The sequence below is a fragment of the Denticeps clupeoides genome, chromosome 8, assembly GCF_900700375.1.
Source record: "Denticeps clupeoides chromosome 8, fDenClu1.1, whole genome shotgun sequence".
Classification (NCBI taxonomy): Eukaryota; Metazoa; Chordata; class Actinopteri; order Clupeiformes; family Denticipitidae; genus Denticeps; species Denticeps clupeoides.
The window spans coordinates 8,018,160-8,090,248 of NC_041714.1; the positions used below are offsets into that span (position 1 = coordinate 8,018,160).

The 72,089-nt window shown below is 43.0% G+C and overlaps 2 protein-coding genes across 2 annotated transcripts; both read left to right on the top strand.

Annotated features, from left to right (window-relative positions):
- The first annotated feature begins 5,381 nt into the window (after window positions 1–5,381).
- Window positions 5,382–32,638, top strand: klhdc3 (kelch domain containing 3). The gene is made up of 11 exons (XM_028989323.1): window positions 5,382–5,593; window positions 8,865–9,110; window positions 10,345–10,521; window positions 10,897–11,012; window positions 11,494–11,565; window positions 13,281–13,494; window positions 14,062–14,148; window positions 14,814–14,922; window positions 27,767–27,840; window positions 28,590–28,668; window positions 30,232–32,638. Exons 2-11 carry the CDS (start codon window positions 8,957–8,959, stop codon window positions 30,296–30,298), a joined length of 1,149 nt encoding a protein of 382 aa, XP_028845156.1. The 5' UTR covers window positions 5,382–5,593; window positions 8,865–8,956; the 3' UTR covers window positions 30,299–32,638.
- Window positions 32,639–36,104: 3,466 nt separating this feature from the next.
- On the top strand, window positions 36,105–39,185 carry npas4l (neuronal PAS domain protein 4 like). Its single transcript, XM_028989179.1, has 9 exons — window positions 36,105–36,212; window positions 36,332–36,447; window positions 36,538–36,701; window positions 36,805–36,950; window positions 37,034–37,133; window positions 37,240–37,471; window positions 37,563–37,672; window positions 37,755–37,887; window positions 37,988–39,185. Exons 2-9 carry the CDS (start codon window positions 36,335–36,337, stop codon window positions 39,183–39,185), a joined length of 2,196 nt encoding a protein of 731 aa, XP_028845012.1. The 5' UTR covers window positions 36,105–36,212; window positions 36,332–36,334.
- Window positions 39,186–72,089: the final 32,904 nt, after the last annotated feature.

The window sequence follows — 72,089 nt, forward strand, 5'->3', positions numbered from 1 at the left end:
TGGGTCTGTTTCCTTACCCGCTAGGCCAACACTGAGTCTCATCTAATAAAAACAAAATGGCAATTCATTCTTCATTATGTGATGTAAGTTATGTATTAGGGTGGTAGTAAACTAGTGGGTAACACACTCGCCTATGAACCAGAAGACCCAGGTTCAAATCCCACTTACTACCATCGTGTCCCTGAGCAAGACACTTAACACCAAGTTGCTCCAGGGGGGGACTGTCCCTATAACTGATTGTAAGTCGCTCTGGATAAGGGCATCTGATAAATGCTGTAAATGTAATTGTATTAAAAATCTCAGTGGACTATTGTTATTTTGTTCCCTAACTTCTATTGAACTTGAATATTTTTAAAATATGGAAATTCCCAAACACTATATTAAACTTCATTGAATGCAGTGTCTTCCTTTATTAAATGTATGAACATGTGTGTATAAGGTTAAGCGTGGTAGTATTGCTAGGCTTGGGGATTAGAAGTGTCTTCCATGAAGAGTTCCTTTGTTGCACAAAACAAAAGATCAATGTTCGTTCAATGGTTTTTTTTTGGTGTTTTTGTAACTCTATCTCAAAATGGCTGCTTCCTCTAAAGCTTTGTAAACCCCTGCTTAAAAGGGGCCACCTAGAGTCAATTTAAACCTTTACCATGATCTCTATCTATGGTGAAATATATTCTTTAGAGTGTTCATGTTGAACATACTAACATCAATGTCCACCTCAACTCTCACATTTATAACTTCAGTGTTACACACTTGTAACACTTCGGTCCTCTCAGAATTACACCATCTTGTGCGTGTGTGTGTGTGTGTGTTCGTGTGCCTCTTTAGGTTAAGTGTATGTGTGTAAGCGTAGGGGTCGGTTTTAGGATGCTGTGTGCATGCTTGGGCGGCAGGGTGCTGACACAGGACAGATGGTGGGACACACCACAGCGATCAGGTGTCTGACAGCTGTCTGCTCCACTTGCTGCTGCGTCTGTCGCTTTCCTAAAGAGATAATCATACTCAGGGCAGTCTATTTTCTCCTTCTTTGTCGCTAGAGTTGGAACCGAATCGTTTGATATCTGATGTGTGCAGAAACGCGGCGTGAAGCAGCCCATGTGTTTTTGTGTTACACCAGGTGTTGAGATACTTTTAACTCCTCATCACTAATAAAGATGAAGTCAGAGCCCTGAACTCATATGCAGAGTATGGATGAAGATTAAGGGGTGAAATTTGAAGTGAGAAAAAACACAGTGTTCGGTAATTTACACCCCCCCCCAATTAGAGAAAAATGGATGATTCAAACATCTAGCTCTGCAGTTAAAATCATGCTCTATGACATCATCACTCTCTCTGACTTTCTTTTTGTTTCTGACCTGAGCAGTTAAAGAAAATCGTGCACATACACCCTCGACGTGCACACAGTTGCGTTTGCCCATGATCTCATGAGGTCGGAGTCACAAACTCATCATGCCAGTAGCACAGACCACTGCTTGCGGCATGGCCCGGTGTGTGGGCGTTCACAAGGTGTGGTGAGGAGCGGCCGAACATAGCTGGGATTCTTGAACGATGCCCTGTTTATTGAACTAATTATAAATCTTCGAAAGACCTGTCAGCATGGTGCGTTGTGTGAACATAACCTGGACCCCCGTGGCTGCGGTGGTTAGTTTACTCTGCATTACCTGCACTGTTCGCAGCGGATGAAAGCTCCGCAGAAAGAAAGAACTCTACTCGCTTTCTCTCTGTGACTGTTTATTTGCCTCATCCCCTTAGATTTATTGTACGGCGTGTCCACAGTGGGCATGGGAAAAGCCAAGCAGGCAGACCGCTCTCTTAAGTAAGGGTTGTGCTTTTTCCTGCCACAAGGCATTTCAGAGCTCTTCCATCATAGGGCTCGCCCCAGCACCCAGCCCTGCCTTCACCCCGGGACGCTTGTTATTTGCTCACATTCTTACCAAGCCTGGGTAGTCTGAGGTGGGCAATGGCACAATCTTTCAAAAAAAAAAAAAAAAAAGAACAGGGGGAAGTGGAGGCCTGCGGTCAAATATAGAAGGCCATGCAAACAGAGTGCAATAGATGGCCACCCCATCAGTTGCCATGAGGAACCATGGAATGGCAAAAACCAAAAACGTTTTTTTTTTTTAATCTGTGGTAAAGTAATTAATTGTTGATTAACCATAATTTTTAAATGATATGATTTTTAAATGCCTCTGGGCTTCGTACTGCCAAACCTCCAGGGAATGTCTGTTTAATTTAATCAGATGGTGAGCTTCCATTAGACCATTTCAGTCTTTTTGCTGTTCCACTGCCTCAGACATCACTGATTTCATCTGAATGTAATCCAGGACTCACCACATGATAGGCCGTGGCTTTTTGATTGTCAGGGAGCCTGTGTCGGCTCTCAGGGGAGAGTGGCAGTCGGGGACAGCTGTTATAGAGACTAAGCTCGGCACAATCTCGCCATTGTACAGATGACCCACAGCTGGCACCATGGTCAAATGCCTCCGCTCACCATGGAGCCAATCAGCGCGTTGCAAAAGGCCTCGCTGGCATATCTCTGGGCAGCTGGAGCCCCTCCACACTGGCTTCACCTGCTGCTCACCTGTTCCAGCTGGCCCTTCACAGCATGGCGCTCCCATTTTTATCATGTTGAGCAGAAATTCTGAAGTTGATTTGGGATTGGCTGGTATGCCTGTGGACTGTGTCTCAGCAAAATAAAATTCCTTGTGCTCACCCTTAATGGACTCTTGACACTTGCTTTAGTTGTGTATTAATGTTTCCATGGTAATTTCCATGAAACTTTTCACCGAATATGCCATTATTGGCAGCATACATTAGTTGCGTGGTGTTTTCCTACAACCGCTTAAAGCCATTTAAATGTTAGATTCTTTTTGGCCTAAGCACCTACATATAGAATCAATATACAGCTGATTGTGTTTGAGGAAACCATCTGTCGGTCTATATTCAAACATTTAGAGATGCCAAAGTTAAGTTATTGCTAAACGAATCTCACATTCAATGTAATAATATTTCCAAAATAAATTTTAAAAGATATAATATGATTGGTGCTTCTATCATTCTAAAAACTATTTACCTGATCAGTAAAAAATAAATTTAAGTTGTGAGTGTTGATAGTGATATTTAACAGAAACACATGGTAACACAATTATTTACAAGCTTTAAAAAAAAAACATGCAAATGTAACATTAAAACTAAAATTTGTGTTTATTACTCTGCAAACATTTGTTACTCTAGATCCTTTAGGGAAGGTGAAAAAATAATCAAGATTGATCGACAAGAAGATTCTGATAAATAACATATTAAAACACAACCCCTAGATGCCCATTTTTATAATTATAATTTTTGAATACAAAAATATCTGGCAACACAGACCCTGAGCCTTAAGATTGTTAAAGGATATATTTGTCTGTGCTGACCTCTAGTGGTCAAACATGTCTATTGGAGGTTCTTTTTAAATGTTTAAAACAAAAACTGTTTAAAATGACAAATTAACATATGGGAAGAAACAGATAAAAAATAATTATCTTAGAATTCCCGTCTGCTCAGTAATGGACTTTAGTTCTTGTAACTGCAAATGTTGAATAATCTGTGGTGTTTGAGAATATTGTGTAAATGACACATAACTTTAAAGGCAAATTATATTTACATTTACATTTAAGGGATTTGGCAGATGCCCGTATCCAGTGCTTCCATATTACAATCAATGAAGTGATCAGTTCTGTGACCTCCAACTATGAATATAATCTTTTTATTCACTCTGTTGTAGTTTCTATACATAAGAAAGACAATAAAAAAGTTACAAGTTAATCTAAATATTCTCTAAAGAGGAAGGTCTTGAGCTGCCGTTTGAAAGTGCTCAGTGACTGAACTGTTCTGACTTCAGTGGGAATTTCATTCCACCACCGAGGGGCCAAGACAGAGAAGAGCTGGTGGCGCCTTTCACAACGAAGCCCAGGTCAACCCAGAGCGCAAGAACCTGAAGTGGAACGGCTTGGATCGGCTTGGATCTTATGAACGGGAAGCCCAGAGACAACAAGCAGGCTGGAGTGTACGAACCCACCATGGGTCAAGGACCCAGGATGTAGTGTAAGGTATAGGTATAATCACAACATGATTCTTCGCTTGCACTGCTAACAAGTCTTGCTGGCAGTGACAACTCCACTGAGGAAGATGTCTCTATATCCAACGCCACTGCCACCACCTGTTACTGACCCTACTGATGCAAATTTGCTTTTGAACTGGCCAAGTAGAAAAACAAAAATAGTAAAATAATTTTCATAATAATTGCCCACGCTGCCATGCACTTATAAGCTATGCAACAACATGTGTGCGTTATTTAGGCCAAAATCACACACTGCATGTTTCAATGGGCCTTGACAGGCCTTTTAGGTTGGAGCGTTTTAGAAATGGACCCCTTCGTAGTGCAAAGCTTTTTTCACAAAATCAACAGAGTAAAATTCAAATAAAAATTTTATTTGTCAAATGCACAGTCATACATGGTATGACATGCAGTGAAAAGCAGTGAAATGTCATTCCTACCAGTGATAGGGCCCTATGATTACTGCGATGAGGAAAATGCAGATGGAATCATGGAATAGCAAATAACATGGAAGTCACTATAAAATGCAGAATTGCATATATGCCGTGTTTCTGGCCACTGCAGCCCACTACACGTGTTTTCAGTTGAGATGGGACTTTGACGCGCATGCACGCATATACACAACGTGTACAAAAATTACGGAATTTTACTCTGAATGCTAAGTTTAGAGTGGAACAATACCAAAACAATTTTTAAGAATCGGAAGAAAACTTTTTTTTTAAAGGACACATATGACTTACACTTACAGTCAATAACTTATATCAGAAACAGAGGAAAGAAGCAAACTAGCCCCTCACGCCAGCCAATCATCTGATTCAACACATGATTTTATTGTCATGGTTCCAGTCCATTATGCAAGTGGCCACAACTTTTTTTGTCTTCCAAGTCTCCCAATGTTTATTTATTTATTACGTTTTTATGATGAGGTCAAACATGAAACATTTTTCTTTTTCAAAAGGAAAGAATGTGTAATAATGTGAAATAGTTCTTTGCATGAAATTCACAGTTTACAAAAACAAACAGTAAATGCCCAAGCACTATGTTAAACAATGATTAAATGTGATTTGTCACACACTCTATAATCGAAGTTTTGGGTGAATAAATATGTTTATGACATAATCATGGAAACAAGGAATTCAGAAAAATGTAAACGGAAAAGGCGGAATTTAGGAGAAAATCAAATGGATTTTACCAGGCCCCACAGTGATTCTCCGGCTTGCCGTATGAAACGACGCGTCGGCTTGCCATACGCGAACTACGCCCCGCCACGGCCATCGGGGGGCAGCGCACTTCCGCGAGGGGGCGTCTGTTGATCGGCGCGGCCGGCCAACTTCTCGCGGTGTCGCGCTCACTTCCAGACGCCGTCGGCGAGGGAGACCAACAGCGCTGACATGTCACCGCGGTAGCGGAGGCGGCGGCGGCGGAGAACACGCCGAAGCGCAGCGCAGCGCCGGACGCGTCCTTGGTTCCCTTGACGGAGGACTGGGTGAGAGGACGGTGAGTGTCCGTGCATTCGGTCTGGCCGACGGAATAAACAGCCGCCCCGCTGCTAGCGACACACACACACACACACACACACACAGGCAGTTTCGGCGTATTTGCATCAAAGTGAGTGGTGTGTCGATGCAAAAAAAGAAGCACCCCGCTAAAGCACGAAACTGAGAAGAAAGTGTCGTGTTGCACAAGACTAGGGAGCTGCGTGCTCATTCCTATTTTTTTCGTTATATTAATGTGTGTTAAATTGTCTGTATATATATATATACATTCTTAAAACTGTTGTTTAGATGTCACATTAGGGGGGCAACGTTAGCGTTGAGTGCTTTTCTCGAGCGTTTGTTGTGGTGAAGTTAGCAGGCTAACGTCAGACGTTAGCGTCGTTAGCCCTTACTCCACTTCAGCCTCTTTAAGCCCGGTTAACCCGGTCATGTGGAGGATAACAGGGGAAGATCTCCCCCTCCCTGGTCGTCTTTGTTGCGGCTGTTTAGGCCCAGAGAGGCGAGGGTGAGTTGGTTCTGCTCACCTGCACCCCTGCAACCAAACGCGTTAGCGTTAGCCGGCTAGCGAGCGTGGTGTGATCGGCCCTGTTTTTTTTCTAGACGCCTGTCACTCGGACCGCGGCTGTTTGCCGGCCTTGACACTATAATTCATATTTCTAAGTCCACATAAGTACACTGTCACGGCGTAGAGCTGCCCGTGACCTACCAAACCCGGCTAGCAGTCAGCGGCGTGTCACTCATCCCTGCAGCTCAAGTTGAGGGGGTGGCTACAGGTCACGGACAGACTGAAATAAAACTTTGGAATTCCCGTCGGACACCCACAGGCCTTATCATTCGCAGTCTTCGGATGGCTGGAATCTCTCCAGAACAACAGGTTTTGAGAGAGGTGTGTGTTGGCGGGGACTGAGCCGCTCCCAGTCCGGTGTTCCCCTGCGCCGCGGCGTCCGATGGGTTCCAGGAGTCCTGTCTGCTTCCACCACTGTGAAGCTGTGAAGATGGGTGGTAGTAGCCTAGTGGGTCTATGAAGCAGAAGACCCAGGTTCAAACCCCACTTACTACCATTGTGTCCCTGAACATGACACTTAACCCTAAGTTGCTCCAGGGGGGGACTGTCCCTGTAACTACTGATTGTAAGTCGCTCTGGATAAGGGCGTCTAGTAAATGCTGTAAATATCTGCTGAAAACTGAGCGTCGCTCGTCATTTCAGACGTCTCTCTGGATGGCGTGTCCGCCTTCCCTCACTGCTCAACCCGTTTCGTGCTGCTGCTGTTATAAACCCGGTCTTTACTTTGTGTTTAAAATCTCACCCTTTTAGTTTTGCTTGTACAGTCACTATTCAAAAACAGAAATGCTGAACTGATCTCAAACCAGGACATTTGTCTCTCAACCTAGTTGTTTTCTGATTTATATAAACGGAGGCTGTAGTAACTATATAACTAATATATATATGAAGAGACTGTGTTTGGTATAAATTAATCACCAGGGTGTTTTTATTACCATGTAGTTCTTGTACGTTCAGACCACTGGTAGCATAGGGGACTTATAAATAGTGTGCAAGTGTCATGTTAGGGCTGTTTTCTTCACGAACCTGAAGGTTGTAGGTCGGTAGAACTGTAAACAGTTGACTGCAACATGAGGTAACGTTTCCCTGTGTTCTTTCACATTAGATCTACCATCAGATCTGATCTACAGGTAGGAGCAGCTGTGGATATGTTTCTGAGAGAGATTTTCACAGTATCACTAGTTGTGTCATGAGTATAAGTATGTTTCTAATAAGAATGTTTTTAGAAAACAGTATATATATTTTTACAATTTCTTCATAATAAATATATTTCATGAAAAAATACTTTTCTGCTGCTAGCATAGATGTTCCACTCTCGCAAAAGTGCATCATTCCTTATCCCTTCAGTCTTGTGTTTGTGATTTTGTTAGGATATGGGGGTTTTGTGGTTGCACTTTAGCTGTACATAACACTTCCATGATCACATCCCCTCCACAAGGGGGCGCCAGCTTGTCCCAATAACGAAGAATGGAGGACAGACCAAGAGAGGACGGTTTAGTGTAGGCTACAAAAAGGTATCTTGATTTCAGCATTGGACTGGTCGAACACTCATCACTCTGAGTGTGGATGAGGTTTTATCCCCTTTTTGTACATGTCATTGGATGCTATTTGTTTTGGGGTTTTCCCCTGAATGAACTATAGATGATGAGGCAGATGGAGGGAGCTCTGGCTACTAGGCTCCCTGCCTGGGATTGTGTGAGGGCCAAGGCCTGGAGGTAAGCGGTGCACCTTTGTTCCAACACCCATCTAGGTTCACAGATGCTGCCCACCACGTTAATTCCTGATTCGGAATTTCTGGTGGGTTTTATCTGACATCCTAACAATCTTGTTAAGCAACATTTGGAGCAAGCTGAAGTTTTGCTACATGGCCAAGTCACATGCAGTATGAAGGACTGTTGTACTTTGTGCTGAGAGAACCTCCAGCCTTGCTGGTCCAGATCCTGAGCGGCAGATCAAGTTCCATGTGGTCAAAGACCAGTGATGCTTTTCTCTTTCTTTAATGTTATTGGGAGAGTCACGTGACCGAACAATTTTGAGATTGTCTTAAAGATAGTCACTGCAGTCTCGAGGATTATTCTCCACGCAGACTGAGCCATATCAGGTTAAGCTTTGGTGACAGGAACAAATGACGAACCATCATGTCCTGTCTAAATATATACACTGGCATGCATGGGCCCTCTTACTAAAAAACAAGCCCTCCCTTGCTTCAGTACCCTTAAACACACACACACACACACACACAAAGAAAGCAAGCAAGCCAGCACAAAGTGGAGTTTTCACACGGGCGAGCTCTCGCATTGTTCAGACGGTCAGCAGAGGTTTGTTTTTGTGTCACATATCTCGGTTACAATGAAATGTAAAATTATAAAATGTAAAGTTCTAATTGTATCAGTGGGTTGGAATGGTTTTGAATTCAGTTGTTTTTGTTCTGGTAGTGTAGTGGTGTTTTGTGTAGAGCACCTGGTGAAAAACTTTACTATTTTAAAATGACTTTTCTGAACAGTTCCACCTCAGATTTGGAGCTAATTAGTGAGTGACTCAAAACACGTAAAACTTTTTTTGATCGTTACTGCACCATAGGAACTTCATTGTCTTGCCATACTTTTTTTCCTGAACTGTTTTGTATTTGAATAATTACTAAATATACCTCTGTCCATGCACCCGCTGCCCTTCTGCATGCCTCTGACCCGTCTCTGTTCTCCCTTTCCAGGGTTTGGTGGCAAGTGTGGCTTGATGGGGCTCATTGCGGTGCAGTGGGTGGTGGTCTAAGGAGCATCTGGCTCAGGGCCACCCCTGCCTGGGATGTTACACTGGACGGTGCACCTAGAAGGAGGGCCGCGGAGGGTCAACCATGCTGCAGTGGCAGTCGGCCACAAGGTCTACTCCTTCGGTGGCTACTGCTCCGGGGAGGACTACGAGACCCTCCGGCAAATTGACGTCCACGTCTTCAACACGGGTGAGTGGTGAGGCGTCTGTGGACTATATGATTTGATTGCGATTCTCAGCGCATTACAATGCGCCTCATGAATTTTTCTTATCTTTTCCAATTCGCCAGTAAGATGAGAGTTAAGGACCTCGTTCACACGGACATCTGAACCTGGCATTTTTCTGATTTTCTGACCTGGCATCAGGTGCGCTTGGTATGAACGAGACGTTTTTTTTCTGCTCGTTTAAGCAAATCAAAGCGTCCACACGGGTGTTCAGCACCAGCGTTTGGTCTGCTGCACATTCGGATGGTGTCAAATAACCTTGCGTGCAACGTTTTTCTTGCCGGCAATCTCTCTTGACATCCCGACAAGCGTTAAACAACAACGCGCAAGTGTCAATTGAATGCAACTACAGAGCGCAGTAAAACCATGTATGCCGTTCATTTCCAACGTCCGCCAGGACGCGGCCTAACACCTACCCGGAGCTGGTGCTGTACTCATATCAGGCAGCCACAGTCACTGCCAGCATTATAGAATTATAAATAAACTTATAAAAAAAACAATTTCCTCCATTATGATCTAATCAATTATGCCCTGCACTGCATTGATGCAGAATCGTCCACGACTGCATGGTTCAAAGAAGGTTTTTACCGTCTGTCATTCCCATGCCTCCATGATTAGTGATCTCACATGAAGTGAGCTGATACTGAAATGACAGTTCAAAAGTCCACAATCTCGTTTCACAATTCCAGGGGGGAAGGGGGTTGGAAATGTTTCATCCAGTGGATGTCCCAGCAGAATGCTAGGCTGGCTGATCATTTTTCTGCATGGTTCTGCAGGGATTACTTTTGAGAACCTTCTGATTATTAACAGTGCTGGATGTACATATGGGCGGCCGTCTTTGGTAGTACAGGCACTAGGGGAATGAAAACATTTGTTGAATGAAACATTTGTTCCGTCATCTGTTTTATACTTTGAGACCGTAATTTTTTTGTCATTAATAGATAGTCCTAATTTGATCTTTAAGGCGAAATGTGTAATTGTTAGTTTATACACAAACCATAGGGGGCAGTATATCACCAGAAAGCAAGTGCAAGGTGGTATTATGAGGCTGTGGGGCTAATATGAACTGGATATCATGTTAATTCAAATAATTATGGATGCAGAACAATACAGTTATTGCTTGACCTTGCTAAAAATATTACACATGGCACCTTTTAATTAATAAAGTTCACAAAGCTCATGTTTTTCCCTCTTCTCCAGTGTCTCTGCGGTGGACAAAACTGCCGCCCGTGCGAACTGGTGGCAGGGAGCGTCCTCGTGAGGTGCCTTACATGCGCTACGGCCACACCGCAGTGCTGGTGGAGGACACCATCTACATCTGGGGTGGTCGTAATGATACAGAAGGGGCCTGCAATGTCCTGTATGCCTTCGATGTCAGTACGTGACTTCAGTTATCTCATGCTCCAACACCCATGTCCCGACATTTTTATATTCACATGTTTTGATTACTTAACCTGGAAAACTCTTTTGGTAAGACAGAAAAGTACATGATGAATTCTATTGTTCATAGGTAAGTTTATAGTGGTTTGGTTCTGAAGAGTGGAATTTCACCTTTACACAGAGCCAAGGGCTGGCAATGCTTTAACTGGCTGTTAAATGGCTTTGAAGGTCCTAAATAATCTCTGCACTATAATAGAAGAGCAGTATGACCACACTACGGAAACACTGCGGTTCTGTCCTCACATGCTTGTGAGTGGTGCTAAGTGAGGTCTCTTGGCTAACTTGCATACCTGTCTCCTCTCTTTCCATCAGATAACCACAGGTGGTTCACGCCTAAAATTTCAGGGACTGTCCCAGGGGCGAGGGATGGCCACTCTGCCTGCGTCCTCGGGAAAGCCATGTACATCTTTGGGGGCTACGAACAGCTGGTGTGTGTCTTGAGCCAGTAGCATGGTACCCGGTGTTGTTCGTCAAAATGCTTTCTAATAAACAGCCACCCCTCTGCTAATTCCTTCGTTGCCTTTCGTGTGATGCCAGCCTCCCAACAGCTTTCTAATGACCGGTGGTGCTAAACTGAAGGTGATAATGATGACAGGCAGACAGAGGAAGCTTTTAGAACAGTGCCTGTCACGATTAAGCCAAGCTATTAATGGCTTTGCACAATTAAAGCTAAAATCTGAAATGAAAACATGCTGAGGGGCATTTTCTAAACTTTGCGTTAAGCCTAAGACCCATGTTGGAAATGGATTATATAGCTATTCCTGTATTTCAGTGCCAGACAAATTAATTTGCCATATGTTTAGTTAGGACTTTCTCTCTCAAATATCATATAAAAATGTTTGAAGAGCAGAGGCAGTTCAGTGATTCTAATGGTTTGTAATGTATTATATCTATTTTTCTGGACTTCAGGCCGACTGTTTTTCCAACGATATCCACAAGCTGGACACTACTACAATGTCCTGGTCATTAATTAATGCAAGGGTGAGTATCTCATATATATATATATATATGTGTGTGTGTGTGTGTGTGTGTATATATATGTGTGTGTGTGTGTGTATATATATATGTGTGTGTGTGTGTGTGTATATATATATATGTGTGTGTGTGTGTATATATATGTGTGTGTGTGTGTGTGTGTGTGTATATATATATATATATGTGTGTGTGTGTATATATATGTATATGTGTGTGTGTGTGTGTGTGTGTGTATATATATATATATATATGTATATGTATATATGTGTGTGTGTGTGTGTGTGTGTGTGTGTGTGTGTATATATATGTGTATATATACATATGTGAGTGTGTGTTTGCTGTGCAAGTGCAGTGCATCGGATGGTTGTGCACACTGTGAACTCGAGCACTGTCCTCCTTTGGTCTGCCCGAATCAGATTATGCTGCGTACACAAGTTGTAGTGATGGGATAATGTGCACAGCTGGCGCTGGTGTAGCCATACAGAGTAACATGCCACATAACTCCACATAATACAGTGTGTTGGGAAAGTGCCTGTATTAGGAGGGATTATGGCTGTGTATGGATTTGCCCCTCCGCCCCCTACTATGGGGCTTTTTTCCTGTGCGCGTGTTTGTTTAGATGAGTTGCTCTTTGCTCAGCGAATGGCCTTGCCACGTGTAGGTAATGCTGGCCAAGAGGGTCTGCCGCTCTTTACATAGAACCGACTCTTCTATTAGTACTTGTTGTACTCTCATTATAGCAAAAGCAAAGTATTATGGATCTAATTGTGCCGCTAGTAGTTTCAGTGGCTTAAAAAGAAGCTTAGCTGTGTGTGTGTGTGTGTGTGTGTGTGTGTGTGTGTGTGTGTGTGTGTATGTATATATAGCCAGATTCCCCACATGTCAATCCGATCAAGCATCTGTGGGATGTCCTGGAAAAGAAAGTCTGCTCCGTTGAGGACCCTCCTCACCAATTATAGGACTTAAGGATCTGCTGCTAACATCTTGGTGCCACATACCTATGCATTATTACAGAGGAGTTTTAAATGTTAAAAGAGATGTAAATGAATACCAACAAGGAACAACTGCTTGCTTGGGGCCGTATGAAATCAGTTTTAGTTTTCCCTAAGTTCCGTATTTTTTGTTTTAGTTCTTCTGAATTCAATGTTCGGTGGCAAATCTTTTCTCTGTTTCTGATATGAGTTATTGACTGTATGTTCTTACAAAAGAGTCGAATTCTGTAATTCTTGTTCAGGCGAGTGGTACAGAAACTAAGATATGCATTAATGGTGCTTTTCTACATATAAAATGGAAGGAGCATGTAGGCATGATTTTGACTATGAGTCATTTATCACTCTGCCCTTTTTTCTTTAAATTCCCTCCATTGTCTACACTTGTAATAAATCCCTTGGTCGCTGGCAATGACGTCAAATATCAATTTCTATTGTTGGCAGCTTTGAGATGTGCTGATTCATGGAGGCAGTTTTTGTGGCCATAGTCTTTTTTTTTTTTTTATGAAGTGAAGTTTTTTTTTTATTAAACTTTTAACGTCTATCATGTCCTCTAGGTGGAGGTGTTGTCTGTTTTCTTAGGCCCATCACTAGTTTCCATGTTTCTTCATATGCTCAGGCCTTATAAACCTGGGGTATAAGGTATAAAGTGTATAGTAAGCAAGCAATCTACAAAACATTGAGTCCAATAGAATTAAAGTGTAAAAAATACTACTTTGTTTTTGTGTTTAGGGCACACCGGCACGCTGGAGGGATTTCCACTCTGCCACCATCATTGGAACAAAAATGTTTGTGTTTGGTGGCCGTGCAGACCGTTTTGGGCCCTTCCACTCAAACAATGAGATCTACTGCAATAAGATCAAGGTGTTTGACACAGAGACCAACTGCTGGCTCAACACACCCACCACCCAGGTGATGCCTGAAGGCCGCAGGAGCCACTCTGCCTGTGAGAGACTTTTCTTTGGTCTATATATGTTCAGCTCTGACGTGGGGTGGGACACATTTTTCTGCTTACTGCTTTGCACTCTGCAATTTCTCTGTCTTGAGCTTTCAATATGTGCCGTTGTGTGTGTGGTAGGTAAATAATTAGATAACCTAGATAAATAGATAAGAGAGCTTGTCTGTCACCACTTGCTTCTTTTCCCATCAGACTTTTTCTTCCATAAACAAGAAATGGTGTAATGCAACATTATGGAGTTTGGCTCATGGTGTCCACGATGCAGTAAATAAAGAATGTTGTGCTGTTGAAGCCTCTATGAGAATGAACTGATGAGCTGCTGCTTGCTTTTCTCAGTTAAGAACAGATTTAAATTTTAACTCTATTTGCAAGCCTTTTAGATGGCATGTAGATGTTAAAATGCGTATATTTTAGTTTCACTTGATTGGTGGATTAGTACTTCTGCAGACACTACTACATTTGTTCAGTTTTGTGAATTTACAGTTTTGTGAAATACAATTTTGTATTTAGTTTGATCATTTTTCTGCATTTCCTTTCCTTTCTGTGTGGTCCTAGTTGCCTATAATGGAGAACTATACATATTTGGAGGCTACAATGCCCGCCTGGACCGTCACTTCAATGACCTCTGGAAATTCAATCCAGGTTGGTAGCTCTTATTGGCCATTTGTGTGCACTTGATTTTGTTTATAAGCTGGTGCTTAATAAACAGTCATGAAGTCTTGGGCTGGTGATCCCACTACAGTTACTTGGAAGCAGAAGTAACTAGAGCGACAGAATATTGTCCACTAGATGGCACACTTATCCTCCACAGTGATTATTTCCAGTTGTGTCTTTCTCCGCTGTAACTGCCTGGTGACCGTTTTCTCGCCATTCAAAAATTAGGTGGAGATTCAGATGTATTTTCGGCCACCTTACTTACAAGTTTACTGTACTGCAACTGGAATTAAGAATATAAATTAAAACTTGAGCTACCCCACTAAAGAATCATTGCGCAATATCCGTTCATTTTATTGTTAATCTAACTGGCCCATTGTTTGAAGGAGCACTTTGGTAGCCATTAATATGGCTTTTAAATTAGCATTTAACTAAGGCTCCATTTAAGTAAAATGTCAGCGAAAACGATGTCTTATCTCTGAAGTTACAGGTAAGATGCCACCAGTTATTTATTTATTTTCCTGTCCAAAAGTGGGTCCGAGTTGGCCTGCTCACTTGACACGATCTCAGTGAGGATGCTGATGGATGCTTTATGCTGCATGCTTTAGGTTTTGTACTGACATTACATCATGTTCCTGTCTGTGTGATTATAGAGGGTTTCTTCTGGAAGAAAGTTGAGCCGAAGGGGAAGGGGCCATGCCCCCGTCGCCGGCAGTGCTGTTGCATGGTGGGAGATTGCATCATCCTGTTTGGGGGAACCAGGTAAATTCTTTTGAAAACTGTTCCATCAGTCATGAACCGGGTGTGTGTTAGTTTTTTTTTTTTTTCCCCAACAGCAGGAGTCACCTTAATTTATAAACTGCTCGAAGACATTCTCCTCAGCCTGTGAGGAGAATATTTATATAATATTGACAGTCACATTAGAAGTAATTGGCTGACTGCTACTCGCTATCTTGCTTAACATGGATAAAGAGGCTTTTATTGGTGAATCATTCGAGGATAAAGCGCCAGCAGCTTTACTGTTCAGACAGAGCAGTAGCAGGGCATTCCCTCTGCTTTATGGTGGATGCATTGATATTGTTCTGGACAGAGTCCCTTTCATCCTGATTAATCAGGCTCTGAGTCTCCGGGCTCTTCCTGTCCATCCTGGCCCACGTGTAGCCAAGGCTCGATGAGGGCCACTGATAGGCCAGTAGCTGGGGAGATGGTCTTTGCTGATAGTCCAGTAGCTGCGTGACGAACCTGCTAATGGCCCATGCCGGCCGGGTTGCTCCTGGGACGGTAGCCGGCTTTATCTCGTGGGGGTCCTGCACTATCAGACGAATCCCCGCTGGGCTAGTCTGATTGTGCGAGAGGGAAAGCCCAGGAGTGGGGCTTCCCAGCTCCATCACGTCTTTCTCCCCGGAAAGCCCTGCCTGGCTGGCTGGCTGGCTGGCTGGCTGTGGGATAAACCGTCTGCACCAGCGTGGGCCCATCAGTGGCATGCCTGGCTCTGATAACCACTGCCTCAGCCATCATCAGTCCCACTCTCCCCTGATGCCATTACATTTAATCCCCTCCTCAGTTTCTCACACATATAACATTTTGCATGAATGTTAATTATTTTGCAATTTGTACTGAAAAGGCTTCTATTAGAGAATCAATAGTATCCCTCATGAACAATGTTCTGATTTTTTTTATTTTTTCCTTAATAAGGAGATGCCTATGTTTCTGCCATGTCAGAGTATATCACATCAGAATGTTGGTGAACAGTGAGTGTAGTTTGCTGGCTGCCCTGTTTCTTGGAAGTTTAAAGTGCTCTTGCAATATGACACATTTAATGAAGTCCTGGGTCATTTACAGTTTGCTTTTGTAAACCATTTACATGTAAATTATATGTGCGTTTTTCCATTTGGGGGGAAAAAAAAAAGTGCTTCACATTTGAAATCAACATTTGTGAGACCTGGAATAAAAAGTTGTGCCCACTTGCATTATGAACTGGAACCATGTTAATAAAATCCCAGTTTGAATCAGCTGATTTGCTTACAAAGTCCAGAGTTTGCTGAACTGTGCAGAGTTTGATGAGGCTGCTCAGAACCGATTGGGGAAGTAGTACAGGTTCGACACTGACAGCCTCTTCACCAGAGCTGACCGTACGTTTACATTGCGTTGGTGTGTGCGAAAGTCCCGCCTCAACCAGAAACCGGTTTAGTGGGCTGCAGCGGCCAGAACCTTGAATTATACAGGATTCCATTTTATTCGTAGGATTCCGCATTTTCCACTTTGCAGAAATGTGAGGGCCCTGATCTGTGATCTGCTGATATTTATTCTGAGTACTTTTGGGCAGGTTTAAACATGCTCATGGTCATTTATTGATTTCCCAGCTGTGCTCTGCTGTGGGATGTACAGAAACGGTGGTGTGATGAAAACAGGGCTGCTACTCTGCCGAATGAAGATGTGGAAAATGGTAGTGGCACAACCAGCGACCAAATTGCACTGTAAACTTAACCTGTGTTCTGCAATAAGTAAATAGGCTTTTCATTTTAAATGCTTTTATTATATTTAACTACTATATTTAACCTCTATTTACTTGCAGTTAGCATACATTTATTTATAATATAAACAATTCAATTGTATGTATTTTTTGCTATTATATTAGCATTTTATATGATAAGTTGTTTAGATTTATGCTGTTGATGCCTGCAGCTTTAGGTAAGGGGACGTTTAAAGCGCTTTTGTTTCACCTCCCCACTCTGTGATGGGCAGTCACTGTCTAATTCTCCTGATTTCACTTATTGGCGACGGTCCTGATCGGAGCGGCCATGCTGGCCGTTATGTTGCTCTGCTCTCGTTGATTATGTGTCTTCGGGTTGACCTGCTGCTGGCCTGTGTTCCTGGTGTGATTGGTGTATGGGGTAAATCTCGGTGCTTGAGTGCAGGTCTTTGGAGGAAAACCGGATTGTGTGGTGCTGTCAGACAGCCGAGGGGAGCCTGGCAAACAGGATTAGAGACAGAAGTGAGGGATTTGTTTACGGAGGAGTCAAGTAGGGAAACACTGTTATTATTAATTAGAGTGGACGCACTCAGCAGGATTACGGTGGGATTTCCTCTGAGGAGTCATGACTTCCTGTTCGGCAGCAGACGTCTTTTACGAAGGAAAAAAAAAAAACTTGTTTTACCCCATTTCAGGACTTTAGACCAGAACCATCCATAGACCAGTGATGCTGCTGTGGGGTTGTGGTTAAGCTTTGTGAGATCACAATTATCCACTCTTCACCCCTGCACCCATTCATTGACACAAGGGCGTTAACGCCTCGAAGCCCCCGTAATGGAGAATTGATGAACCCTCCAGAGCACATTTTGTGTTCCTTTTTTCTTCTTCTTCTGAAACACTTTTTTTTTTTTTTTTTTGGACATGTCTTCTGTAAGTGCTTCTTGTGCTATCTGCTAGTGGGTTGTGTAGCAAATATTTTCATTGCTTTTGGTGGTAGAGCATAAGGTAGTCACATTCCATTAATTTTGCTTTTTAAATAAATGTACTTGTTTAAACACAGTGTGTTGTTTTTTTTTTTTAATATATATATATATTTTTTATATATATATAATTTCCTAATTGATTTAAATTTGATAAAATGGTTCTGAGTGAATGCCCTTAGAACATTGCATCTAGACCTCAGCTATGTTCATTTTGACAGTATTATTATAATAAAACTGGGTTAAATTCAGACACATGAAATGTTGTTAAATATCGAAATAATCCCTGCAGCTTTTTTTTTATTGATTTGAAAACTGGCAACACCAAGTACGTCAATGTTGCCACCAGCATGCAGCCGCACTCAGCCAGCTCCCAGTGTGATGTTTGTTGGGTCTAAACAGACAGCCCCGAAGCTGAATCGGGTTGAGGGGAAGTGGGCGGTGGGCTTGGCAGGACCCAGCGGAGCGTCTGTCGCTCTGCAGCCCTGCATGTCTGCCTGTTGGGATGTTGTTTCTGGTTACTGTACAAATTGGACAATGATCCCTACAAGCGCTGCAGCCTGGGGTGCAGGGGACCACACAGGGGCTTGCAGGGGCTGTGGCCGAGGGCCACCACGGTCTTGTTATCCAAGCTGAGTACATCATCAAAGTAATTTCCCAATAAAAAAAAAAAAACGAGCTTTTTTTATTTTATGACCTATTTATGTATTTATTTAAAAAATAAGAATTATATCAGAAATTTCATGGAACAACTAAAAAGTACAATAAAATTATCCAGATTACATTGAAAACACTTGAAAAAATAGAAAAAATATTGATATTGGATGGCATCTTTACATGATTCATGATTACAGATAATTGATTAATCAATTTTTTTCCCCATTTTTCATAGGTACGATAATCTTTTATTAATCCCACAAGTGGGAAATTTGCATGGTCATGACAAAGTAGAACAGCAAAAATAAATAAATAAATAAAATATCTTTCCTTGTACACTTCATATTGTACTGTTGGTAATCTGAAAAAATTTGGATTAGTGTATTAAAAATATAAATGTATATATGACTATTGATAGGTAAAGATATGGACACACACACACATATATCACATAAGAAAAACTATGGTATATTGTATATGTGTGTAGTGTTTAGATTGTGTTTATTTATTTATTAAATTAGGGGTTTTTTTGGCCGAGTGGCAGTGAATCGACAAGTTTATCTAACATTTAAATGTGCTAGTAAGATTACCACAATGTATAGGTGAAGACAATCATATGACTCGCAAGATTATAGTTTGTAAATGAAGCAAACTAACCCAATATTGGGAGAAATCACCAAATGAGGCAGTAATGTATTCATGCTGCTCTCATGGGGTTGGTTGTCACCTGTCAAGATGTTTTTACATTTTGTGTAATAGTTATATACTTAATTAAATGGGGAACTAATATTCAGGGTTGTTTTTAGGCGTGTACCATTTTTGTACTGCTAACATCATGACTCAGTTTTATGTGGTTTAACGCATTTGTCATAATGCAGACAATACATCACAGTCTTTTGTTCTCACAATGTGATGTGTTAACTTCCAGAGATGTTTTTTTTTTTTTTTTTTTTTTTTTTTTTTTATATTATTACTTTGTAGTGGGGGGGGCAAGATCTGTTGCCTTTTTATTTGGAAGGGGGGCAGGTTAATGTTTAACTTTTAATTGGCTGTCTGAGTTGCTGATGTTAACCATACACGCTTCTTTCTGCATGCGGGATCACAGAACCTGCAGTTCTGCTGTAGAGGCATAATTGATGCGTGAGCACAGCTTATTTGTTCAAACGCATGTAACTGGCACGAGAGTAAGCAGCGTGGCTAAGGGCTTATTTGTATTTGTCCAAAATGCGCTGGGCATTCGTTACCATGAATCAGCGCGAGGACACCTAGCTTGTGTTTCCATGCTTGTTTACCTACTGCGTGAAATGTAATGAGGAAATGGGTCTCAGATTTATGACTGTGGTGGTGTTTCCTGAGAATCCCTGCCACTCGTCCTGATCCAAAACAGACCCCCCTCATGATATTTCTGCACACTTTATGATATTTACTTAAAGCACAGGAATTTGTAGGCCAGTAATATATTGCTTTGGTGTAGCATAATAAAACTATTAACACTCTCAAGCCCACTGTGTTCAAAGGAGTCTGTGCCAATTTTGTTGAGGCTAAGGTGTGTGGGAAAGTGCTCGTTCAGCATAATCATCGTTACCACCGTGTTATACCCCCTTCATCACGTTGGCACGCTCGGTCAGGACTTGTGAAAGCAAGCAGGCTCTCGCTGTTATAAATCGTCAGTGATGAACGTGGCTGTGTGTGGCTGGCAATTTTAATTTGGGACTTTTTTTTTTTTTTTTATTCCAAACCAATAATCTTTTATGTTTTGTTATATTGTTTTAAGAATAGTGTACTTTGTTGGTGAAAACAAACTGACATTCCACACAACATTGATTGGAAATTGATATTGTATCATTTCAATAAGCATACTTGATTGTCATATGTGTAAATAAATTTTATATGAATTCCTATCTCTCTCTCTCTGAATATGATATTGCGTGTGTTCGCGTGCACACATTCTACAGACAGGCGGTGGTGTGGGGGTGTTTGGGTTCTGGTGTGAGGACTGACTGGTGCAGTGCCATTCAGCGCCACTTACTGCAATATAAACAAGCCTGCTGAGGCACGGAGAGGCGTGAAATTCGGCCCTGCCTCTGATTTATGAGCGCCGGCACCCTCCCCTCTCACCTAGTGTAACCTGAACCAGCCCACCCCCAACCCCTCACACCTCTGCTCAACTCATTTTCCCAAATACCTGCTCAGCGTCTCCGCCGGACCGGAGAGCATGATGAGGACTATGCTGCACCATGGCAGAGATTTCCGAAGTGTTTATTTAATTCTGGATTTATAGTTACTGCCCTCCATTTGAACTACATGCTTAACATTATAATTCACTTGGCTGTCAACAGGCCTAAAACAGTTTGATGTGGCTTAGGAGAAGCTGTATCAGAAGCATGCAGTTTCGTTCTCCATAACATAACGAAACAAAACAAAAAAAAAACAGGTCTGCTGTAGTATCTGTAATACTGTACAGGTGCCCTGCTGTGATCTTCTGAACACTTTTCATGTACTTCCTCTCGAGAGGATTATTGATCGACTTCTGGTTTTAGCAGGGCCCTGATATAACTGCAGCGTCCCTGGCCTGACCGGCATCTTCAGCCGAAGCCTCTTCCCCATCTTGATCGGTTCCGCTGTGAGGCATTCGGAGCTCTCCGCTGAATCCTGGCTGGCTTGTCTGTTTCCTGTGCTAATAATAAACTGAAAGGATATGGCGAGTGTTGTGGTCAGGCCGCAGCCCGCTGCGTGCTCACGTGTGCTGCACGCCCTCGCTGATGTCATCGGGGAAGTGCCACGCACAAGCCGGTCAGTGGGCAAGTTGTCCGCGTGTGCTGGGGAAACGGGGACAGGATGTAATCAGGAACGTGACAGATTGGCATGCTGGGGCACGGCGAGAGGACAGCATGGTCTTTGTAAGGTCTTCCATGAGCTTATGTGTCAGTATGGAAGAAGAGTTGGGATCTGGGTAGTTATGTTGTTATTACCTGTCCTCTTTGCCAATTTGATGCTGAGTAATTCATGTAAAAATATCGAAGAGCTGCCGAATGCTTGTGCAATAAAATGGAAGAGATCTCTACAGCCCCGCTCCAGCCACGGGAGTGAAGGCCGCACGTATGGACTGGCGGGGTGTAACCGTGAGTCAGAACTCTCTCGTAAGAGGTTTGCTTCCAGGTGGTTGCGTCCCACACACAATCACACAAACACTAGAGTGGGGGCTTAATATGACTGGCTCGGGACAAAAATACCCCCCCTGCAATTATGCAGGGAAGTGATTCACAGTCACTTTTAAACGTATTTATCCAACCTTTAGGAGGCAGCGCACCAACCTCCTGCCTGAAATGACTGGCACTGCAGTGGGAAAAGCAATCATGTATGTTTCCGAAAGCAGAGAAACCTTTTTGTAAAATGAATTCGGTGTACACACCGCCTAATTTCACACAAAAACCAACACGCTATTGTCTATATTTCAAACCGAACAAAATGATAGAAGGTGGTGCAGCAGAACCTTTAACGTCCTCAGGAAGGCTAATGTGCAAGACTGGAACTGGAACTCTGAAATAAATTGAGGCTGTATAAGGACATGGAAGCTGCATTTGCCATTCAGTCATCACCATAAGGTGGAAATGCTTGGTTATGGCAGAGACACAAACACACATGAGTCACAGTCCCTCCAGTTTTTTTTTTTTTTTGTGAGTTTCCAATCTTGTAAGACCGTGCAACAGCTCAATTTTTTTCCAAAGCCACATTTTCAAGCCTATTTCACGATTTTCACAAATTTATTAATTTAAATTAATCACCACCAAATTATTAATGTTAGGTCATAACTGTCCTGGGATGCTGTATTTCCTATGCACAACAACATTACGGCCACCTTTGAACTGATTTTAATCAATAATGGCCAACATGAAGAAGAGATACGAAGTCCCGTTTAGGGTGACCAGACGTCCCTTTCTCTACAGACATGTCCTCTTTTTGAGATCCGGAAATTGCATCCGCCGGGGTTTTAGAATTGCCCAGGTTTTTGAGCTGCCTCAACATTTATCACATCATGTTATCTTTCCTGAAATGGTTACTATTCTACATGTCTATGTAGGGCCAACTCTATTTCATTGTTTATATCACTTAGTATCTTTAATTTTAGAAGTATAATTTCCCTCATGACACCTACTGACTCGTTCACACTCACACACACACACACACCATTCTCTCTCCCTCTCTACCCCAAGGTCAAAGGAGAGCCAGCAGCAGGTCTCAGTTGTGTTTAACAGGATGGGAGCCGATTGAATCTGTGTAATGCAGGAGATGATCTGCAGCAGGAAGTGAGACAACTCCACAGGGCTGTGAGCTCTGAAGGAGCAGTCACAAACAGAGTTCAGAGGAAAGAACAACCCCTGTAATCTTCAAAGAACAGAATAGAAATTACTTTGATATCTTTATTCCTCCTATCGTCAATTAAGACACCTTATGAACACAGAAGGATAATGAAATGCATCATCATGAGGTGCCCTGCATGATTTATATTCATTCAGTCTGAGGAGCAAGACTGACTTTGAAAGTCATCGCAAACCCTTAGTCAAATTCTTTTTTTTTTTTTTCTTTTTTTTTTTATGTGGTCAATCAAATCTAACCATGAATTTGTCCATGGGGTCTTGCTGGGGAAAAAACTGCTCCCTCAAAATTGGAATCATAGAATTGTTTAAAATGTCTAATGTCAAAAGACATAAGAGTCCGATTATTCTTAAACATTTCCATTTTTGCTGTTATACTGGTGGTGTCTGTTATAGTGTGAAATCTTGGAGGGACGGGCCTTTTGGCATGCTTGCAGCTTGTTTAGCTCCTGCTTTTCCTCACCGGGGACCACCTAAACAACTGTGAACTAGATAACAGACTTGAAAAGATTAAATGCATTTAAAATATATAAAACTGACACAAGGGAAATGGGTCTGCCAGATGCTAGGAGGTCTACATGGCTTCTCCGCTCTATCGCAATTGTAGTCTAATTTTAAACCCAATCTTCCCAGCACCCTACCGTTCCCCTTCTATCTGAATGTCTGCAATCATCTCTAATCTCATACTCGGCTGTGGGAGCCAGTCGCTGGCAGCCTCTCTGCGTCTACCTGAAGATTTAAGTCTGTGCCCAGACCCAGGCCTAATCCAGCATCTAATCCCATGGGACTGTGATAGCTAACCAGGAGGGTTTGAGTTCGTCTGAGATTAAAACCAAGGAAGGAGGCTCTCTGGTGGAATGTGAGGATAAGCCTGCATTCAGAGACATGAATCAGATAAAGGATATTACAAATTCTGGAAAGGAAAACTGTTTTGGGACCTTGTGGCACCATTTTTATTTCATTTAATTGACTCCTGTTTTCTCACTATGTATTATGACGTATAGTTTACCTTGTAGAGAACGTTATTGCATTTATTAAGTCTGACCTCACAGTGGAAAACCAGTACTTGTGGATTTGTTTTTCTTAATTTTTGAAGAAAGGCATTACCTTCAATTTGTCTTGTGGCCTCTGCATGTCCAGATAAGGTGCCACACAGGAAGTTATATTGTGTGATTATTTCCTGCAAGTACTTGGACCTGTAACATTTTTCTCTCATAGTTTTTAATAGGCTTAAGGCAGAAATATCCTGGCTGTTAGCTATGTACGTTCAGCCACAGACAGTGTCCTGCGTTCTTTGTGTCGGGCTTTGTGCACGTACAGATGCAATACCTCTGTACAGTGTTGCGAGATCTGTACTCAACAGATTATTATTTTAAGATAGTTATTAATTCATTTTATTTGGTTTGTCGCTTTGACACTGACTCCTGGTGGTAAGGAGTATAGACGATACACACAGATTATGACGACCGGTACATTTACGTGTACAAGTACATGAGTATATCAGCACAAATGTTAACAATGCAACTCTGTCCGGATACGCATACGCACCTCACAGCATGTATATTTCTGGCTTTATTTTTTTACCCACTTTCACTTAAGCAATTTGAAATTCTGAAATTCAAACAAATGTCAGTATTATTGATATTCATTGTTTATACATAGACATCCGCTTCCAGAATGAGCTGTAAAGTAATAATTCACGAGGACTTATTGTCTTTAAAAATAGGGGTTTTGAACGGTTTACAAATCTCAACAAAACCTGCAGCATGATCTCTTTTTTTTCTGTAAAATGTTCAAAGTGAAAATGTTAGAGACTCCCAGTTTTCCTTTCATATAGTAGGTTCCTGGTGTACATGTCCGCTGCCTCGGTTGTGGTCCTCTGGAGTCTCTCATGGTCTCCTGCTTGAAGTTACTTTGCTGGTCGTGTAACCAAAAAACAACCAATCAATCAGCAGGAGGTCCCATAAACTCACACCCCGGGATCGGCACACTCTTGGATCAGCCTTGACACCTTCAAAGTCCCCTCGTCTTCCTCCCACTCTCTCTCCCTCAGTCACTCTCTCTCTCTCTCCCCGTCTGTTTGTTTTCTTCTCTTTCTCTCCCGTGTGGAGGGAACTGTTGCGTGACGTTTGTCAGAGGTTCTGCTCAATTTCACATCTAACTGTGTCTTTTACAAGCGCGAGAGAGCTTCAGCTCCGTGGCTTCTTCCTGCTCTGGCCTGCTTCTGTTGGGCGTCTGTTTATTAGGGCTCGTGCTGTTGATCGCTCAGTGACTGGAAGCTACTGGGAAGCGCTGAGGATGAATTCACATCTACGTTACATGCTTCTCCACAACTTGATGCTCTGAATTGTCCCTTAATCTTATTACCACCAGATTTCCCTACTCATTTTAGTAAGTAAAAACATGAAAAGACAATTTAGGTTGTTACTAAAAAAAATTTGACTTTGCTTTTAAATATGACACTGAAGCTAATTGGCCAAAGCCACTAATAAATAGTCATTAGCTCCTCGCTCCCAGAAGAAAACTCATTTATTTACTCCTCATTGTCAAACTCCACCATCGTGCAGTTTTATTTTGCCCCAGAGCTTATCTGTAAGCTTAGCTTCTACACCCATACGCTGACCCGACTCAATTACTGTGTGCCAAGTTGCATCTTGCGCTGCCCTAATAAACAAATGCTGTGAGCGCGGGGTCGTCATTTCTTTATTTTGGGGATGAAGGAGGAGTGGGTTTTATCTTAAAAGCCGGAGGGTGAGGACTCACCCCTGGTTCACAGGGCACGTTTGATTAACACTGCGGCAAAATGAAGGTAAATAAATAGCAGCGTGCGCGCGCTAATGTAACAGCCAGAGTGATAAAGGCTCCCTCCCCGGCCGTAATCCGGGGCTCTTGACCTCCCGGGGGGGCAGTCGGGCCGTAATGAGTTCCCCAGCTGCGCCCTCCTCCGGCCCCACCCGCGGGGACTCTGGTACTCGTGCCGCGAGGCGCTCCCGCCTGCCTTAAACTGCACCCCGTTTGTTTGGCCAAGATTAGGGACGTAAAAGCCTTACAATGTACTGGACACGGGCCGGGACAGGAGGATAGAGGGAACAGGTTGAATTTCCAAACTGCACATTCTTCAGACTCTCACATATAGGAGTGTCGCAACTAGTAAATTTAATTATTAAATTTGAAATGATTTTTGTGTAACTGTGAGTGAATAATTTATGTTGATCCTACTAAACTGCTGAATTTGTGGAGGAAAGATTTTCAGAACCACCACAGCACATCACAGCAGTACGTTACTGCTGAACTCTTTTTCTCCGAGTGACTAATATAAGGAGCTTGATCCGATGTGGTTTTATAGATGAACTATAGCCTCCAGCCTCCATGATCGCAAATTATATACAATATCCAGTTAATATTTAATATTAATAAATAGTTTATAAATTGACTTTTCTGATTCTCTATAAATGAGTATGTAACCTAATTATATTATGTTATTTAGAGCATGAAATGGATTTGTTCCCGTGAAACTCAGCACATGGTGAGGACGCAACCGGAACGGAAAGCTGGTTGGTCCTTTGGCTGCTGACATCAGTCAAAGTGAAGTGGAGGAGGATGGTGGTCCGGTCCTGAAATTCCAGGCTGCTGCTTTTCTGCCAAAAACAGTGTCACAATAACAGCATCTTCTGATTAGTTTTTTTTAAATGGCCTTGTCCCAGGAAACCAATCAGTTGTGAGAGTTTCACAGCACAGTAAGATTATTTATGATCTTACTGTGTTTAATAGAATATTAAACAATACATAGAATGTGTAGGGTATGATGTAGTGCTAGTAAAAAAGAAAAAGTTAACAACACAGAATGTACTTTACAACCAAAATCTACCAGTATATTGTGTAGCCTGATATTTATTAAATCATATTTTAAACATTAAACTCTTGGTTTGAAAGATTATATTTGTTCTGTCAAGTTTTTTACACTCAACTTAGATGCGCTTATCCAAAAAGCAAAACTAAATAAATTCAGTAATTATTTATTTTGGGAAAGATCAGCTGATCTGGACAGTTCTCAGGTTCACATTGAAATGAACACTCCTAATCATGGACTTTTATGATCACAATTATAAACCCAATAATTTTTAGTTCCTTCTGCAACTGTACGACCATACAACAGAATTAGAATGATGTATCGTGTACTGCGCTGTGATTGGCTGGAGGTAGCGCAGAGTGAAGCGTAACGCAGGTGTCCAAATTGGTTATCTTGCATATGGGCAGGAAACAGATGTGCACTGATAGAAGGGAGGGAGGCTTCTGTCTGCCCTGCATGCTTCCTGCTTCATCAACAAGTGTTCACTTCAGATAAGGAACATGGAGCTCCTCTCGTCTTCTGTGTGAGGACCACGTGTCCTCAGTAAGACTAAGAAACAGGACGTTTTAATAAAATAAGGACATTTGGTAAATCTCCCCCACTGTGGGAAAATGTTTACTTTCAAGGATTTTATGTAGATGTTGGTTAGGTTTTCCTGAAGTGTTAATGTGTTAATGATTATTTCTAATTTCCATCAAACGCCCTTCTGATTGGGTTTGTAGGACTCTGTCCAATTAAATTAATTTTTCACTTTATTGGTGCTCTGGTTTATTGAAGACCTGACTATTTGCAAATGGGTCAGTCGTATTATTTTATGACAGGCTGACCTCAGGTATCCCGGTCTGTGGTGCACCTGGGGCTCAGCGATGCAGACAGACGTTGCAGAGCCCTTCGCTTGCAGTGGGGAATAATGATGACAGCGAATCTGCATCCCCTGCTAATGTTCCATGGAATGGGTATTGCTGTTGTAGCTTTTCCTGTACGATGTGGGTAGGAAGGAAGGCAGGAAGTTGGAGTGAGAGTTTCACCACTAACATCCTGTGGGCTTTCATGAGTGGGAGCGTTCTCTCAGTCCCTCACATCCTGACCGTTCGGACCGACACCTCGCTTTCACACGTGTTAAAGTGCTCTCAGATCCCGCGCTATCTGCTGGTTTCAGCTGGCTGGCCATGTAGAACGCGGCACTGGCTGCTCTGGCTCTGGTTTTCCCTGGAGCCTGGCTGAGCAGCGTCTGTCTGTCTGACCCCTTCTGTTTTCTGTTCCTCTCTAGCCCCTGTCCTGAACAGGGAATGGGTGATGAGTTCAACCTCATGGATCACTCAGATCTCTACATCTTAGACTTCAGTAAGTATTCTCTCCTTCCTGGATGAAGACTGACTTCAAGGCCTTATTCACTTCATTATTATCGTTATGATCATTATTGTTATTAGTGGTATTAAGTTTTCAGATGCGGAATTCTGTTTCCTTTCTGTGTCGTGTGCTCCTCCGTATCATGCAGTCAGTGCCAGGCTGTGCCAGGGCTCGGTGCCCTTGTAGTGCCCCCTCTCTCCCCAGTCTCTCCCTCCATGGTGGTGGCACATGAGCAACAAAGCAACATCCGGCCAGGCCCCTTAGTCACCAAATAAAGCCTCTACTTCCTTTTTGGCGGCGTGTCCTTTGGAAAGGTTTCTACTTCTGTCACTTGGCACTGTTGGGGCAGTGGGTGGAAAATAAAGCGGGGCAGCAAAGAATGCCGGCACTGGCACAGAAACCAGTCACCGTGCAGAACCACCCCCAGGTGACCCCGTCCCCAGCTTCTGCCAGGGGACATGTGTGTCCCTGAGCCACTCGTGTGCCAGAGAGGAGCATATGGTGCCAGTGTCACACGTTCAGAAGCCATTTTGGGCACACAAGTTGTTCTCGGCTAGTGAAGTATTACGCACCTGCGAATGTCCACATCAGTGTTCACTCATTCGTGTGCCGGACCGATATTGAGACCATGCGTGATGTGCATATTAAAATATATTGAATTTCATCCCACAAGAAAAAGCTCTGAGCTCACTTGGTTGTATTCCTATGGTTTTTAATTTTTTTCCTCTTGTTTGCCCTTTCAGGTCCTAATTTGAAGACCTTATGCAAGCTAGCTGTTATAGAATACAGTCTGGAGCAGGCCAGTCTCCCGCATGACATAAGGTATAGTATCTGCTGCGCTGCCAAAGCAAGGACCTTTGCCAAGACCTCAAAAACCAATAAACTGGGGGTTTCACACAGAGCAATGCTTTCTCTGCGTTGTTCTAACTTTGCCGTCCAACTTGAGTGTCTGTGGCCTGATTTCTCCTCTGAAGGTGTAAATGAATGCCAGTTACCTCACCTCGAGGTCAGGCTTTTTGGTCTTACTAAGAGGCTTTAAGGTGGGGGTCATGGGGGCCGTGTTGACTCCCTTTGAGGGTCCTGTAACCTGCTGAATGGGGCAGCCTTACCAACCCCCAGATACACACACCAGAGAGTGAGTGAGAGATAACAATCTACACCTCATCCCCTGAGTTCTCATCAGGTCCACTCACTGCCTTGTCAGCACAGCCTTCTCCTGCTGATCAAATTACATGTGTGTGAGTGTGTGTGTGTGTGTAGTCCAGCGCTATTGAAATCTCAGAGCGAGAGTGAGAATTTATGTCCGATCATGTGAAGATAACAGTAACTGCAGCATTGAGGTGAAAAATCGAAAGAACACTGATCCCAGATCAATACCTAATGACTGAGCTTTAATAAAGAATCATTATTTCACCCAGAGGAGGCACACACACACACACACACACACACACACACACACACACACACAGACAGACACTCCAAATAGTGCAGTGCTGAGAATATAAACCACTTCGTGGATGAATGAATGATGGATGGGCGAATTGTGTGGTATTTAAATTATAATGCTTAAAACCTTGCATGATCACACTCGGTGAGTCCATCTGCTCATGAGTGTGTTCATCTGTCAGGAGATGGTATCACCGCGCGTGTGTGCGTTTGTTTGTGTGCGCGTCCGTCCCAGTGTCTCATTGAGATGGATGTGTAGTAGCCTGCATCAGATCAGCCATCATCATTCTGGCTGTCTATAGAGGAGACAACATGTCGCATAGTCACAAAACATACAAACAGTGCTACTCAACTCTTATCTGGAGTTGAGCTTCCTCATCCGCATCTGTGTGTTCGTGTGTGTGAGAGCTTTTCCATCAGTAGATCAACCCTTCCTTCTAAGGGTTGATGTACGGTGCCCCTTTTAGGCCTTTTCTGTGTTTTCATGAAAACATTAGGCTTGGGTGGCATGTTTGGGGATTCACTTAATCCAAATTTTCTGAATGTCCATAAAAACACAATGTGAGGGAGTGTCATGTTTAAACGTTAATCCGTGAATGAAGAACCCACTAGATTTAGTCACATTTGTTTCTCTGGTAGCAACCACACTAGCCATCATTATTTCTAATTGACATGTTATACAACCTATTGTCAAAAGGAAAGCCCCTTATACGTGGGAGCTGTTTTTCAGTTTGCGTAATAGTTTTATGCTCTCAATTGTTTTCATTTTTTCCCATTTGAAGTTTAATGTAAATTTGACTAGTCAGAGTTATCCGCATGAGCATGTCTGCAGTCAGTGAACATGCTTGTTGCATTCGGTCCTGATCTTTAATAAAGGCATAATACAAATTAGCTGTAGTGTGATATTGAGATTTTTCTGCTGATTATTTCTCTTACCAGATGGGAGCTGACCGCCATGACCACCAACAGCAACATCAGCCGACCCATCTTCTCCTCCCATGGATGAGTTCTGCATCCCAGGCCACCACAGAGCCAGGAGTTTCCTCCGTGTCCCCACTGCTCACAGATCTGGAACCTTTCCCACCTGTAACTGGACCATCAGAGCTTCTCCAGCTGACTGCTGCTTTCACCTTGTCTATGGACAGTGCTTTTCTGGTGGAGTGTGTACCTCCTTGAAGGAGAAGCTGCCTATAAACCCAAGATGCAGTAGTCACACTCTGGTAAAATATGGTGTACTCTGGACATTAATGATTTGTGACGAATGAAGATTAAGACAATGACTTTTCTGCTTCGGAGTTCTCTCTGCCCACTTCTGTTTTTTGAGTCAGGAAAGCGGTTGTTTTTCCTCATCGTACAATGAAACTCCTCCCCTCAGACTGAACTTGCAGCCGTAGTGAGTCTGGACACTCCTGAACATTCCTAACATGCTGCAAGACAACAGTGACTCCATCCTCACTGACCAGTGCCCGTGCTGCAGTGCTGTCTTTGTTTGATCAAATCAGCAGTGGAAGAGCTGCAGGACACTCCCACCTCTGCCACATGGAGTTGCGTCCCATTAAGAATGGTCTTCTTTCACTCACTCGCGGCTTGTTAGGTACCACCGTGAGAGCTGCGTAACACCTTCCAAAACCTACATGCTAACCTATTCATAAACAACCACGTGATACTCAGTTTGCAACAGTAATTGTTATCTGTCCGTGTCCATCAGGTTATATTCCTCTATTGACTATCATGATAAGTCATTGTGGGGTTGGTGGAGAATTTATTCCATAGTTAGTTCTGACCTGGCATCACTCATCACTGGGCAGCTTCTCTATATCAATCCCACCTTACTGCATTGCTTATGATCACGAGGTCACATGACCAGCTGCTGATTAATGACGTGGGTTATGTTCTTTCTCGTATACAAATATGAGCAGGTCAGCTGTGGCATCATCAGAGATATCCAGTCCAGGTGCTGCTCTACCATCACTGATGTGGTGATCTACTGAACGCCTGAGACCACAAATCACCACTGATGAGATATCACGGGACAGTCTGACTGAACTCATGAAGATGTTACGGAGCTCTTATTGTACTAACTTTACAGTGCATCCACACATTTTTGACACGTTCTATTCAGCCGTCACTTCCTGTGGTGGTCTTCACATGTGATAGACATGAGGCTTAACAGTCAGGTGAACCTTTATGGCTCAACATGCCTACATGTTCGTCCAGCAGGTCTTCATATGTTGAGCTGCTTTGCTGCTTAGATTTCATGTAGATAGAGAGAATAATTAAGCTAAGAATCCCACAGTGTGACTAAGCTGCTGCCAAATATGGATGCCTGGTGCCATGGCCTGGTTGAGGACGCTGCTGGGATCTTTACAGCTGTGAACACAGCTGTGTCCAGTGAAGGCGGCCTGTGGTGTTTCAGCTGGAACGGTGGTGCCATTAGCCAACATAAATCACGCACTCGCACACACATGCTGAACTACAGGTATGACATTAGCATTGGAAGAATTTTGTACACTCTTCCATAGTGTTTTTATTTAATGACACAACGAAGGCATAAACATATTCAACATCAAGAGCCTTCAGCTCAGATGGGTTCAGAGTTGCTCTGTGATTTTAAAATCAACTCAAGTGCTGGATTGATTGTAAATCATGATTTGGTATTAATTGAAAGCAAATACCTGAATTTTATTCATAGTATTGACCAAGACACACTAGTCAATTTAATGTTAATATCATATGAAATGATGGGTCACAAAGAAAATTCCTTTACATTTGATATTTACATTTTGGTGTGTTTTTTTATTATTGGTTTTATATACATTGGAGGATCTATAAAATAACTATAATAAAGGTGAAAATAACTGCAGTTTGACTTTGTATTTGGATTATTTCGACTTTTCGGTATTTGAATATCTAATAAGAAGCTATAGGATCTCACAATGCAATCGTAAGCTTTGGGCCAAATCACACAAAATTGCTGTCTTTTTATTTCTGTCCTGAGGATTCCGTTGACTTGTTCTATTCTATGAAGCCAGTACTTCACTCTTGAGAAAAATCTTAATCCATTTATTTAATAAAACTTAATGTATATTTATAGCAATCTGATTTTTTTTTTTTTTATTGCATGCTAGGAATGATCTTTAACAGTGCGTTAAACAACAGGTTTACAGAGGTAAGAATGGAGATGTATTCCAGAATTAATCTTAACCTACCACAACAGCACCTAACAAACCATGGGTCCAAACTCCTGGACCTCCAGAAAGGTCCTGATTTTTTATTTTTTATTTTTTTTGTGATCTGTATGCATTTGCTTGTCAGGTGAGATAAAAATAAAGAAGTCTCTACATTACGTGCATCGCACTGTGCACCCTTTTCGCTCTCCTCGTTTCTCCTCACACGGTTCCACATGCAGAGTTAGAAAATGCTAAAGGTTAAAAGCGGCAGATCGTTTTCTGACACACTCCACCTGTGAGCCCTCTTCATTTCAGCCTAATGGCAGAGGCGTCCTCTCATTAAAGTGCGAGGGTGGAGAGGGCGCAGTCAGTCCTCCCCTGGGAGGGGTGCTGAAGAAAACCCCTCCAATCCTAAATGTGGGATTAAAACCCATGTCGTGTCAATGGGCTAAGAGTTGTTATGACCTGCAATTCCCACCATGACGCTCCCAGAAGTCAAAAACCCATTCTGGCTGGGTGTTGTGTTAAGTTAAACGGATTGATTATGATTGATTATACCAGCCTGGGATTGGACGCTCAACTGGCAGACCAGCCGGAGGGAAAATCACCTTTTAACTTGCTGAAAGTACCTTTGATTGTTTTGTTGATCAGTTTTGTTGTGTAAAACCTCAGCATTAACACAAATTCATATTGCTCTTTCAAAACTTCCACACAATGAATGCATTAGTTTCTTCTTTTGTGAGAGACAGATGTGCTGCAGAGACCCCCATCCATCATTTAAAGGGTATCAGGATGCAAGTTGGCTCTCCCACAATCTTCCTGTCCTCTGTAGCCCTCATCTACAGGGAGACAGGATTCATCACTAGGAATGCTTCTCTCTGTCTGTCCATCTGAGGGTCCTTTAATGAAACATTTGTTTTATGTAAAACATTTTAATACATTTAATATATGTTTATAAAAAATAAATAAATTCATAAAAAAAATAAATTTAACTCTCTCTATCTCTCTCAATCCCTCCGTCACTCCCAGCAGTTTGTTTGTGTCTGTCACCAGGCCTCTGCTATAAAGCTGGTGTTATCTGCAGCGTTAAGTGCAGGCTACAGACGTCAGGTCAGCTCCCTGGGCCAGTGGGCAGAGACACCCAGTCCCGCCAGAGGCTCGCTGCTCACAGGAAGCTGCTGCCCTGCGGCCCCCGCCTGGCCCCAGACCCCCAGGTCAGGCCCCATGTTAATGAAGGAGACACTCTGGACCAATTCGTGCCTAATTTCCCCTTTTGGTCTGAACAAGCCACTCTGGCTCTTGTATGTCCATCTGCACGTTTGAGTGTGCCTGTCCCAGTGAGAGAAAGGTCATCTCTCTGCGTGAGTTCAGCAGCGGGGTCTCATCCCAGCCCTTGTGAAGGCTCCAGCTGGAGAGGGCTGCCCGTCGACGCCAGTTTGCTGCCAGATGCTCTTGAAACAAACTTGACTGTGACTGAGGCGCTATTAAACCTTCGTCTAAGATCATGTTCGGAAAAAGGCCAATGGACGCATGAGCGTAATCAATTTTTACTTGGACAAAATATATGAATTTATGAAATGAATTGTTTTATTTCACATTATGATGTGTACCGTATACTTCATCAACAAATGTACAAAATCTGATATACACTGATGACCACGAAACGAAACCCATGAAACAGGTGAAGGAACAGCACTGGTCTCAGGGTAGAACTGGAGGACACTAAGAACAGTCAGTTGGTGTAAAGTTGATGTAAAACAAGAAAAACAAAAGGATTTTGTGTTTTTTTTAGTGACTGATCTGAAAACAGCATGTAGATTAAAAAAACACGTAGCACCCTAATGGACAGAAAAACATTAAAGGTCTGTGTTCATAGTGGAAGTACATCAGGGTTCAATTGCTTTTAATTTCCATAACACAGACGCAGAATGGTTTCAGTAACACATGACAACTGAGTTGTGCAGTAGATGTGTGACATCTCAAAATGGTCAAGTGTAGAACAGGTTACAAGAATGACCCAATCGATGGAGATGATTCAGATAAATAAGATTGTAGAAGACTTCAATTCTTTATACATCCTAAGAATGAACTGATTGGCCTCCTCTCATGTAATTTATGTTTGTGGTCATTTGATGCTAGACAACAGACACTGAAACCCAAGGGTAACAGGCACCCAAACTCCACTGGTGCAGGGGAGTAGTGTGTGGGGACGATGCTTTGCTCAGTGGCACCTCAGTGGCACCTTGGTGACTCGGGATTTGAACTGGCAACCTTCCAATTACATTTTTACATTTACATCATTTACCAGACGCCCTTATCCAGAGTGACTTACAATCGGTAGTTATCTCATCTTCAATCAGCCGAAATACACCCATGTTACGCCTCTTCTCACCTCTCTCCACCCGGTAGATGCACGCATTGAGTTCAAATCCTTGATGCTGCCTACAGGGCTGTAAATGGAACTGCACCCTCCTACATCAATACACTGCACCCTAATACAATACTAGCTAGCTACACTCCTGCACACCTTCTCAGATTGGCAAATGAAATGAGACTGAAAATTCCCTCTTCACGGGGTCTCCGATTCCAGTCAACTCGGTTCTCCTTTGTTGTCCCTGGCTGGTGGAACAACCTGCCCTCCTCCGTTCAACTATAGTAGTAGCCTCGTGGGTAACACACTCGCCTATGAACCAGAAGACCCGGGTTCGAATCCCACTAACTACCATTGTGCCCCCTAACAAGACACTTAACCCTAAGTTGCTCCAGGGAGACTGTCCCTGTAATACTGATTGTATTGGGTGGTTGTAGCCTAGTGGGTAACACACTCGCCTATGAACCAGAAGACCCGGGTTTGAATCCCACTTACTACCATTGTGTCCCTGAGCAAGACACTTAACCCTAAGTTGCTCCAGGGAGACTGTCCCTGTAACTACTGATTGTAAGTCGCTCTGGATAAGGGCGTCTGATAAATGCTGTAAATGTAAATGTACATACATATATATGGTTCATAGGTGAGTGTGTTACCCACTAGGCGACTACCACCCTACAATTACACTTGGTCCACTTCAGGGTCTTTCATTTACAATTCATACAAAAATAAAGTTCATTCTGAAATAAAAATAGCTGGAGGTGAGAAGTTGTTTTACATCTCCGGGAGTCGGTTCACTACCCACACCGGAGCATCTCCAGGGCAGACTGAATATTCCATATAACACACAAATAACCACATATCCCCTTTATGAAAATCACACTGGTTCACTTTCAGAGATTTAACAGCAAAACTTTATTTTAAGTTTAAAAAAAAAAAAAAGATCGGAAGGCGATGTTTCTGGCAATTTGGGGCCAATTTAAAACAATGAAATTGAATGGTTTACTACTGCTGCCACCAGTCCATAACTCAGATTAAAGATACAACGTATAAAGTATTATTAACGCTCATATTCAGAAGGTACGAGCAGGCGGCGAAGATCCTGCGGTGAACACCGGAGAGAAACGAGCCCGATTCGGTGTTAAAAGCCGCGTTTCCCCGCCCGGTGGCGTCCGCCCCTCCGCGGTTATTTATAGAGCGGACCGGGGCCTAAAAATACCCGCGAACGCCCTGCGTCACAAGCAACATTGTCCGCTTTTCTTTTTTTTTTTTTTTTTTTTTTTGGAAACAGGGTATCGGGTGATGATCTGCCGCGAGGCTATAAAAGCAGGGGCCGGACGGAGGGGGAGACACAAGGCGAGGACAGCACCCCCCCGGAGGAGGTAGGGACCGCCGCCCCTCTCCTCGGACCCACCGCGATGGCCGACGCGGCGATTCTCACGCCTCTCCTCTCCTCTCTTCTCCTCTCTTCTCCTCTCCCTTTATCCCTCCTAAACTCCAGGAGATGACGGTGTCCTGCGAGTCGTGCCAAGGTCCGGAGGACGCGAGACGCGGGTCCTTCTCCGGCTGCCCCCGTCCCGCTGACGGCATCGGCGCCAAGGTCTGCAGGCGCTTCAGGTGGGTCCTCCGATCTTCTCCGCCCGTCGAGACAAAACTCTGTGCGTGCGGCGCAGGAGTCGGCTGAAACCTTCGTCGTGGTCCTCGCAGGTCCACCAAAGGCGCCTCCAAGGCCAGAAGGGACCACATCAATGGCGAGATACGGAACATGCGAGCCCTGCTGCCCATTTCCAGAGAAGACCAGGAGAGGCTCTCCTATCTGCATTCCATGTCCGTTATCTGCACCTACATCAGGAAATCCATCCTTTTGCCAGGTGAGGACCACCCCACCAACCCGTCCCTGTCATTGCCGTGCTGGAGATGCCTGTACTCTACTACAAATGTAATTCTTCGTTTTTTCGTTTCCCCTTCATCTAGTTCCTCCTCAGACCGGCCATTCCACCACATCCCTGCCCGGTGAAGATTTTCTGCAAGCTTTGCCTGGTTTCATTGTGGTCATGACCGAGGAGGGCAAGCTGGTCTACCTGTCCAAAAATGTCTCTGACTACTTGGGACTCTCCGTGGTGAGACTCTATTTCATTAAATCTGCAGTTTTTTGCCAGGTTCATTAGTTGGATGAAAGTATTCAACTGTTTAAATCCTTCAGGTGGATGTTCTTCAAGGAGACCATTTCTACGACATGATAGAGAGCTCATATGTGGACGTTGTGAGGCAAATCTTGCATGCAGGCAGCAATTCATTAGAAGGTAAAGCATGGTGAAGATCTGCTATCACCATGAAGATTTATTATGTGTCACATGTTCTTTTCTAACTGTAGGTCCCGATGACATTTCATTGTTTGGTTCCTTTCAGAAACATCCTTCGTGTGTGAGATGCACACCTCCAAAGCCTTCCGACTGCAGCACGGTGGCGTCTGCTCCATGCTGGTGCGTGGACATTTCCAGGCTGGCCCAGCATGCCCTCTGTTTGTGGCGCTGTGCACGCCCACCGTGAACCGTCTCAGGGACGAGGAGCGGCCGTGCTTTTTGCCGAACTTCCAAACACTTCACCAGCCTGACATGACCTTCACCCATGTTTCTGACAGGTAGGACAGCGGGGACATGTAAAGACTATTTCTGTGCAACAGCTTGTGCTTTTGTCACTGATTTTGGCTCCTTTGTTCCTTGCATCCTCAGCGTGCTTCTGTACCTCGGCCGCTCTGCTGAGGAGCTCACTGGCCGGTCCTGGTACCACCTCCTTCACCCAGGAGACCTCGCACCTGCTGCACACGGCCACCGGACGTTGAGTAAGTCACTGCGAGGAGTCTCGTCGGTGGCACCATGGGACGAACGTGCGTGCGTCTAACTGCTCCTCCTGTCCTTAAACAGTGGAGGCGAATGAAGACACCCACGTGGAGATGGTGCTGAGAGTTCAGCGTAAAGACTTCTCGTGGACATGGCTTTACACCTCAGCGGCCAGGAACAGCCAGAATGACATCGACTGTACAAACTTCATAATCAGGTAATGCTCGTTTGAGTATTTTATTATTTTCAGGTATTTTTACTTTATATTTATGTGATTATGGAATGGAACTGATTCCAGTTGCTTTTACCTTCTGCAGTGAGACAGAAGCCCTCTTCCTGAGGCAAAAAAACAACAGGGTCCCGCCGGCGACCATCCACAGTCCCCAAACCTCCCAGGCACCCCTGAGTCCAGACGGCGTCACCAGTAAACACTCCAAACGGCAGAGAGACCCCAGTTGTCCAGATGAGCAGCCAAGAAGGAAGACCCGGCTATCTGAGTCCAGCGTGCAGAACCCGGGGTTCGGTAGCAGTTCCTCCATCGACGGGGGGCAGGGGTCCCATCTGTACTGCACTCCTCCTTATAGTCCTGCTGAGTCGCCATGCCCCATCCTACAAGGAGAAGGCAGCTCGGACCTCCTGCTGGAGGTCTACAGAAGCACAGAGAGGTTGGTGTCCCCACAGGGAGCTTCGCCCCTGTATGTTCCTTCCAGCAGACGCGTGGAACCTCAGCTTCCTGCCCCTTTCATCCATAATGAGGTCCTCTACACTCACACTCTTGAACCCAGGACCTACTCGGTCTCCTCCAGCCCATCTCCAGCCTCTCCCTGCCCTCTGGACTGCATCTTTCCCGGGTGCCAAGGAGATTCCTGCCTGGTGCCAGAGTACCAGCCCCCGTCAGAGGTCTCAGAGTGTGTCCTCCATCCTGAAGACATCAGTCTGATGACCATGCCCCCCCTTCCCCTGGGGATCCCCAACTCTGTCCAGACCCTGCAGGTTCCTGAGAACTCTGGGTTCCCTCCTCAGGCCGACCCACTCACACCCACCCCATCACCAACGGCTGACTTCCACTTCCACTACAGCCAGACGGAGAGGGAGCAGGTGGAGATCAGCGTCCTGGCCCAACAGATCTCCTCGCTGGCCAGCAGTTTTCACACATATTACACCCCGAGTCCAGCTGCTGTCCCCACCAGGGTCCAACGTCATGATCCTGGACTGGTCTGGCCCCAGCAACCACCCACCTCCCACTCCCACAGGACAGAACTGGTCCTGGATGAGGGTGTGATCGACAGCATCCTGAAGGACCTGGACACGGTGCTGTCAGGGAGAGCAGCGCCTTCTTCTGGATGGGAAGAGGAAGAGGCTGTCCTGACGCAGTCCCACGCACAGGACCCGTCCTTAGGTACAATGGCGGACTACCTTCGCCTGGGGCGGTTTCCTTCAGCAGATGCCGGCCTGGGGACTGTGTGCCGGCTGCAGAGCACTGGGTTGCATCAACTCAGCCACGAGCCTCTGTGACCTGCAGCAAGGTGACGCCAGCATCTCATTTTCATCTTCTATACCAATGTCACAAAGTAACGCAGAATAATCGTCACATGACCAAAGATGTTTAACCATTTCCTTTCATTTCCAGATGGACTTGTGGACGAATCCGTGTACTGACAACAAGTCTATGAAATTCAGTACTCCCATTTGTATGGCACATTGTCATGGTAACCAGACACTTCTTTGGTGGCTTCAAAGAAGGAACTGCAGAACATTTACAGAATAAATCTTTTGAAAGGAACTGGCTTCCTAAACGAAACACTTCAGCCATATTTTACATTTGATGTTGAGTGGAATATTTTGTACAGATGCCGTGTTTTTTTTCTGTATGCTTATGTGTATGGTGCTGTAAACTGTTGCTTTGTTGCCTGAGTGCTCTGAGAAATTTTTTATTCTCTAAATGTGATGCGAGACTGCATAAATTCACCTGGTACTTAAAGCATATTCATTTTGACCAAAAATTGGTGCAGGATGTGAGAATAATAAGTATGAAATCTACCTCAGCTGCTTTTGTTCAGATCAAATGCAATGATTATATGGTTATTGTTTAAATGACTGTGACTGAATCGTTTGTCTTAAAGACAACTCATTAATAGTCATTTAGTGATGTCAAAACTAACCTTCTGCAGAGTTTAGTTTGATGTAAATATTGTATTCAGATTTAATTTTTTTAAATGAAAACAAATAAAAAAATGTTTTTCCATGAATGCATTTTGAATTTGAATGAACAGAAATTGTAATTTAAATGTGTTTCTTAAATTATTATATATATTTTCCCGCCATGCTGAATGATATTAATAATATTAATAATACAATAATTAATAATATAATTGATAATAACATAATAATTTATTTTAACTTAATGATTTCTTTCATGTCATACATATACAGCAGATAAGCAGTAATTCCCTGTTAATTGGAAGCCCTCCATCATTTAGTAATAAATTCAATAATCATCTCCAAATTTATAACATGCTGCTATTAGAACCATACCAGGAACTTCTTATCATATTGAAATTGAAAGTGTTCCTGAGCTTTATTACTCTACACAATACAATTGCGCTGTGAGTTAAGCTCTCTGTTTCAAAGAAACAGAGAAATGTGTCCTCTGCATTTAACCCTTGGTGAGCAGTGGGTGGCCATGACAGGAGCCCAGGGAGCAGTGTGTCTGGACGGTGCCTTATTCCGTAGCACCTTGGTGGATCGGGATTCAAACCAGCAACCTTCTGATTATGGGGCCACTAGGCCACCGCTGCCAACCGCTTACATTAAAGCAACAGATTGTCTTCCAAAGAAGCTAGACTGTCCGGGCCAAAACCAGAATAATCCATGGACCTTAAAAAAAAAAAAAAAAAAAAAAGTGAAGTGATTTGTCACATGTGATACACAGCAGCACAGCACACGGTGCACACAGTGAAATTTGTCCTCTGCATTTAACCCATCACCCTGAGTGAGCAGTGGGCAGCCATGACAGGCGCCCGGGGAGCAGTGTGTGGGGACGGTGCTTTGCTCAGTGGCACCTCAGTGGCACCTTGGCGGATCGGGATTCGAACCGGCAACCTTCTGATTATGGGGCCTCTTCCTTAACCGCTAGGCCACCACTGCCCCTCACCAGTTGTCTGGAGGGTCCAGGATTACGTTTACATTTCTGGCATGCCTCTATCCAGAGTGAGTGACAATCAGTTGTTGCAGGGACAGTGAGAGACACTTTAGGTGTCTTGCTCAGGGACAAAATGGTAGTTAGTTGGGTTTGAACCTGTGACATTGTGTCTTACCCAATATCAGAACACCACATTACACCGCTCTACACATTGCACCTCACGTCTCTCAATCGACTTAAGTTTTCTCTGTGTTTCTTTAGTGAAGACAGGTTTTACCAAAAGTACAGAATATTCACGTAAAAAAAAAAAAAACAGTAATGTGGTTTTGCAGAGCCATTTTCCCTCGTTCTGCCCTCTCCCATTCCAGAGAGCGCTTTCAAATAGCGAGCAATAAAATACTAAGAGCTCCCCAAGTGAGACATAATCAATACAAGCTCTTAGGCCTACATGACGTGTCACTGCTGAACTGAGCCCAATCTTTTTATCGTTTTCAGAAATATTTTGTAGATTTTTTTTTCTGAGAGATGTCAGCTGCTTCTTACTGTTTATTGCCCCTTTTTTCTTAAGAATAGTTTCTAGGGACCATAAAATGAACAGACCACAACAATGTTTTCTTTTTCTTTCATTTCTCAATTCATGGGACAATTTATTTGTCCATTATGTAGCAATCAAGGTACTATAACAATAAAGTTTGGACATAGGAAGGGTTTAACAATCCTATCGCGATGGTTCAGTGCACAGAGGGGGTTTATATAGAATAGGCTTTTAATATTTTATGCTGGGTATAGGTACCTTGGTTATGGACATGGCCATAAAAGAAAGTCAATGTGAAATAAACGACAAATTATATTTCAAAAAGAAAAAAAACAATCGAAATGTAACCACTAGATGGCGCCGTTGCTTTAAATGTATTTTTATTGACCAGGTAAAGATGCTCATACCCATGCATGTTTTATCTTGAATGTTTCATTGTGTCCCTGATATTTTATGATATTGTGAGGATGATAAAAGGCCTTTAACCTATTTTTTGCAGATCAATGTTAAACAGTAAAATGAAGTGGACGCTTCAAGCTCCAATGCAGCGTCTAAGGTGGATCTGTATTCAGCTGATGCAGAACCTCTCAGAGGTCTGCAGAGATCTTAATTCTCGGAGAAGGAATGCTTCCACCGGAGGGACAGTACCAGTAATAGGTTTTCCTCCTACTAGGGAGTTAAATGGGAACTTGTAAAATAGCCCCACAGACCTTGAGCTGGCTGCCACATGTGCGCATGAGGAGAAGTTGTCCCAAGGACTTAGTGGGGTGGCCTAAGTTGAGAAGCAAAGACAGGAGAAGATGTTAGGGGCTTCTACCTCTTCAGATTTCTTACCTCAGTTGCGCCGTTTGTTGTGGTGAAAGGATCGATTGGCCGTGGCTCCATGATGGATGACCATGCAGAATGGTGTCTGAATTCTGCCATTTCGGTGCCCACTGCAACAGCTCAGCCTCTGTGTCACTTGAATTAATTGCAAACTTGGTCACCACAGCATACCATTTTTATCGGCCCGTGACCTTCTCGTTTAGACGGACAGTTTGTAGGTGTTAAGCTGGAGAACCGAGGATGGGATCTGGGAAATGGTGGTGTTGTGTGTGTGCGGGTGTGTGAATGGCGCGACGATGTCGGAAGCTGCGTGCCGGCGAGGGTGGTCTTGGCTCTCAGTGTAAATAGGGTTGTCAGTCACACTGCCGCGGCGGCAGGAAGACAGCAGGTCCTGCGGTGAGGAGCGCAGGGTGGAGATATTGGTTTTTATGGTTTCATCTGCTGATGGATGCTGTCTGGCTCCATTTTGCCCTGAATTTTTAATACCCTGCCGGATGGACGGTGTGCCATGACGCTGCATTTATATTCGAAGTGGGGGGGGGGTCGAAGCACAGCGCAGTGGAAGACATTTGTTCTGGCCTTTTTATTTGTGTCGTTTTTTTTTTGCCTAATTACTCTCGGACTGTAAATTATTATTAAGGGCCAGATGTCCAGATTTCATAAAGTCCTGTGGCCCACATGTCACATGCCTTAGAACTTGCTCTCCCTCCCTGTGGTGGCATTTAGTTGCACACCAAGGTAGCTTACCTCGGCATTCAGAAACATCTAAAGCTGGAGACGTGCTGTCACCGTCTGCAAATCACCCCGGAGGAGCATGGGGACAACCGCCTGCCATGCATTACATCCCCAACCAAAGCGCAGCCTCCATAGAGGTTTCATTAGGAGCCATCAGAAGCGCGGGCCTGCGACTGTAAATATGCGTCCTGACAGGAGCCGAGCGATATGTCAGGGACACGGCCCGGCCTGTCACCTGTAGTCACAATGATTTCCCCCGGGGGCCGCGGTGATGGACGCCCGGCTGACGCGACACATCCATCCGGCCGGGCGGAGACGAAAAGCGCGCACCGCCGGCCGGGCGAGTCCAGTTTCGCGGGCCCCTCGTTCTGACACTCGTCACGACACTCCTGCGTATCTGAACAACGTGCTGTCACGACTTTAAACTGACGCTACGGAATAAGCAGCCGACAGCTTATGGTTGAGAAAAAATGTATTTCTATAAATAGCATTTTATATATAAAGAAAAACGTGTAGAAATGAAAATAAAACATCTTCATGTATTCTGTGTGTGGTAGTAGCCTAGTTAGTGACACGCTCACCTATGAACCAGAAGACCCAGGTTCAAACCCCACTTACTACCATTGTGTCCCTGAGCAAGACAGTTAACCCTGAGTGTCTCCAGGGGGGACTGTCCCTGTCACTACTGCTTGTAAGGCACTCTGAATAGTCTGATAAATGCTGTGAATGTAAATATGTGTAGCTGACTGGGTGCAACTGGAGCTTCGGTAAGGGAGGCCACAACTAGCCTGATGCGACTCGACAGATGAATCAAACCTGCTTGAGTGTCAAAACTCTTAATGTCTCCATGCAATGGAAATTACACTTGTTTTGCACACTTTGCTGGCAGGATTTTGTTTCCCGTGCCACTGTTAGTAAAAGATAATTCCCACACTGCTTTCCTGATGTAAAATATATATATATTTTTATCTCAAACAGATTTGAATCCCCACGTTTTTCCATGAAATCATCCTTTAAACTCAAACCAGCATCCAGTAAATACAGCTCAGCACCATAGGTAAAGAGAGCAAAGCTGAACTAAGCCATGGTATTGTAATGATGTACCTGCAGGAACCTGTTCTACAGAAACTGCATCTTGGCGTTCCCCTGTGAAGATAACCTCAGTGTTTTTTGACTGTAATTCTGCATGCTAGTTTTGCTTGACTCCTGTGCCATTTCTGGTCATTACATTTGTTAAACTGTGACTGAAAAAAACAATAATCAATATGACAATGAACATTAGCATGTGCTTTACTGGCGATAACCTTTAATTCCATGTCCATGCCCTCAGTGGCACACTGCTGTCCTCAGAGGCACCTTGACGGTCTGGGATTTGAACCCGCAAGCTTTCTTGGCCAATGCAACCTATCTGCTTTCAAGGGGCAGTGGTGGCCTAGTGCTTAAGGAAGCGGCTCCGTAATCAGAAGGTGCCACTGAGGTGCCACTGAGCAAAGCTGCTCTCTGGGCGCCTGTCATGGCTGCCCACTGCTCACCAAGGGTGATGGTTAAAAATAGAGGACACATTTCGTTGTGTCACCGTGTGCTGTGCTGCAGTGTTTCACAATGACAATCACTTGACAGGGTTGCTGTATGAATCTGGTATGAGAGCCCACGGGTGAAGGCAGACGATCTCAGAATTTAACCAGGTCCAGTAATGCCGCAGTGCAAGAGATGCACTTTACTCTACTCGCATTTCCAGTGCTGGAAGGCAGGCTGAGGAGTGGAGCTGTGAATTTTCTCCAACAATTACCCGCACCAGCTATGGATACGGGAAAGTACATTTTTAGCCCATACAACACAGTAAACAGCAGAAACTTTTAAAGAGCATATATTATTTCTTTAACAATCGAATCCTCTTAAATAAAAGAGCCGATTGCAACAGAAGCAGATTGTATTTGCCCTTCGCGTGACCCTCTTGTAAGCTGAGAACAATTTTCACAAACAGATGGGCCGAGTCCATGATAGTGAATCCAGTGGGAAAGTGTTTTTTAAGAAAAGTGCATCTCTCCTTCTCCTTCACCCATCTGAGGCTGAGAAATTCTCCAAATCCAATTTGATATTACAGATTTAAGGCATTGGAGCCTCAGGTGTCTACGCTCCTCTTTCATTTGTTTTGAAAGAGGGCCTGAATTCAGGATTGACTTATTTATGGGACTTTTTTTTTTCCCCCTTTTCAGCAGTCGGAACAGAAGCATCCACCTGCCAAGGAAGTCATGCTTAACCCCTCAGGTCAAGCCAGAGACAGCATCCTGAGAGAAGGGAGGAACCGGGGAGGAGGGACCTGTCATATCCCCCCCGACACCCCCCCCCCTCCTCCCAGTCATAATCTATCGTGTTCTGCATTAACGCCGGGGCGCCGGGCTGACAGCCTCGTTGTTTCGGGCGCCCAGAAGTGATGAGGTATTGTTTTCTGCAAGCAATCACGTTTCCACGAGCGGAACACGAGCGGCGCATCCCAGATTCCGGAGGATTGTGCCTGGGCCCTGATGCGCCGTGTGCATGCTCTGTAAATGGGTTAAACAAACAGACCCGAAATAGACGAGAACCCGCCCCCACCAACCAAACACACCTCGGCACGTCGGATTTTTCCCTGCTTTTCTTGCGTCGTGTGCTGCTACCTGCTTTTGAGGAGCGTGCAGACTGTAGCCCGCTAATAGGCGTCTCATTCGCAAATCCCCCCGCCGGTGACTGTGTTTACAGGACGCCCGTGGCAATGTGCTCATCTTCTAAGCCCTTTCTTTTTCTGAGGCTTTCCTGGTTTGGAAAACGTTACAACAAAACGGTTTAAAGTCCTGCATTTTAACAAAGCAAGAACATAAGCTGTGATGAGAGTCAAGTGGGCATCTGCTGTTCTGTCCATTCACATGCGAGTTACGGAGAGGATCCGTGAGTTTTCAGTAGTATAAATTCATGCTTGTCAGTTTCATATGTGAATGTGTAACAAAAGTCTGAAATATTTCCTAAACGGCCCCTCGTAAGTAACAAGTGAAAACGACCCGACGGTGAACAGACACAAACAGGGCAGCTTCATACAACCTTACACTGGCGAACACGATGAGGAAACATTACACATGTAACCCCTGCCAGACCGGATCATGACAATAATCAGGAGGAACATGACGTGTTCCTTATCACTTCGTGTGTATAGCCTTACCTGTTTTCTTTGCTTTTTTTTTTTTGCATCTGTATGCTTTGCATCAGATTGCCCCTAATAGGGCCAAAAGGTTCACAGTTTGGTTGTTTCCATGGACATCAATAGTCTGTAGACATGTTTTGTAAAAGAAGAATTGTAGCCCATGAAATACTTTCTCCATGAGATGAGAATACCAAGGTAATAGATGCGGTAAAAAAGAAAGTCACTGTTGCAGAGAACCGCGAGCGGAAGCCGAGTCCTGATCCTCAAACCCAGACACCAGCAACCCCCTGCTGGAGTATCATGAAAGAAAAAAAAAATCATTCATTATAAACCAAAGAACTGCCGTTCCTACCAACATCTCACAGTGAGCACAGAAGCTGAATCCTAAGCAGAGAGGCTCAGACATCAGCGACCTGCTCCTCTGGTGAGAGGTATTCACCCAGAAAAAGTGCTATACTGGATGCAGTCCATCACTTTACGTTTACAGTCTTTTGCCATTGTCAGTGAAACAGCTAATTGGTTGTCTGGCCTTGATGCTCTGAACACTCTCTAACTGCCCTGTGTGTGCCTGTGTGTGAGATCCAGTGAACTGGGATGTGAGGTTTAGAGGCATATAAGGGTGGTAGTCGCCCAGTGGGTAACACACTCGTCTATGAACCAGAAGACCCAGGTTCAAATCCCACTTATTACCATTGTGTCCCTGAGCAAGACAGTTAACCCTGAGTGTCTCCAGGGGGGGACCGTCCCTGTAACTACTGATTGCAAGTCGCTCTGGATAAGGGCGTCTGATAATGCCATAAATATTAATAAAAATGTAAAACATGATTTAGCCTCTTTATAATAGATATCCACTTTGGACATGTACGCGCTTTATAAATAAAGTTCTTGTTTCACACTAGCTGTGGTGATCAAAATGATGTGAAAATAAAATGTTATAATTGAATATGGCTAATGCAAGCATCTGCACCAGAGGCATTTTCCCGCCCTGCACAATAACTGTGATGACAGTTAATGGGTGAACATTATTCCCTTTTTAACCCTCGAACGACCCATGCCTTGCCTTAGGGGAGAGCATGGCGCGCGTCAGCCAGTGTTCAAACGCAGCTGACATTAGAACTTTTGAATATCTTTGCCATCTGCTTGGCAAAACTGACACGGTGCTGAATGTCGTGGTGGGAGGATGTTTAGAAGGGCGTTTGAATGCAAATATCAGGTAACTGGTGCTCAGCCCAGACACGTCTCTCGGGGAGAGGAACATCTTTTGACTGGAAGTCATCCAGCATGGAACAACGTGTTTAAAATTTCGGCATTATTTGGAGTCAGTCTACCCTTTCACAGCTCACATTACTTGGGGTTAGCCCCAATAAATAATTTGTACAGTGCGATCCACGTCCACAATGTTTTTTTTTTTATCACTTTAAAATGGGTGCACTCTAATTCAATATTTAATTAATCTATTATATTTTATAGAAGAATGATGCAAAAATTCTACAAGTGGCTAACCTCAACTGTGGAGGGTCCTGGTTTTTCAACATAATTACTCAGAAAACCAGTCTGGAGGGCTGCAAATGATTCCCAAACCATCCCATAACCCATCCTGCCACATAGCACATACCATTCACTGATTCGTAATTTTTCAGTTATGTTTTTCAATCTATGTGCATATTTGGTTTTGATAGTGGATAGTGGGGAACACAGTATTAAGCATTTACATAAAGTTTGACATTCATGTTAACACATCAGATGAGAGGGAGGGTCAGTCATTTCATGATTGCAAAAATCTTGTTAATGTTTATGTTAACATCTTAAGGCATTTAAAACTTGTTGCTACCACTCTGTTTGCCCTACATTCAATCAGTAACCAGTCCCTCACTCACTAGATGCGCAGAAGCTTACTATAAATTGCAAATTTTATTGCTTTTAGTATAACGCATGACTGGTAGCACTGGACTGGTTGTCAGACATTCTCCTGCTCTGCACACATACTTTTGGGTCTACTAAAAAAAATTCCTCGTGCACAGCCCCTTTAAAGTTAGTTTATCGCAAGCATACTGCCATGAGCATGAAACATTTAGAATGTGTCAGTGTGCAAAAAAAAAAAAAACTCGGGAGAACCAAAGAGAAAAAGAATGCTGGAGGGAGAAAGGAGCAGCCAGCAAAATCCATGTAGATTCTACTGAGAGTTCAGAAATTCTGCTGTAAAACACCAGGTGCTGTGAGTGGGCTTTAGAATCCTCGGGGAGAGGATTGTTCTGAACGTGTGTACATGTGTGTTTGTGTGTGTGTGTGTGTGTGTGTGTGTGTGTGTGAGACAGCTCTGGACTTTTCCAAAGTCAGTGTTGTGTGTACAGTGCACAACATCTGCTGCAGCAAGTAAATCTTGTGGTTTGATTGAAACATGGTTAAACATGACAATTATACCTGTCTGTACAATTACATATTGGCAGAACAAGTTATAAGAAGCCAAAATAATATATATATTACATGCCGATTTATTTTTTTTAAGCTGTGGGCAGAAAAATCCATCATAATGCAGTTTGTGTTCAAGTTTAGTTGTTAATTCTCCAGTGGACAATTTGCATCTGTGTATCTCTTTGGACACATGGTGGTGTGACGGTGGTGGTGTGTTCACCTTATGAATTTGAATCCTGGCCCTGACCTAAGGTGTGCAGACTTTGCATACTCTCCCCATGTCACTGTTTCATACTGCCATCCAGGCAAATCTAAATTGTCCGTAGTGAATGTTGTGTGGGTGAGTCTGTGCCCTGTGCCTAGTGTCCCAGGATGGTCTCCGGCAGCTGACCCTGAGTAGGACTGAGCAGTTATGGAAAGGGAATGAGTGAGTGAGCCTGTCTGTCTTCTGGCACATTTGGGTTTTGTAAAACTGAGGAGAATGGTTATAAACTCTCTCTCTACACACAAAAGCACTGTATTCAAACCACTTCAACTTGATGTTACCTGGCAGAAAGAGGCATGGCACAGTAGAGGTTAAAAGGATGAACAGTATATAATGTATTAACCTCAGCAGATTATTATTGCAAATACATGTAAATATTGTAGGTAAAAAAGGTACCAATGTTACAGAGAAAACCAAAATGAAAGACAGGAGGAAAAGGAAAAGCCTGAACCAAGCTTCAGAGACATCACCTGATCCAGGAGAAAAATGGGTAGAGAGAAGACTCGGGAACTGGACGGCCCAGTTCCGATGGATAAGAAGCTGAGAAAAAAAAGACCCCCGCTACCACACGTGAACATCCTTTATAGATTTGACCCACAGGAAGTTGTCACAGACCAATCAGAATTTGTTGTTTCTGTCGTCACGCCCTCACAGTCTCCCGTCTGGGGCAGACAAAGAGTGCAGGCGATCTGAAAAAACATGGCTGGAGCTTTACACCTATTATTTACCAAATGTTCGCAAGAACAAGGAACAGGAGACGAACCCCCACGGACCATCGCCATCAAATGGTCTCGAGAACAAAGAGGTGTTTGCCTCTCCACAAGTTGCAGAGGTACCGTGGTCCTGCGGAATGCCCCATCTTACAGTTTTCTTAATTAAACTTTACAAATTGTGTCTTAAAGTGTAAAACATTTCTTATGTATGTGAAAGTGGTAAGTTGTATCTACACTTACAGCTCGTGCCCACGCCCTCTGCTGTCTTCATTTAGAAAATCTGCTGATCAGATGTGATTATGGTAGTATCACCAGTGAATGGAAAAATAATAATTCTTCTTATCTGTGTTCACTAATGCAACATAATTATTCACAATTTTCCATTTCTTACCACACTGGCCAATCAGTGGATCCCTTGTCATCTCAGAACGGCATTGCTTCAATTCCCTCTTGAGCACCATTGGACATTTCAATCTGTTCTCAAGATACTGATGCTTGCAGACCTATGCTGGCATCCTATCTCATAACACCTGCCACTGGAGTTCTTCCAATCCAGTTCAGTACAGATGTAATTTTAACAAAATCTTATGGTATGATAGTATTTATTTTCAGAATATAATAATAATTAATGTTAATGAATCATAATGAATAGTTATTAAATGTTTTCACATTTTATGGTCCAGTAGAAAATTAGGCCAAAAAAGATAAGACTGAAGTTTGGCATGTGCATTTATTGGCATGACAATGTGTAAAGGCTGCTGGGAGATAGTGGTGTGCTTGACCTTTATTATGTGATTTGAACGTGTATGAGAAATAGCGTTTGTAGATTGTGGCTGTTAAACCGCTATGCGAGTACTGTTATAATGGAGAGGTGTGTGAACTATGTACACATCTCAACAGCAAATAGATGTGGGGGAATCACATGCCTTCTAGAAAGGCCAGTTGCTTTTATATCCTTTGCTCTTTATGCTTTTAATACACACATTTTGTGAAGAGAGAGAGATAAGTGAACCAAGTACTGAACATTACTGCATTAAAAGACAAGACAGATTGCTGGTTGAAAACTGTTTGTTTTGACTGAATGCCCTCTATTCAAGCTGAAGAGACAGGTCAGGACAGGGTTCACTCTCAAAAATCGTGTCAAATCTTAAATCTAGACAAAAGCACACTATACAGATGAAGTGCATGGCCAGAGTAACAAATCTGACTAGCACAAAGAAAAAAAAACAACAACCAAAAATGTGAGCTCTATAAACACACATGCTTTATTTTCTATTAAAGATTATATACTGTACATTATTTGTATTATATTCCATGCCATAATTTCTGTAGAAAACATTTTCCACTGTTGAATTGGCTGGTGTTGAAAGCACTAGATCACGGTTTACTTTATTTATTCATTTACAGCATTTATCAGACGCCCTTATCCAAAATGACTTACAATCAGTAGTTACAGGGACAGTCTCCCCTGGAGCAACTTAGGGTTAAGTGTCTTGCTCAGGGACACAATGGTAGTAAGTTGGATTTGAACCTGGGTCTTCTGGTTCATAGGCGAGTGTGTTACCCACTAGGCTACTACCACCCCATTTACTTGATGCTGGTTGGCTTCTGTGTGTAATAACCAGCTTTCACCATCACCAAGTGTGGCACCTCTATTCATATAGCACAATAACTGAAGAGCATGTGTGAAGAATGGAGATATATAGGACCCAAAATGTAAACACAGTTACTAAAAGTAACTGTGTTTTCTCCCCATTGTGATTACTATTTCCTTAACTATATATACTGTATTTTATATTATTGTCTGAAATATATCAACAGAATAAAACTACTTGAAATGTGAAATAACAATCAGTCTCTTGGTGTAGTGCATAATGGATGGCACATACTGTATGGGACATTACTCTTTTTTTGTATACTTATGAAGTATTTTACTCAGTGAGAGCTAACTGTGCACTGAGAACAATGACAAAAGTTTTTTTTAATAACTGGCACCAGTTATTATATTCTCTGGTATAAAAAATAATAATAAATTTAATCACTGTGGGGAAGGTCAGAGACCAGACTTTGCATTAGCAGTAAATCAGTTTAAAATACGAAGGGGCAGCTTGTAAAGCTCATTTTAAAGACTGCAGTGGAGGAATTCTGCATATATAAAGGATATTTGTGGCTTTCCAACAGATATGTGAACACTCTCTCTTTGTTTCTTGACTCTGCAGTGTACTACTGAAAGAAGCTGGTAGAGTATGATGTAGTGATGACAAACTCCACAAATTAGTTACATCAATGGTAATGATCGGGGATGTTTTTTTTATAATATGTTTGTAATAAATCTGTAGGCATTAGATCGCATGACACTTAGCAACTGGAGGACTTAATCCTAGAAATTCAGTCTATTCACACAGGTATTTGTACGGCAGGAGGAAAGTGGACAACTCCACAGGAAGCAGGTGCCAATGATCACAGGACGGAGACACGCCCCCTGCAGGACACTGACACCGACAGATAATTTTAAGTCACCCTAATTTTAAATCAACCTAATGTACATGCCATTGGGCAGTCGGAGGAAACTGGAGAACCTGGAGGAAACCAGCAGCGACACAGGGAGAGCATGCAAAGTCCACACACACAAAGCCGAATCCCGGACCTGTGACCTTGGAGGTGTGATGCCACATTGCTATAAGGTCGCCACCATGTGACCCCAATTCATTTAAATACATTCTGATTACATTGCTTCCCTCAGTCGGTCTTTTTAATAGACTTGCATTTTATAAATTATTGTCACAGCGCTTCAAATTTCACAAGTCAGCCTGAACCTGGAATCCAGGCCTGAATGTGGCTTCACAGGCTTATTTGGAGTGCTCGCGTGTGCCCTCGGGCTCGTGCCCCGTGTGCAACTCGGCCACCAGACCTGTGAGGCAGGTGGGAGTGAATTACAGCTGGGAGTTGCAGGATAATGAGGAGCCCTGCAGCTAAAGAGCAGTAAGTGCAGCTGCGGCCGCATTTCCAGCAACGGCCGCCTTTCTTCACGCTCTTCCCTCTGCTCCTTTCTCGCACTTCACATACAGACAGACACATACAATGCCTGGCTAACAGTAGCCAAAATTGGCCCCAGGATAATGGGTTTGTTTCAGCACACTCATTAGCCCCCACATTTTTCCGGGAACAACTGAGAAAACAATGCTCCAGGGAGAAAAGACGAAGACAAAGCCTTCATCCAAAACCCTCCCCTCTCATTCTTTGTGCTGTGAGCCTGGTGTTGTGTGCTCGGCCAAATACCACACTCTCAAGTGAACTTGAATTACGGCATGAAAATTACCGCAGCCTCTGACAGCCGGCTCCTCTCCCTTCTGTTTACTGCCTGCTGCCTATCTCTGAACTGTGCATCCGGTGTCGCCGTCAGAATGACCTGCGGTGACCCTGTGCACAGCGCAGGGCAGGATTCAGTAGCTCCTTCCGGAAAGGGAGGGAAGTGGTTGTTGTTATTTGTTACTCACCTCTGCTCTTACAAGGTCCTGTCTTATCTCCTGGACAAGAGGCAAACCTCTTCAGAGATGAAAAATAACCTGGCACCTTGGTTCTCACACTGTGCTGTGCTAGCGGCATTCACAGCTCCTATATCGTATGTGTCAAACTCACTTTATATAGATTTATTATAGAAGCCCGGCGATATGAAGTGCTGATAACACGCAAACTACAGATCTCATAATGCAGTGCGCACTTTGCTGACAAACTGAGCACCCTACGTTCTCAGGGTACTTCAGCTGCAGTGTAAATATCACGTTTGGCAAAGCAACTGAAGCACTGTATTATGGGATCTGCATTTGAAGATGACAGTACACAGTGGACTGTAGACAGTGACTGTAAACGACAGTCAATAGCAAATAATATTCATTTTTAGAATAAAATTCATTTTCTTGGTGCTAGTGTATTTAAAGACAGTGAGGTATCCTCAATACTGTTGGGGTGCTACAGTTTTGTGTTTTGGGACAGAGTTTTGTGTCCACTGTGAGATTGTGTGCACCTGTCACGTTAAGTAACATGTCTCCTTGCTGTATCTGGTCCCCGTCTGGTTACTGTGTTTTTACTGTGTCCTGTGTGATAACATGAGGGCCTCAGTTTTTGTCACTTATTAAATTCACTCCTTTGTTTCCCACCCATGACAGACAGTCATAATGGAGGTTCTTGGAGAGTCAAATATTGTGTGAGGTGGTACTCATTGAAATACTTATGTTGCAGAATAATGATAATGAGCACAGAACCAGAACCTCAAGGGGGACAAGGTCGTATCAGCTGTGCTACTTACCAAATCGCCACTGATCTCACTTGAAATGGGTTTTGAACTTGTTCATTTCCTCAAACAAAACGGCACTAGCTTAGTTGCTGGTTGTGGGAAAACTTCTTAATTGGCTACCAGTGAAAAGATTTCTGCTTCTGGAGTCCCCCGCTGCTGATGCTATTTTTAAATATGACAAAATTGCCTAAAGCTTTAATGAATAACCAAATCTGATGCATTTGAAATTCATTATGACCTACCTCACCCATGAGTGAGGTGATCTTACAGTGTCGGTTTTGCCAGAGGCAAAGTGTACCCGAATGCAGCAAAAATCATCTTCAACAACAAATAAAAAATTCTGTTGTGTTCATGGTGAGAGTTGGTATGAGTGTGCCGATATGGCATCGGGTCTCTGTGGAGGGTTAACACTGCGGGCACAGGGTACCAGGACCTGGCAATTCAGGCAGCATGCTGATCCACTCTATGAGATGCCACATCCTTGCATCTCATTTGCGTCCATTTTGCTCACTGGGACCAAATATGACTCACACCACTGGACGAGTGGAGAGTGCAGCTCAGGGGCCAGAAGTGTGTGTGTATTAATTTAGCTGCATGTCTTCGGGTCATGCTTTAATAGAGTCAAGTACATCGGGGCCGTCTGTACACTGAGCCAATTCACCCCCACATTCACTGGCATCTATCGTTTAGAGGCTGACCTCTCTAAAGCAGGTGGGCTACAGCCTAAAATGGCTACAAACATTGAACACTGGGGGGATTTTCTTGGTTGAATGCCTGTAAACGTACGAAGTGGATGATGAGGTCAGCGGTGGAGCTGGAGGTCAACCCAGTTATACAGTACTGTTCACTTAGAAATGCCCTCATTTTTGATAGGAAACAATTGTTTGATCCAGTAAAAATACACGAAATGGTTGAAAAAGTTGGAACTGACAATGATATCTGGAAATGGATATTCTGCCTGCATGTAAAGAGGAACTTTACTAGCCACAATAAGTTTTGAGGTTCAACTACCTTACTATTCTTTTTGTAATGTTTCTATTCAAATCTTTTTCTAAATTACCCTACACTTTGAATTGCAGTGAAAATAACACATTGAAATATGAAAATTCATTGTCACCAAAAGAGAAGGTAATGACCAAGTGACTTTATTCATTTGGTACATTGCATTTGAATGTAATAAATATATTTTTTTATGGAAAGGGAGAACTAATGTGACCCATTGGGGTCACAACATACATACACTTTCTGAAGGCCCAGTCAACTTATTAATTCATTCCTACTTTATAGAACCTTGGAAAATACATAAAGCTTTACTTTAAGCCCATCCTCCAATCATTTTCCTGCTCATTTCCTTTCATACCGCTTCTCAGAGGTCCTGTATAAAATGGCCATGAATAAAATTACAGTTAATTGTTCCATTCGGAGACTCAACATTTTCTTAGAGGTGCCACAAAGACTGTTCTTCTGCTTAAAAAGCACTTAATGCATTAATAATTTGCACGTCCCTTTTCACATTGAACTCGCAGAGAAAACAAAGCTCAAAAGAACAGGGGTTTGTACAAGAAATTAAACCATCATTTACAGTTGTCTGGTGATAGGGTGGGTCAGTACAGTGAAAGAAAAGATGGACAGTGTGAAATCCCTGTCAAACTGTCAGAGCAGGAGAGGTGAGTGTCTGCCATTCCACCAGAAAATCATTGAGTGTTGAAAGAGAAAAACTTCTGGTAGAAAAGGGACAGTGGCAATTTCCGTTGTCCATTTTTTCGGAATGAGGCTAGGGGCTTCTCTTAGTAGCGTGTCTTTTTCTCCAGTAAAGTGTGGGAATAGAGAGAACAGCAAAGCACTAGTATATTAGATATACATGTAAATATATACACACACACACACTTACATATAATTATGCAATGGCAGGGATCGCAAAATTAATGAATTAATGAAAGCCAGACGGCACAGAGGCATCACAGTAAGTGTGTGTGTGTATGTATGTGTGTATGTATACATATTAGTGGTGGGCCGTTTTCGGCGTTAAAGTGCTGCATTAACGTGAGGCTCTTATCGGGCGATAAAATAAATATCGCCGTTAATCTATTCAGAAAGTTGGGTTGGGAGCTGGGTCTATACTACGCAAGCTATTGTGCCGGAGTTAAATGGTTACGCTAGATTTATAAGTATATTTCTTCTTTCTTGTGTCTTTTATTTTCTTATTTCCTAAAGACTTTTATTTTGTTTTTGAGACCCGGTTCAGGTCTCTTGGACACATGGCGTGAGCTGTGAGGCGTGGGGTTTGTGTGCAAAAAGTTATTTCTTTCATTTTAATTTATGTACATATTAGGAATATTTTGCATGTGTGTTATTTTGTGAATATTTTTTGTTCTTTTAATACTGTATATTGTAGAGAGAGGTGCAGAAAGACGCGATGTGTGATGCGATGTTCTGACGCGACCTTGCTTTTTGTACAGAATACACTTTGCACAGAAAATCTCTTGGGTGTCAGCTCATCATTTGCGGTTCAAGAAACGTAATCAAAAAGTTACACAACGCAGAAGAAGAACTATGATGACTTTCACCTTGATATTTTAGCGCGGATGTATACCTAGCCGAATTGCACAGTTGGTAAACACAAATACGTCTTATTGAACATAATTTATTTTCATCACCAATTATCATAGTTGCATTTTGGAAACAGGAGATGAGCCCCTGGTCTAATGCGCCACCTGGCTTGAGTAACCCGTTCTCAAAGACTTACTTTTAGTCATTATTTGGGTAGCACACATATTCTGAATGCCTTCATCAGAATTCACATGAGCCATTTTAATCTAGATTAATGTAGATTAATCTAGAATCTAGATTCTAGAATGTAGATTAATTTCGCTTACTCTACATTAATCTACATTAATTCCAAGATTACAGTGAGATTAATCTAGATTAAGAAAATGCCCACCTCTAATACATATACATGTACAATTTCACTTTTCAGGATTATCGTAACACAGATTTGAACTCATATATTGACTAGACTATATGTCCGTATATGGATAGTGTATGTATTACAATGAGCATGTGATCACTTATGGTGCTGTTTTCGAATCAGTGCTACACATTCAGTCTGGGACATTTTCATGGCCGCCGTCTTTGTGCTTTCACAGGTTGACAACAAACCAACATAAGGGAGCGACAAACAGAGCCAACAACTGCGAACTCATTTGTCTCTTTGACCCGACTCAGCCTAACTCACAGCCTCTGATTCAGTATCCGCCCCTCCTGCCAACCGCACCCGTCTGACTCGATTGCAGCCCGCTACCTTATCAGTACACCAAGACGAGTCCTGCTTCCTCCTGCTCTGCCTCACACTCGTGCCTCGGAACGCGCCCACTCTAGCTCGCCTCCCTGTTCCGCTGGTCTGCCCCGACCCTCGCTCCAACACGCAGGGAATCCAGTCGCGCTCCAGCCTTCTGATAGGCGTGTTCGCTAGTGCAAGGTCAAAGTCTGCTGTAATAAATATTTAGTTGCATAATTAATAATTGCCACTAATCCTTGACACCGATGTCCGTAAGATATGCAGGGCTGCCATCTGTCATTCACGCAGCATCACGATGAGATGATGTAATAGATTGCTTCAATGCACTGCATCCATTAATAAACTAGAGCTAGTGCAAAATTCAGGCACTAAGAAGAACAGAATGATTTGTTCTGCCTTCCCAACATAAGCTATGCTCACAAAACTTTGCTTTTCCTGTTGCACCAAGAATAAATTGAGACCCGGCAGGTTGTTGAGCTGCCCTGCTTTGGAACAGAGCGGACCTCAGATGCAGAGTCAATATTTAAGGCCAAGATCAAGACAAACCTATTTTGTCCAAGCATTCTGCTGAGGCTCCTAACTTCCCCATCTAGAATAACTGCACACACAGTGTAATCCTTCCTGGTGAGACAACCACACCAGCGGAAGTGTGTGAAATATTAAATATATAGAAATGGGTAACACCTTCTAAACAAATGATTTATCAACTCTCTGCTGTTTAGCATTCTACAGAACACGGGTGGGTATGTAACTCCTGAAAGACCTTGGGGCAGAGCCTGGAAACTTTATTCTCCCATGTGCAGCCTATTTGCTTGGCATTTCCACTTCCTCATCCACTCATAGTTCCACGAAGATTGAGGCAGATAGTTCATCTAACAAAGAAGATCTCAGAATTTTCAAGGAGTCAGAGGCTTCAAGGTCGCCCTCCAACACTCACCATCTCCTGCCCACATCCTGAAGGCCATTATGTTCAGCTGAAGAGTGCTGTACGTTCTTGCTGACCTCACAAATTCAAAGTCTTAGCAAGTTATTAGCTCTTAATAGAGAAACCGTGAGTTCTGAATGCAGATGAGGAAGGCTGTAGGAAGAAGCCGTATGAGGATATCCTCCTCGCTACTCAAACGAGGGGGGGGGGGGGGGCATTCGCTTAAGCGTGAAAAGGACAATTATCCTCCACCTCCTGTGGTTTAGCTCGCAGGCATGGTCTACTGAAATGAGCATTATTTAAGAACAGTCAGCAAAAATATTATAAAAATTTAAGAGATGTATGTGTGATTTCAGAACATTAATTTGAGCCGTAACGGCCCATTTGCTGTCACTCATTTATTGCATTATTAATATTGTTAGATATTATCTTCCAGGTGAGTTAACCCTGACATTTACTTTTAACGAACTTGCTCCTTAATAATCGTCAGAAATAATGAGTTGTGTAATATTGTGACGGTCTGAAATAATGTAATGTTTAATAGAAAAATGAACAGTTACAGTTTTAATGCTGCTGCTCCTTTAATTTGGATTTGAAGGAAGTGAGCCGCTATTATTTAATCAGTTTGACAGTAAAAAGCTGCAGGCTGGTCTCACTGAGCCATAAAGACACACATTACCACACAGGGTAATTAACTGTCATGAGCTGTATTTTCTCAACATGGCAATAATGTGTCGATGGCCATCAATTTCACATCCAGGGCTAAGTGAAACGATGAGGAGCCGAAACACACCAGCTGCTCAGGTTAGTCAGAGGGTAACAACGGGGGCGAACGGGCAACAACAGCCATTATCACCTGCTGCTCAGCGTGGAGACGCGTTGCCATGGGGGCCCAGGCGCAGATGAAAGCCTGGGAGGACCGTCACATTTCGGGCAATAAACCGGAGCAGCGCTGACCTTTCTAGATAAGCCAGTCGTAACCTGTGTTGGAAAGGCATAATGGCTGTGTGCGTGTGGAAGTGAGATGGAGAATAAAAGAAGGAACAGAAGGAATATCATTTAAAACTAAACACATGGTGGGTATAGAGTAAATAGGCACGAGCATGTGAATGTGGGGCTTGCTTGCTAATGCAAGGTCAATGATCAGGATTCACATAAATAAATAAAAAGTAATGTCAGGAAATCTGACAAATTGACGGCACAGGTTTAAATCAGGATGGGGAAGTGACGTGGATGATAGATGTCACTCATTGGTCTCCTGTTCGCTTTGCTGAAATAAACTCCACGTCTCTGAAGTGTCCACAACAAGGATTCACAATTAAACCACTTTGCAGAAATAATAACGCACCAACCAAGACTAGATAGTTTCTTCTTAATGTAGATGACTATCAAGCAGTTCTTACTTGTTTGATCAATTTACATGAATCCTGAGTATGCCTTTCACCACATAGAGCTGATTTCTGCAAAACTAAATCAATTTTTTAAAATGTAGCCAAAACTGTTTTCCCATTCAGTGATGCCTAAATGTTTCCATTGTAATTTAGCAAGATATGCCTTCTTAAAACTGCTTGTGAGTCAAAATAACCTTCATCAGCTACAGATAAATGCTGTAAATGAAATGAAATGAGACAGTCGCCTAAGTCAGTTTTAAAAAATTCCTGTCAGATAACCTAAAAGATTATGAATCAAATTCATGTTCTATGGTTGCAAAGTGACAAGAGGCAAGGCAGCAGTAAAACACCTCCAAAAAGGGAAAGACTTTATAGGTGTTGTAGCTGATCTTTTAGGACCTTTTTGTGCCTGAAAGCCACCCCACCACCCAACCCTCCCACATGTGTTCAAGACAAACGCATACAGCAGTTGTACATTTTTTTTTTCTTATTCTCCTTGGTTTACACTGTAGACTAAATAAAGTGTATATAGCCTACAGTATTATACAGAGTTTTGATTATCCTTATGGGTGTGATATTGGGATTTTATAAATGTAATGTTTACAAATGTAATTTTAGTAACCTTAGCACAGATGCAATTTTGCAGATAGTTGGTGATCTCTAGCACCCCCCAGGTGAGTCGCGAAGCCCAGGTTGGCAACCACTGCTTTAGGAGACCAGGTCTATACGTCTCCATAGAAGACAGGCTAAGAGGGAGAGGAGCTCTGCTAAGGCCTGAAGAGGCAGGACACAGGGAGGAAATGGGAACACAAGAAGCCCCATCCCTAGACCCAGTGTAGACAATGTAAAGGCATTTTAAAATGGTCTTAATGTATGGATCTCTTATATTTTTACAATATTTTATATAGGATGTATATATATATATATATATATATATATATGTGTGTGTGTGTGTGTGTGTGTGTGTGTGTGTGTGTGTGTGTGTATATATATATATATATATATATGTGTTTTGTTTTTGTTTGTTTGTTTTTTTTTTGGGGGGGGGGGTACAGTTGGCAGAAATCAGTGACAGAGAACATTTATAAACTAATGAATGAATGTGATTCATAAGAAAGTGTCTATTAGGTCAATCATGAATTTTCATTTCAAAACAGGTTTAAGTATTTACATGTATTGCATTTAGCAGATTCCCTTATCACGTGCCACTTATCACTTATGATAAGTACAACCAGTAGTTACAGGGATCATCCCCCAGGCACACAATGATGGGAAGTGGGGTATGAACCTGTGACTTTTCTGTTTCATAAGTGAGTGTCTTACCCACTAGGCTACCCCATGGAAGTTATTCATGGTAGTGAAACTGTATAAAGTAAATAGAGATCAGACTAAAACTGATTTCCAGTCATCTGGGCCACCTCAGATGACTTTGGACAAAACACTTAAAGCAATTGAGCTGTCTGTGCAGACCTTTGTTCATTTTTCTCAGATCTGCTATGACATTCCGGGCGCTACCCACAAATTGCTTTGTGAATCTCATCTTATGACTCCAGAGGCTCCATCAGATCAGGTTCCAATTAAGAGCATTAGACAGGGCTTTGCCATGGCGCTGCACTTCCACACACTCCCCCACATCAAGGGACCTCAGCACACGCTGCACTGATGAGGGATGACAAGTGAATGCATCAGAGCTTTCCTGAAAACTCAGGGCTGGTTCGGTGCTTCAAGCCCTTTTAGTAAATGTGAGGGTGATGATCACATGCAGGCAGGCACTTGGATGAATGTCTGCATGGTAGAAACTAGGAGTAAAGCTGAAAGCAAAAATTATATTATAAAAATCTGAAAAAGGTATAATAGTGAATATTTAGTCGACAATTATATTGTTTTAGTGGATCATTTATTGACAGAGCATATCAGCCGAAAAATGTTAAACTTAATTGGCACTTTTATGTTAAAGAAAAGTCAGCATAATTGCCATGTACTTGATTGGTTCAATCCAAAATTGGTCCAAAATGTTCCAAAATGTTTGATACTTTGATACTCCAGGCATCCGTGCCCTCCAACCCCAAGCCCCCTACCTCAACTCCCTTTGCTGGAATATCCGCATATATAATTTAGATTTTTATGTCAGAATTCTATATAGAATTTTGTATATATATTATATTATTGATATGACACATTGCGGTAATGAAAAATGTCTTCTTCTGAATTTAGATCAGATCAGATTAGAAATGTGTTGTTTGTCCAACATTTTTATAAGAACTTCTGCTGGGCGGGGCCAGCACAATCAGTCTTGTTTCTGTGTTGTTGGCAGTGTGGAGGCTGAGAGAGATAAAAGCCCTGCTGGAGACAGCTCTAATTTGTTGGGGGCTGATCCTGTTGGTGGCACAGACAGATGACGTGTCACTAATTGATTTGTGAAGCCCTTTGAGAAAACCATTGCAAACCATTGATTAGAAGAGATTAGGGGGGCTAGAACCTGGCCTCAGAAAGCAGCTTCACATCAGACTTACTCCAGGATTTCATCCCTGTACATGTCATACAAAAAATACAAGCTTACCAGTGAACTCAGATGAAGTTGGTGAAGTGGACTCATTACTGTGGGTTGAACCCACTGAGGTGCCCTTGAGCAAGGTCCCGTCCCCACACACTGCTCCCCGGGCGCACACTGCTGTCATGGCTGCACACTGCTCACTAAGGGTGATGGTTAAAAGCAGAGGGCACATTTTGTTGTGTCACCGTGTGCTGTGCTGTGCTTGCTGTGTATCACAGTGACAAAAACTTTCACAATACTTCATTAAATAGAATACAATAGAATGTATAGGGTGTAGTCAGTGCATGTAAGAGTTTAAGTGGTTATGGCTTTTAAGGAAAAATTTGTTCTTGAGTTGGTTTGTCCTTTTTGTGATGCACCTGTAGAGGGTAGCAGGTCAAATAGATGAAAACCAGGGTGGGAGCTGTCCTTGATTATGCTTTTTGCTCTGCTGAGGCATTGGAAGATGTAGATGTCCATCAGGGAGGGGAGAGGGTGGCCAGTGATCTTCTGTGCTGCCTTTACTACTTTCTGGAGCCTCTCCCTGTCTGCCAAACTGTAATACAGCAAGCTCTCAATGGACGAGTGGTAGAAGGTGCTTCCTGAGGACCCTCAGGAAGCTGCTGAGCCTTCTTGATGACATTGTTTTGCTACTAAAAGTTTTTAGACATCAGTCAAGCTAATGAATGACATTAAATAATTTTTTTCTACCAAATTATTTTATCAAACAGTTGTTGAGAGTCCCATTACAAAAATTACAAGACATAATAAATCAGGATTGAAAGCAAGTACTTCCAGTCCTGAGTCAAATTATTTGTTTTAACCTGAATGTCATAAATAGAAATCATAATTTGTGAATAAAACAAACACTCTCTCGATCAGACAGATGCCACCGGCAAACAGAATTTATTTGTACTGAATAATTTTTTCTGCATTGCATTTAATTACCACTGAAACAGATGGGCAGTTTTCCGATGAAGAAACAACAGATTTGCTGTCCTTTTTCAGCTATGCTTACAGTTGTAATGACAATTATTCACATCACAATTATCTCTTTCACTCCAACCATTATCACTGCCACAGAGCTGTGGAGCAGAAATTAAAATATCCAGCTTGATCTTTGAAAAGAAAATGAACAGAACCAGGACAGTTTCCCTTTCAGGCAGGGATGCGGCACTCATTAACGTGATCTCTGACTAGCACCATGACATGCACTGTCCCTTTCCTATGAAGCATTGGTTTCTGATTTCTGTGCACAGCACACTCATTATTTCTTTACTCTTGATTGTCTTTATTAGCTGGACTTGTGCTTAACCTTGAAGTCGGAAGTTGGAGTCAGGAGATAATTTCATGAAGGACTCCCAGATTACCTTATTGCAATAGACAGAAATAAAATGACTGCAACCACATGGGCACAGAACCTGGTGAAGTTAAAGGCTGTCAGCTTCACTGAAGGGTGTCTAATCTGAAACAGAGATATGAGGACACACAATTACTAATTCACTGATATTAGGAGATTTGGGGCCTTAGTTTCATAATATGGAGCTGCATGCCAAAACTTTTACACATGTTCCACACTTGACATCATGCAGAAGGAACATTTAATAAACTAAAAGGAATCATGGCATGATGACTGGAATAGTACATTATTAGCACAATAACACTCGTTAGAACTCAAAAGTAGCTTAATATACATTCAGATCAGAACAGAACAGACATGCAGTCAGTGTAGGACAGGGGAGTGTAGGAATCCCCAGCTATCCCCAGGGTCCTAATCCCTGCATCCCTGCACCCTGAAGAAGGTGATTAGGACCCGGCACACATGATAATAGGTGCCACCTGATGAACCAGGGGGCAGCGTCACACAATTCTATTTCATTCCCTAATTTACATGAAGCACATACAGCTAGGTGAAGTCATTTAGTTTATGACATGTCAAGGCTAAAAAAAACCACCTCTGTTTAATTAACCTTTGGTTCTGCTATCTTTTTTTTAATAAGCAAAATGTACATGCACAGTTTTCTGCTTTACAGGTTGCCGAAAAAGGCCCAAAGTCTACAAATCTGCATGTGAGTAAATTCCTGAAGGAAAGAGAATTTAGAGAGAGTTTTTGAAGTAAGAACTTTTACCATTCACCCCCCTCCCCCTCCCATTTTTCATCTTTAAAAATGATGTCTTGAAATCTTAGAAAATAACAAAGGAAGCCAGAATGATAATGACGAATTTCTGATCATCTCCCATTAGTCATCCTCACGAACACCAGGCAGGTGGCACTTTTAGAACATAATGATATATTATTCAGCACAGAACCCAGGAATACCAATCAACCTGACATTAAAGCCCAGGGACAGAAATCAAAATCTAGAGGAGGCCATTCCTTCACTCCAACCTTTAGCTGTGTCACATTCATCACAGTGTGTTAGACTCGATGAATGTCACTCTGCGGAAGCAAAGGAGAAATTAAGGGCTTCCGGAGCTCTGGTTTATTTCGTACTAAGTTTCTATCCTTGTTTTTAGGCAACACCCTGAATTACAGCTTGCTTATTTCAAGAAGGATTGTTTAACAATGTGGCCTCACACCTCCAAGTTTGTGAGTCAGTCTGTGACCTTGCATGTACCAGGTTGGTGTGGGTTTCCTCCGAGTTCTCCCATCTCTTCCCGTGTACACAAAGTGAATTGGCAACTCTGAATAGTCAGTGGGTGTCAGTGTCAGGTTGTACATTATGCTAAAATCTCATTTGATTTTAGCTATCATCTCACTTCATCCATGTTTATGATAAATACACTTGCTGCTTGTGTCTTATGATTCTATGGTGTTGTAAAACTGTGGAGAATAGTATAAAAACTCTCTCTAAACACAAAAGCACTGTATTAAAACCACTCCAACCTGATGTTACCTGGCAGAGAGAGGCATGGCACAATAGGGGTTAAAAGGATGAACAGTTTCTATTTTTTTAACACCAGTAAATTATTTTTGCAGTTACATGTAAATATTGTATGTATAAAAGGTACCAATGTTACAGAAAACCCAAAATGAAGGACAGGAGGAAAAGACAGACAGAAAAGACAGAAAAGCCTGAACCAAGCTTCAGAGACATCACCTGATCCAGGAGAAAAATAGGTAAAGAGAAAAGACTCAGAGACTGGTGGGAAGACTCCCCTCAGTTCCCAATGGAAAAGAAGATGGAAGTGAACATTCTTTTAAACATTTGACTCCCAGGAAGTTTTCACAGACCAATCAGAATTAGTTGTTTCTGTCCTGTCACACCCCCAATGTCTCCCGTCGGGGGATTTCAAAACATACCTTTTGCTCGGTGTAAGGCTGCTAAATGCTGTAATGCATTTAGATATGGAGAACAAAGAGGTGATGGGCCTCTCTGCAAGACAAAAGCTACAGAAACATCGTGACCCTGCAGAATGTCCCATCTTACAGTGATTAATAACACACACTTTGTGCTGACAAATTATGGCAACCAAGCCTTCTGAAAATTAATTCCCATGTCATTACTTGGCTATCATTTGCGACTCATTTTAAGAGACCTTAGCACAATAAACACAAACACTCCTTATTCCAGAAGCTAAACACTAAATGGCCAGTAGCTATATGTTATTTCAAGAATGGAAACCTTTGCATATTTATTATTTATGCCAACTGTTTACTGGTAGATCATGGCACTACTAGAATCATACTGTCTCTTTCATTGAAACAAAACAAGGAGTTTACTCACAAGAAAATGCACCACTACGGCAAGCGCTGAACAAGTCCCTGAGTTCTGGGTTGGTACTGCGTCTGTGGACTAACATTTGTCCCTTTTATGTGTTCTGCTCGAGCTCGGCCCATGGTGAGACGTCTTGCCTCGTGGAAAACACCGGGTGTACAGCTCAACCCTGTATGAGGGTTCACACAAAAAACACAATGAGCAAACCAGAACTTCCAGATGACAAGACAAGCCGCACCTGACACTCAGCATGAGGATCACTATCTGTGCTAAAGGGCCCTGTGAAGGGGACAGGAGAAGGAACCCACAACCCATTAGTGAGCAAATGAGGAAGTGCACACTAAGGAATAACAACATACAGGGGTATTGGCAGCCCCACACACGCGACACGCAGACACATACACAAACTCAAATACTCAGATAAAATATGTAACAGGGACTGATCACTATATTCCTCTTCCTCTTTGACATTTACATTTACATTTACAGCATTTATCAGATGCCCTTATCCAGAGCGACTTACAATCAGTAGTTACAGGGACAGTCCCCCCCTGGAGCAACTTAGGGTTAAGTGTCTTCCTCAGGGACACAATGGTACTAAGCGGGATTTGAACCTGGGTCTTCTGTTTCATAGGTGAGTGTGTTACCCACTAGGCTACTACCACCCTATGGAAAACATGGAAGAATCTGGTCGTAAATCTACATTTGCTGAGGCATATTTTATTTTATTTTTTCTTTTGTTCATTTGGTTTCTCGTCTTTATGCTGGATGCTTTTGATGGGATTTTTTTTTTCTTGTACTCCTGTCCTGGAGCTCTGATAATGCTTTCTGCTGGATATGTTCTGGGTGCTGCACCAATTTCTAGCAAAAAGTGAAGTGTTTAAAAATCATTCAATTCAGAGTGCCACATAACCTTTGCTAGTGCTGGGTTCAGAACAGTCCCTCATTTAAATAAACTGTGGTTTATTTTACTGTTAATGGGTGGATTGTATAAAATGCAAGATGTGCTTCAAAAAAGTATTTGTTTAAAGGTGTGCATACTTATGAAACCACATAAAGGTAGCAATTTGTTCCCTAAAGAATTTATTTAAACTGATGTCAACTGAATTGTACATTAAAACATTTTTTTTAATTATATTTTGTATTTTTTCCCTTAACAATTCTAGATACAAAGGGTTAATCAAAAGTTTAAATTAGTCATCTGATGTAATGAAATAAAATATTTTTTAAGTGTGTACAGTAAGGAGCAGTAGACTCCATGTATTCCATGTCAAGTCAAACCAGCAGCATAGTCTGACAGAGAAACTGACTCTTCCATATCAGACACAAGCACGCCTCAAGGACAGGAAGGGCCACTCTGACATGGATCAGTATTAGCTTCATCAGTACATGCAGTGGGACACATACTCATGGTGCCTGAGAGCGTCCTTAATATAATTTAAAGCAAATCAAAGAGCTTTAAGATGAAGGTGATAAGTGTAGCTCAGCAAGGACAAATGTGTAAAATTAATGGTAGGTGCAGGGTGATGTTAATAGAACGTGCATGGGAGAATGTGACAAGAACTGGGTGAAGAGTAGTATTAGGACATGTCTTAATTTTTCACTCTGTTAAACTCACTCACCATCATTTAAAAGCTTACATATAAGCAGGGCGTGACTGTCGGGCCCCATCTCGCGACACTGGGAGTATGGTGGGGACTCACCCATGACAGGGTGCCAGCCCACTACAGTGTACACATAGATCTTTAAATCATTCATTCACACCATCACACCTTCTTACAAATTTGAGTTTCCAATTCACCTAGTGTCCAAGCACAAATAAGAATGATTTAAAGGGAATAAAATCCTGACAGTTTTCTCGTCCTCCTGGACTCAAGTTGAATCTCCATGCGCTACTGAATCTAACACACCGTTGAATCTGGGTGGCTTCATAGTAAACTGTACCTGTACCCCAAAGAAACTGTAGACAAAACCCATGGCAAAGTCACACACCCGTGCCACTTGTGTGTGCTCACTAAAGTGCACCCCTGTAGAGCTAAAGTGCCACACAACTGCCGAACATTGTACCCTCTACTCTTTGCCCTTTCCTCGGTGGAGGGGAGAGGCCTTTTGGGTTTCGCCCAGCCACGAAAGGGTCAGCCACAAAGCCCTCTCCCCTGCCACGGTCAGACCCATTATGCATTTATCGTAGGTTACAGTGATCACCGTAAAAAAGAGATGGTTGACCATGCAGATTTCATTCCAGAGGACAGGGTTCATGACCCATTTCCTCCAGAATTTCTGCAAGTCTGAATTTCGACCAACCCCAGCTTCTTCATCCCTTGAACCTCCAACTTAGTGTATCCCTTGGTGAGAAGTTAAAAGGGCTGGATCCTGTAGGGGCTCATGCAGCCTGGGGCTCTTTAGATGGAAGGTAAAGGAATGGATGTCATTTACCGACATAACGATCTTGTTTTATCCCCCATGGAATGTCCAGCTTTGCTGCAGCTTGTTTGCAGACCTCGTACAGGTCTCAGTGCACCAGCGACTCCACGCTGGCCAGGATGGAATCTTCCGTGTCGCTCACACCGAGGAGGTCAGCTTCCTCTGCCTTAGTGAGAATGTCCTCAAAGAGATGAGACATGTCTAGGGAATCAGCCTCAATCATGTCCAGAGGCTCGCTGCTGATGGCTGCTTATGGAGGCCTTTGGCCTGGCCCCAGAGAGGTAGGGGTCGTCCTTATTTGTCGCTGCCCTCCACTCCCATATTTTCTCCAGCATCAACGTGCTGTGGGGCTCACGATGCGCGCGATGCAAGGAGGGTGAGGGTCCCTGCCCGAGATGACTGATTCCTTACCCGCTAAGCCACCACTGCCCCCCATACTAAAATATGGAGGGACGGAATATTAAATAACTGCAAGTTATTTATTGAGGTTTGCTCTGAACGACCCTGAAGAGTTGACTCACTGTAAACCAGACGCGTGATTCTTCACTACTAACCTCAGTGTTCACCACAACGCGTATGCCGGAGCTTTCCAGACAAATATAATTATATTGGTAATTAACTACTGGATTCCAGGAAGTAGCTCGCTGCGACATGTTTCTCGCTAGTTCTCGGTGAAAGATGAAGTTGATCAAGTGCTCGGCCTCACCAGTGCAAAGTCCTTAACGGGCTAAGACAGGCCCCAGGATTATCAGCGTGCGTGAAACAAAGCTTCCTGCTGTTCTTCACAAGAATGACAAGTTGGGGGCGGTCTGCCATGGTAATAAGGAGGGGGCGGGGCCCTCCACATCTCAACCGGTCTGTCTCTGACAGATGCTGTGTCACCGGAGCTTCTGTGGTTGGCCAGTCCCCCAGCAATTCGCATAGTGAAGCACTGAACAAAATATTCCATTATCTCGTGTACCCCTGAATGAGTTGTCGCCGTGAGTCTTTTTCTGACCCCAGAATACACACAGCACCCAGATAGCAGGACAGAAAAATAAAAAAAATGGTGCTCATTAGTGCATTAAACTGATAGGTCTGATTATTTTCTTCACTGACTGATGGAATTTTGTTGCTTGTAATGTAGTCTAATTATATGTAATTAAATGTAATAAAAGAGTAATTACATTACATTTTCCAATGTTTTGTTGGTAGTTTATCATTTTGTCGCTCTCAACAGTCTTGACAGTAAAACATCATCAATCCTGTTTGGAGTTCTAAGGTACCTATTAAGGCAAGGCTGATATGAGCCACTGGTTTGACTAACTAATTATTAAGGGCAAATAAAGGTCTGTGCAATGAATACGTGTTTGGGTTTTAGAATCCTAAATTGGGATCTAGCTGAGATTAAATCAAAACTGTAGAAAGTGTTTTATAAAACTCAGTATCAGTGTTCCAGCCAGCCACGGTTGTGAGTGGCTAATCAGTGTTGGAAAGACATTTTCAGGGCCAAATGGAACAGTCTGTCCTCTGGAATAAAGACGTTTGTCATGAGATGGGGGACGGAGAACCTGGTAGCAAGTGTTTCAAACAAAAAGGATTTATTACCATAAACAAACACAAGTGAATCATGGTCCCAAAATGTTTCTCAGGATTCAGCACAAACTTGGCACAGACGTTCTCACATACAGTGCTTCCTGGAAAGTATTCCACATTACAGCCTTATTCCAAAATGGATTAAATTCATTTTTTTCATGAATTGTAGACACGACTCCCCAAAATGACAACATGAAAAACATTTACTTGAGGTTTTGACAAATGTATTAAAATTAAGGGAAATTGAGAAAGCACATCTAAATAAGCATTCACAACCTTTGTCACGAAGCTCAGGTGCATCCTGTTTCCCCTGACCTTCTTTGAGATGTTTCTGCAGCTTAATTGGAGTTGAGCTTTGGAAAAAAACAGTTGATTGGACATGATTTGGAAATGCACACACCGTCTATATAAGGTCCCACAGTTGATAGTTCATTTCAGTGCACAAACCAAGTCAAAGGAATTTTCTGTAGACCTCCAAGTTAGGATTGTCTCAATAAACAAATCTGGGGAAGGTTACAGAAACATTTCTACTGCTTTGAAGGTCCCAATAAGCACAGTGGCCTCCATCATTCGTAAGCGTAAGATGAGGAGAGGAGAACCTTCTAGAAGGACAACCCTCTCTGAAGCAAGCTTCCAAATGGGCCTGTATGATGGAGTGGCCAGACGAAAGCCACTTCTTAGTAAAAAGCACCTGAATGAAGAAAGAAAATTCTCTGGTCTGATGAGACAAGGATTAAACTCATTAATGTGAATGCCAGGCGTCACGTTTGGAGGAGACCAGGCATCATCACCAGGCCAATTCATTCCCAAGAGTAAAGCGTGGTGGTGGAAAAGATGAGTGTAGCAATGTATGGAGACATCCTGGATGAAAGCCTGCTCTTGAACACTGGGGTGACGGTTCATCTTTTGGTGGCCTAGAGGTTAAGGAAGTGGCCTCGTAATCAAAAGGTTGTGGGTTCAAATCCCAATCCGCAAAGGTGCCACTGCGCAAAGCACCGTCCCCACACACCGTGTCATAATCTGGTTTCACGTTAGTCATGTGTAATGTTTCCTAATCGTTTTTACCTGTGACTTATTGAGTAAAGCTGCCCTGTTCGTTTCTGTTCACCGTTGGGTCTTTGTTATGTTACATGTTCACCATGTTATCGGATGTCTCCCCTGTCCTGTTCTTCACCAATTAAACCCCAGTTTCGTGACGTCATTCGAATGCGTCCTTCTTACTCATTTACATTTACGGCATTTGGCAGACGCCCTTACCCAGAGCGACTTACAACGTGCTTTCAAGTTCTCATCGATGAAATGATAAATTCCGGTTCACTAGGACCCCAACTATGAATACATCTTTTTATTCACTCTGTTGTAGATTCTGTACACAAGTTCGACAACAAGAAAATTACAATTTAATCTAAATATTCTTTAAAGAGGAAGGTCTTGAGCTGCCGTTTGAAGGTGCTCAGTGACTGAGCTGTTCTGACCTCGAGGGGAAGTTCATTCCACCACCGAGGGGCCAAGATGGAGAAGAGTCTAGATGAGCGGCTTCCTTTTACCTTCAGAGATGGAGGGACCAGGCGAGCAGTACTGGAGACTCGGAGTATACGAGGTGCAGTGCGAGGTGTAATAAGGGCTGTGAGGTAGGATGGTGCTGCTCCATGTTTGGCTTTGTAGGCCAGCATCAGTATTTTGAACCTGATGCGTGCAGCTACTGGGAGCCAGTGGAGGGAGCGTAGCAGAGGGGTGGTATGGGAGAATTTGGGAAGGTTGAAGATCAGTCGTGCTGCTGCATTTTGTATTAGTTGTAGAGGTCGGATGATACATAGTGGTAGACCACCTTACTCGTCATCTCTTCTCATCATCCCCGTTCACCTGCCTCACCATGCCAAATGGCCGTAACACCCCAGGCACCTGTCATGGCTGCCCACTGCTCACCAAGGGTGATGCTTAAAAGCAGAGGACACATTGCTGTGTATCACAATGACAATCACTTCACTTTCACTTCACCTGGACAACAACCCCAAGTTCACAGCCAAAATATCAGGACAAATATGTGAATGTCCTTGAGTGTCCTTGAGAGGTGCTGCGAAGAGGGCGAATGGGCGAATCTGGCCAATGGCAGGTGTGTCAAGTTTGTGGCATCATATTCAAAAAGACTTGAGGCAGTAATTGCTGTTAAAGGTGCATCGACAAAGTATTGAGCAAAGGCTGTAAATACTTATGTACATGTGTTTTCTCAGTTTTATTTATTTTGATAAATTTGTCAAGACCTCAAGTAAACTTTTTTCATGTTGTCATTACAGGGTTTTGTTTGTAGAATTCTGAAGAGACAAAATACATTTAATCCATTTTGGAATAAGTCTGTAACATAACACAATGTGGGAAAAGGGATGCGATGTGAGTACTTTCCGGATGCACTTTATGCCAATACGTTGGTGGTACAGGGAAAAGTAGGGGCTGACTGAAG

Bases quoted from the DNA above. Each gene is read 5' to 3' on its own strand.
- klhdc3 (XM_028989323.1), top strand. From the start codon at position 8,957: ATGTTACACTGGACGGTGCACCTAGAAGGAGGGCCGCGGAGGGTCAAC. The intron at 14,149-14,813 runs GTTGGTAGCTCT...GTGTGATTATAG, and splicing joins CCTCTGGAAATTCAATCCAG to AGGGTTTCTTCTGGAAGAAA. The intron at 14,923-27,766 runs GTAAATTCTTTT...GTTCCTCTCTAG, and splicing joins ATCCTGTTTGGGGGAACCAG to CCCCTGTCCTGAACAGGGAA.
- npas4l (XM_028989179.1), top strand. From the start codon at position 36,335: ATGACGGTGTCCTGCGAGTCGTGCCAAGGTCCGGAGGACGCGAGACGC. The intron at 36,448-36,537 runs GTGGGTCCTCCG...TGGTCCTCGCAG, and splicing joins AAGGTCTGCAGGCGCTTCAG to GTCCACCAAAGGCGCCTCCA. The intron at 36,702-36,804 runs GTGAGGACCACC...CCCTTCATCTAG, and splicing joins GAAATCCATCCTTTTGCCAG to TTCCTCCTCAGACCGGCCAT.